The 70,888-nt window shown below is 36.5% G+C and overlaps 7 protein-coding genes across 8 annotated transcripts; 4 read left to right on the top strand and 3 right to left on the bottom strand.

The window, feature by feature from the left end:
* Window positions 1-504: 504 nt before the first annotated feature.
* On the top strand, window positions 505-28,874 carry LOC120271939 (exosome complex exonuclease RRP44 homolog A). 2 transcript variants are annotated; one of them, XM_039278624.1, is made up of 24 exons: window positions 505-614; window positions 686-826; window positions 902-1,059; window positions 1,182-1,237; window positions 1,329-1,451; window positions 1,541-1,671; window positions 1,833-2,076; window positions 2,150-2,306; window positions 2,568-2,808; window positions 2,987-3,143; window positions 3,256-3,324; window positions 3,610-3,735; window positions 3,893-3,945; window positions 4,683-4,789; window positions 5,215-5,269; window positions 5,373-5,472; window positions 6,072-6,183; window positions 7,067-7,187; window positions 7,292-7,351; window positions 7,438-7,543; window positions 27,624-27,719; window positions 27,807-27,888; window positions 27,975-28,040; window positions 28,507-28,874. In XM_039278624.1, the coding sequence occupies exons 1-24, from the start codon at window positions 561-563 to the stop codon at window positions 28,700-28,702; spliced, it is 2,811 nt and encodes a 936-aa protein (XP_039134558.1). In that variant the 5' UTR covers window positions 505-560; the 3' UTR covers window positions 28,703-28,874. The 2 variants fall into 2 exon arrangements, 1 of the variants encoding a protein (XP_039134558.1); XR_005540082.1 differs by lacking the exons at window positions 27,807-27,888; window positions 27,975-28,040; window positions 28,507-28,874 and adding an exon at window positions 11,678-11,871.
* Window positions 28,875-28,889: 15 nt separating this feature from the next.
* LOC120271738 (protein PIN-LIKES 7-like) lies at window positions 28,890-31,034 on the bottom strand. The gene is made up of 9 exons (XM_039278413.1): window positions 30,669-31,034; window positions 30,513-30,592; window positions 30,312-30,436; window positions 30,117-30,238; window positions 29,833-30,045; window positions 29,513-29,625; window positions 29,393-29,445; window positions 29,142-29,327; window positions 28,890-29,055 (listed from the first exon to the last, which is right to left on the bottom strand). The coding sequence occupies exons 1-9, from the start codon at window positions 30,801-30,803 to the stop codon at window positions 28,931-28,933; spliced, it is 1,152 nt and encodes a 383-aa protein (XP_039134347.1). The 5' UTR covers window positions 30,804-31,034; the 3' UTR covers window positions 28,890-28,930.
* An 843-nt stretch (window positions 31,035-31,877) lies between these two features.
* LOC120271812 lies at window positions 31,878-34,335 on the bottom strand. Its single transcript, XM_039278482.1, has 5 exons — window positions 34,175-34,335; window positions 33,952-34,069; window positions 33,239-33,338; window positions 32,974-33,060; window positions 31,878-32,224 (listed from the first exon to the last, which is right to left on the bottom strand). The coding sequence occupies exons 1-5, from the start codon at window positions 34,236-34,238 to the stop codon at window positions 32,090-32,092; spliced, it is 504 nt and encodes a 167-aa protein (XP_039134416.1). The 5' UTR covers window positions 34,239-34,335; the 3' UTR covers window positions 31,878-32,089.
* An 8,236-nt stretch (window positions 34,336-42,571) lies between these two features.
* Window positions 42,572-47,751, top strand: LOC120271871 (MLO-like protein 9). Its single transcript, XM_039278545.1, has 15 exons — window positions 42,572-42,807; window positions 43,141-43,198; window positions 43,579-43,829; window positions 44,153-44,269; window positions 44,359-44,419; window positions 44,640-44,728; window positions 45,010-45,084; window positions 45,176-45,264; window positions 45,555-45,604; window positions 45,694-45,734; window positions 45,819-45,992; window positions 46,509-46,544; window positions 46,650-46,717; window positions 47,044-47,104; window positions 47,185-47,751. The coding sequence occupies exons 1-15, from the start codon at window positions 42,655-42,657 to the stop codon at window positions 47,362-47,364; spliced, it is 1,503 nt and encodes a 500-aa protein (XP_039134479.1). The 5' UTR covers window positions 42,572-42,654; the 3' UTR covers window positions 47,365-47,751.
* A 429-nt stretch (window positions 47,752-48,180) lies between these two features.
* Window positions 48,181-52,634, top strand: LOC120272327 (dolichyl-diphosphooligosaccharide--protein glycosyltransferase subunit 1A). Its single transcript, XM_039279140.1, has 10 exons — window positions 48,181-48,331; window positions 48,477-48,521; window positions 49,326-49,960; window positions 50,062-50,209; window positions 50,323-50,499; window positions 50,736-50,804; window positions 50,910-50,999; window positions 51,188-51,346; window positions 51,547-51,771; window positions 52,247-52,634. The coding sequence occupies exons 1-10, from the start codon at window positions 48,230-48,232 to the stop codon at window positions 52,436-52,438; spliced, it is 1,842 nt and encodes a 613-aa protein (XP_039135074.1). The 5' UTR covers window positions 48,181-48,229; the 3' UTR covers window positions 52,439-52,634.
* A 3,654-nt stretch (window positions 52,635-56,288) lies between these two features.
* LOC120272020 (RING-H2 finger protein ATL80-like) lies at window positions 56,289-58,201 on the top strand. Its single transcript, XM_039278726.1, has 2 exons — window positions 56,289-56,884; window positions 58,017-58,201. The coding sequence occupies exons 1-2, from the start codon at window positions 56,340-56,342 to the stop codon at window positions 58,021-58,023; spliced, it is 552 nt and encodes a 183-aa protein (XP_039134660.1). The 5' UTR covers window positions 56,289-56,339; the 3' UTR covers window positions 58,024-58,201.
* Window positions 58,202-58,213: 12 nt separating this feature from the next.
* Window positions 58,214-63,295, bottom strand: LOC120272019 (monosaccharide-sensing protein 2-like). Its single transcript, XM_039278725.1, is given in 8 exon segments — window positions 58,214-58,829; window positions 58,908-59,095; window positions 59,376-59,909; window positions 59,911-60,341; window positions 61,452-61,931; window positions 61,934-62,017; window positions 62,113-62,245; window positions 63,165-63,295. Coding segments are annotated over 7 exon segments (2,229 nt in total). The 5' UTR covers window positions 62,192-62,245; window positions 63,165-63,295; the 3' UTR covers window positions 58,214-58,396.
* Between the last annotated feature and the right edge of the window lie 7,593 nt (window positions 63,296-70,888).

The following is a 70,888-nucleotide window of genomic DNA, read 5'->3' on the forward strand; positions in this document are numbered from 1 at the left end:
ATATCTTCACTTCAACCTGCTAACTAAACAAGATAGAAGATGAAGTTGAAGTTTCGGCAACCAAACCGAGATAAACAAGGAGAAGTTCAAAAACAGTGGTAAGAATGAGAAGGAGTAAAATATCATTTCTTCTCTAACAAAAAAGCTTCATTGGAAGATATGACCATATTTTACATTAAATGTGATATGACTTGGTGGGAAACTTTTTGCATTTTTTTTTCCATCTCACATGGGTACATGGGCATTTGAGTCATTTTACTTCCACTTAATTGATGGAAATAACACTAAGGGTTAAAAAGAACTTAGCTTAAAAAAGGAGGGATCTAATGGGAAATGAAATTGTCAGAGGGACTACAGTAGAAGTTTGAAGCTTTTTAGGGACTTTTAAGTAATTTTCCTAAAAAAAATTATATAAAAAAATGATGACAATAATAATTTCATTAAAAAAAAAAACACAAATATATATAAAGTAGTGTTATTTCTCTCCAAATGATAGAAATCAAGAGCTTCAAAAGCTTCACCAAAAACCCTCCTCCTCGTCGCCGGCGCCGGGATCCACGATGCTGCAAAGCAAGTCCTTTGTCAAGAAAACCAAGCAAGGGAGGCTTCTGAAGGTTCTCTTTCCCTCGTCGGCCTCTCTTTTTTTCGCTTCTTTCAAACCCTAACCCTAGCTCGGCCTTCTCAGGTTGTGCGGGAACACTACTTGCGCGACGACATTTACTGCGGCGCCCTCTCATGTACGTCCTGTGACACCTCCGCCGCTCGCCTCAGCCCGCCGGAGTCCGCCTCTATCATCATCGTTGATACCAACGTCGTGCTCAATCAGGTTAGTGATTCTTGGAGCTTGACTTTTTGGTTCGGTAGTTTTGGTTTTGATGATGTTGTTGTTTTGGGGTTTTAGATTGATTTGTTGGAGAATCCTGCGATCGATAATGTTGTGGTGTTGAATGTCGTGCTGGAGGAGGTGAAGAACAAGAACCTTCCGGTTTATAATCGTCTCAAGTCGCTTTGTAGTAATTCAGCGAGGAAGTTCTTTGTGTTCTCTAATGAGCATCATAGGCAAGCTGCTGCTTTTTTCTTGATTCTTGCTTTGATTTGAAAGTTGTGATTTTTGTGTACTTTTTTATGGATGGTCATGTGAATATTGTGTTTTTCATTGTTTTGTTCATCTGCATATTCAGGGATACTTATGTGAAGGAGATGGTAGGGGAGAGTCCGAATGATCGGAATGATAGAGGCATGGTTCTTGTTGCTTTATTTGTTTACTGGTGGATGCTTGTTTCTGTGGACTAGACTTTTATTTTCTCACAATTGGATTGTTGAAGCAGCAATCAGAGTGGCTGCTCGTTGGTACCAAAACCACTTGGGTGGGCAGGGTAATGTTTTGCTCATTACCAATGACAAGGATAATAGAAGAAAAGCAGTTGAAGAGGGGCTTTCTGCGGAAACCAGTATGTTGACCTTGCTGGTTGCGATTGTGGAACTGTTTGTTTGGTTTTTGTTTTTTTAACTCGTATTGATGAAGTTTTCCTGGTTTCAGTTGAATCATATGTGAGGTCTCTTGGGAGACCTGATTTACTTGACCTGGTTGCACTTCCCACTTTACAAGATGTAAATATGGACGATGTGGAAGATTTGAGGCCATCAAAGAGGAAACTTATATACAGTGAGGTATGTCCATTGCTCAAATCAATCATTATTTATTTGAGAATGTTAACAATCATTTATGTCAGGAGCTTTTTAGTATAGAGATTATGCCTGTAACTATATGCATAGTTTCTCTTGAAAGTAATTTTGTTCTCAAATGATGATATTTATCCTTTGTAATTCAGCATAAACCAATGTCAGAGATCACGGCAGGTTTGCTTCGTGGAATTTTTCATCAAGGAAAGCTACGTGTCAATCGCTACAATCCACTTGAAGCATATGTTGGAAGTGAAAGTATTGGTGATGAGATTGTTATTTATGGTAGAACTCATATGAATAGGGCTTTTGATGGAGACATAGTTGCTGTGGAGCTCTTGCCACAGGAGCAGTGGCGGGAAGCAAAATCCTTGATTGTTGTGGATGGTGATGGTATGCTTCATGATATTGTATCCTACTATTCCATGTTTCTGCTTTGTGATATGATTGACATGCTTCCTGTCAGATGATGATGAGGAAGAAGATGTTCGTTTGGTTCCAAGTAGTGCTGATGATGCTCCAAGGAATACAGATCCGGCACAAAGTGCTTCGACAGCTCCGAATCCTGAATCCTTTCGTCCATCTGGACGTGTGGTTGGCATTATAAAGCGTAATTGGCAGTCGTAAGTTCCCATAGATTCTCTTCGTGCACCCTTGTTTATACACATGAGTAACTTTAACTGGCTTTATTTATTCAGTCCCCAAACTTCTGTTTACAACCATGACCTGACCAGTACACTTTACTTGTCACCCTGAGATTGATGATTCTTCTCTTGATTGTTTATAGTTGATGCTTGGGTTGGCCCATGTATTTCGAATCACTAAAGCACCCTTACCAGACGGTTTTGTCCTTTCTGAGTTGATCATGATATTTACTGATGCAGTTATTGCGGGTCTTTGGAGCCAATGCCCATGCCAGCAGGTAATGGTGGCATTGCTCATGCATTGTTTGTCAGCAAAGATCGCAGAATCCCGAAAATTCGGATTCAAACAAGACAACTTGGGAATCTTCTGGATAAGAGAATTATTGTTGCTGTTGATTCATGGGACTGCTTGTCTCGGTATCCATCGGGACACTATGTCCGCACCATAGGAGAGATTGGTGATAGAGATACTGAAACTGAGGTGAGTTGTTGTTGAACTTCTATCCAAGGGGGAAAAATGAAGAACAATTTAAATAATTCTATATGAAAATTCTTTTTTTCTAGTATTAGAATTTTTCTTGACACTAAAGCAAATAAACTGACGTCTTCATTTCAAAGATAAACACCTAGCCGATAAATGTTTTTGGTGGATGGCATAGGTGGTGTTGATCGAGAATGACATTAACTCAAGGCCTTTTTCTGCACAAGTTCTTGCTTGTTTGCCACCTTTACCTTGGACATTATCTGCTGAAGATCTTGCTAATCCAAATAGACAAGATCTCCGGCAACTGAGGGTTTTCAGTGTGGATCCACCAGGTTAGTTCCATGGGGTTGTAAGAGATTCAGAGTTGCTTTTGTGTGGTGGTTAGGCGCTTTCTTACTTAAAGACCTTTTCCTTATTGATGACTCATATATTTCCTGTTTGTAGGATGTAAGGATATTGATGACGCATTGCATTGTACACCTCTTCCAAATGGTAACTTTGAAGTGGGAGTCCGTATCCTCCATCTACCTGGTTGTCATGTGTGGTTAATACTGGTATTTTTGCTCTTGATTTAATTTCAGTTGATCACCACATGTCTTTTTCTATGGGAAAAATGATTTGTGGGACAAGGTAGAATTCTTTAAAATTAACTTCAACAAACCAAATTCTAGAATAATTTGGACTTCTGGAATACATTTCCTTTTATGCTGTGTAATTATTCTTTTTCGTCATGATATTTTCTGGTCCATTTTGTTTAATATAACTTTCTCTGCTCCAAATCCTTGACCTAGTTGTCAGATATTGCTGATGTTACACATTTTGTTCACCCTGGCACTTCTCTCGATGAGGAGGCTGCACAAAGGGGAACATCTGTTTATCTTGTTGAGAGGCGAATTGACATGCTTCCTAAACCTCTGACTGAAGGTGTGATCTTTTTCATGAACTTAGTTTAAATTGTAGAGTGTTCAAATTGTGTATCTGCTGGTGCATGTGAACTAGGGTTATTAATTATTATCTATATGGATGCTTCTTGTTCTTTCCCACAAAGTAGCATGTCAATCACTTGCTAGCTTCTTTGCAGATGTATGTTCCCTCCGCTCTGATGTGGAAAGGCTGGCGTTCTCTGTTGTTTGGGTATGTGCTCCTTAATCTTTTGATAAATGTTGAAGGACTATCATGGTATAATCATTATACTTGACCTTACCATTCAATACTTAACATTTTTCCTTCTTGGTGGGGGAGAGTTTAATGGAGACATTTATTTATCTGCATCCCATGCCCATTTGGATCTCCATTACATTATTGATTATACATACGGTGCATAAATGTCAATCTAGTTCATGTATAGGTACTTGCTGAAAACCAATTAAGTCTGGTAGATTTTGCTTCTTATCCTGTTCTGTCCAATTTATTTTTATACAATAGTTTCTCTTGCAGTGCAACTAGAAAGTACCATTTATAAAGGCCTATAAGGAGTTCAACTTGCCTATTCACATGGAAATTGTTTAGTATATCCTATTAACAAGTCATTTAAGGAAATCAGATAAATAACAAAATGAAGTTCATTTTTGCTAGTGGTATTCTAGCTTTGAGTATTTATGCCAACCTTGATCATTGCTTTTCTCTCTCAATGCAAAATTTAAATTTGTATTTTCATGGAACTCTCTCACTGTTCAATTTTCCTATGGCACTAGTTAATGAAATAATGATCTAGTGAAAAACCATTCAACTGGCTTATGAGGAAATGTTACAGTCCAGTTTAGTTTCTTGAATGTGCTTTACAGAGTGGTTTATATTTTGTGCATGATTTGGATGGTATTGGATGTAACGTGCATCTGTAGTTGATGTTGCTTATATTTTGTATTTGACAGGAAATGACACCTAATGCAGATATCATATCCACAAGATACACAAAAAGTGTAATTAAATCCTGTGCTGCTTTGTCTTATGTGGAAGCTCAAGCAAGGATGGATGATAGGTGAATTCATCTGCTGTTGCCTATTTCTCTGGTTGCGACATTATTTTTTTGTTCTTTTGTCTGTTCAGAACAATTGACCCTTCTTCATATGTGTTGTGGACATTTTACAGTCTAATTGATATGTGCTGTTGTTGTTTGATATAGTTACTAAATTGTTGTGTAATTGTGCACTCTATCATGATTGTGACATTTCCCATATGATACACCTCCTCCATTTATGAGGTGGTCTTCATTGCTTCATGGAGGTTTTTGAATGAATGCTGATAATGTTGTTGTATGAGTAAATTCTGAATTCTGTTCTCTTGGTTCTTGTGCAACTGTTCAATGTTTGAATTATTTATTTATTTACTTATTATTATTATTATTATTTATTTATTATTATTATTATTTTTAATATTTATTTATTTATTTATTTATTTTTGCAGTCGCTTGATGGATTCATTAACAACTGATCTGCGAAATTTAAATTGTCTGGCAAAGGTTTGCATACTACCAGCTGTCTGATTCCCTTTTTCACGCTGAAACTTGTTTTTCATCAATATATGTTTTAAGCTTGAGGTCAAGAGTCCTTTTTAACTCACAGATCATGAGGCAAAGACGGATAGAAAGAGGAGCACTAACTCTTGCTTCTGCAGAAGTCAAATTCCAAATTGATACTGAAACTCATGACCCTCTGGATATTGGTGAGTAATTATATATAGCACATATACTTGCTGCTGTTTGCTGTAATTGTAAGTTAGAGGTTACTTTGTGTTTTGTGATATTTACAAATGCTGGAGAAAGGTCAATATGCAGTCCTTTTTGTATGTTCTTTAGAATTACAGCCATAGAAGGTGATATGTAATTTCCTTCTTATCGAGGCTATGTGTATAAGCTCAGTACAGTTAGTTTGTGATGATGTTTATTTTGAGAAGTAGGTTTATGCTGTGACCTCCATGTAGAGCTCCATTGCTGGTTCTAAGAGAATTGAGTTCTCTCAGCTTGCTAATTACTGGTATATTTTGTTAAGGTTACTGAAGTTTCTAAGAGAGACAAGCAGCAGCAGCATAATATGGGACGGGGAACCATTAGATTTTCGTTTCAGTTCATTCTCAATTGACGTTTGTTTCAAATGATCCTTCAGTAGTAGTAGTAGTAGTAATCCATCCTACCTGTTAAATCTCTCCTATGTGGATAGAATTCTTATTGCCCTGATCAGATTTCTGTGTTTATATAAGTCAGTTTATATTTATTTTCACTGGGAACAAATTTTAGTGGCTTTTTGTTTCGGTTGTTGCTTCAGGAATGTATCAGATTCGAGAAGCAAATCAAATGATTGAAGAGTTTATGCTTGCAGCTAATGTTTCAGTTGCGGAGAAAATCTTGACACATTTCCCTCTTTGCTCCTTGCTCAGGTACACTGTATGCCATATAAACCATGCTAATTAAACTGTCATCACATATGCAATGTATTGGGTCCAGTTGTTGTTCTTTGGCAGGGGAATTTTGCTTCGTATTTAATGATACTTTTCCTCCTTTTTATTTTCTTTGGATATTATTAATCAAAGTAAGATTTGTTTATTCCATATGATAAAGCATGTTTACAACTGATATTCAATTAATAACTTGGAGTTTGAACTGAAAGTTTGATAATTTTCCTATCTTAATATTTTTTGTTCCTTGGGTCATTGTGATATATATGCAGTTCAAATATGTGTATATGATCACTTCAGAGAGGAAAATTGACTTGGTTCTTTTTCCATTGCAAGGATAATTTCCTTGCTGTGTATTTTTTGCTTTACACTAGACTTATTTTCCCTCTTGTGAAGAATGCATCCATCTCATCTTTATTCTTCTGTATTTTGGGTGGCACTATAACAAATGTTGAGGCTTCAAAACCTGAAGGCGGAGGAGGATAATGTTATATAGTAGTTCCCAATACCCTTTTTCTCATATCGAGGACTGTAGCTTTTCATTTACAAAAGATTTAATATGTGATACCACCAAACCTAAGCTTTCTTTGTGGCATAAGTGTAATTGCATGACAGATGATAATTTTGGGCTTTGGAGAGTTAAAAAGATTTGACTTTTAACTTTACAAAGTAGATGTTTAAGACTTTAGATGAATGACTGCAGCATGAATTGGATTATCAAAGTCTGTAGCTAGCTTGATATTTAGATGAAACTCAGGAAAGGTCTACTTATGAGTTTGGTGCTGAAAACTTTCTATCTTGACATACCATCTTTATATTATCATATGTGATGATGCATTTGACTAGATTTTATTAATGAAATTAGGCGCCATCCGAGTCCAACCAAGGAGATGCTTGAGCCTCTGTTGCGGACAGCTGCTGCTGTTGGCCTGGATTTGGATGTTTCATCTTCAAAAGCACTTGCAAATTCACTTGATCATGCAGTGGTAAAAATACCTTTTCTTTTTGACTTTTTGCCCGTTTTATTTAATTTGGTGGAATGTGGAAGCTGAAAATGTCAATTGGTCATTTAGTCAAATTTAATTTGCAGGGTGACGATCCATACTTCAACAAGCTAATCAGGATTTTGGCCACTAGGTGCATGACTCAGGTGAACCAACAGTAGTTTGGAAATTCTATGTGAGCATAATTCCAATGCATGATTTGTGACGTTGGACTTGCATTATTTGTCTGCAGGCAGTTTATTTTTGCAGTGGAGATTTAAGCCGGTCTGAATTTTACCACTATGGGCTTGCTTCACCTCTTTATACCCATTTCACATCTCCTATACGGCGATATGCAGGTTAGTTTTGTTTTGTTTTGTTTTGTTTTGTTTTGTTTTTTTTTGTTTTTTTTCCAACAGATGTATCAAGATATTGTCATGCATATCGTGAAATGTTATCTTATGTCATTTAACTTTGTCATTTTAAATTATTTGTTTAAATGAAGTCATTAACATATTGATGCAGAGCATGGGCTGTTATTCTTATTTAATTTGGTTTAGGTTTAGAAGTTGGCTAAAATTTTTGATCATATGTTTAGGTGTTTGAGGTAGTCAAGTAATTTTAGTTTTTGCTAGCATAATTGTGCTGAATCATGTGGCTTTTTTTTTCTTAATAATTTTATTACGAGTCAAGTTTTTTATTATTAAGTCAAAGCCTAGATGAGTTCTTTGGATAATGCTTATAGTATTTGAAATCAAACTTTTCTTGGATAAGATATTTATCTCTAGACAATGAGATGGATTTTCTTAGAATCAATGAATGTAATACTATAATTTGAGGTGTGATTGTGTAAAAACCTTAGTATCTTGCTTCAGTTTGTTGTCACTGTTAAATTTTTTATTAGCTTGAGGAAGAGCTGGTGTATTGATTTGATTGTCTTAAAAGACAATGAAACCTAAATATAGCATCAGGATAAGAAAACTAAAAATAATTTGTTAATTGATTTTGGAAGGAAGATTCATCTCCTTGTGATGCAGAAGATTGTTTGTCGTTATTATTTCACATGGCATGTTTTGTTTAGGTGTTAAGGGTAGTTTGGTGATTTCAATATTTGGTTGTTTTTATTTTGAGTTATGTTATATGTTGAGTTTATCAATATGTCTAGAAGTTTACATAAACTCTAGTTTAAATTTTTCCAATCATATCTGAAATCAAACTTTATTCAGATAAGAGCTCTATTCTCTAGAGAAAGATAACGAAATCTTCTTAGAATAAATCAGTCAATGAATTTGATTGGCTTAATGCTTTGTTTATAGGTTTAATTTTATTTTTCTTCAAGTGTGATCTTTTAGATGCTCTAAATGCCATTGCTTAGCCTAACTTACATAAAGTTTGTCATCAAGAATTAAGAGTCAACATAATGCCTATTTGCACAATAAGAACTTATCAAGGAAAGTTGGTAGATTTTCAACATGATGAGATCTTATTGAAATTAGCTAAGCATTTGGATAATCCTAATGCCCATTTAGACGCAAAATTGAATGCACCCAAAATAATGAATAATGCTACAATAGAACTTAATTGAAAAACATCAAGTGGATTTGACAATGAAGGCGAGAAGACTGTAGAAGTAGAAGAAAGAGCTTATAGGGCAAGAGATTAGGACGGATGGACTGTCGGTCAAGTTCTTTTAAAATATTGGACTAGAGTGTTTTTATGAGGAAATAACATCATGAATTACAAGATATTGCATGAGATATGACCATAAACGTGAAGGCAGATGTGTTAGATTTTGAGAGAAGGCATGATCCACTGAATTTTTGTAATTGGTTGTGTCCATAATTGAAGAATATTTTGATCAGTATGATATTTCAAATGAAAAAAGAGTTTGATTCAGTAAGACGAAACTCATAAGGCTATCAAATGTATGGTGGAATGGGAATGAAGATGATGTGCAAGACTGAGTTGAGTGTCTCTTTGGACACAATTAGAGATGAAAGTAAAACTTTGTGAAAAATCTATGTCATCTAATAACCATGATTGGATTTACGAGGGGCTTGTCAGTTTGAAGCAAAGAAATATGATGGTGACAATATATTCAAAGAAGATTTGATGTAATCATAACTCAAAGTCAAATACTGGAGACCTTCAGCATGCATTGGGTAGATTTATATCAGGCATGATATTTGGTGTAATGTAGAATGTTATGGACTCATTCAATGGACAGAAATATCACCAAAGACGAGCTTTTGGATAATCTTAATGCTTATTTAGACGCAAAATTGAATGTACCCTAAATAATGAATAATGCTACAACAGAACTTATTTGAAAAACATCAAGTGGATTTGACAATGAAGGCGAGAAGACTGTAGGAGTAGAAGGAGAGCTTGTAGGGCAAGAGATTAGGACGGATGGACTTTGTCAGCTATCTCAAGTTCTTTTAAAATATTGGACTAGAGTGTTTTTTTCATGAGGAAGAAACATCATAAATTTGAAGACATTGCATGAGATGTCACCATAAAGGTGAAGACAGATGCATTAGATTTTGATAGAAGGCTTGATCCGCTGAATTTTTGTAATTGGTCGTCTATAATTGAAAAATATTTTGATCAGTATGATATTTCAAATGGAAAAGGAGTTTGATTCAGTAAGACGGAACTTATAAGGCTAACAAAGGTACGGTGGAATGGGAATGAAGATGATGTGCAAGACTGAGTTGAGTGTCTCCTTGGACACAAGTTGAGATGAAAGTAAAGCTTTGTGAAAAATCTACATCATCTAATCACCGTGCTTGGATTTATGAGGGGTTTGTCAACTTGATGTGAAGAAATATGATGGTGACTGAATATATTTAAAGAAGAATTGATGAAATCAAAACTCGGGGTCAAATACTGGAGACCTTCACCATGCATTAGTTAGATTTATATCAGGCATGATATTTGGTATAAGGTAGAATGTTATGGACTTATTTAATGGACAGACATATGACCGAAGACGAGCATTTGGATAATCTTAATGCCTATTTAGATGCAAAATTGAATGTTCCCTAAATAAAGAATAATGCTACAACAGAACTTATTTGAAAAACATTAAAAAGGATTTTACAATGAAGGCGAGAAGACTGTAGAAGTAGAAGGATAGCATATAGGACAAGAGATTAGGACATATGGGCTTTTTCAGGTATCTCAAGTTCTTTTAAATGATTGGACTTTAGTGTTTTTATGAGGAAATAACAACATAAATTACAAGATATTGCATGAGAAATAACCATTAACGTGAAGACAGAGATGTTAGTTTTTGAGAGAAGGCTTAATCCACTGAATTTTTGTAATTGGTTGTCTATAATTGAATATTTGAAGCGAAGACATGATGGTGACTGAATATATTCAAAGAAGATTTGATGAAATCAAAACTCGGAGTCAAATACTGGAGACCGTCAGCATGCATTAGGTAGAATTATATCATGCATGATATTTGGTATAAGGTAGAATGTTATGGACTCGTTTAATGGACAGAAATATCACCAAAGACGAGCATTTGGATAATCTTAATACCTTTTTAGACGCAAAATTGAATGTACCCTAAATAATAAATAATACTACAATAGAGCTTATTTGAAAAACATTAAGTGGATTTGACTATGAAAGCAAGAAGACTGTAGAAGTAGAAGGGGTGGTTATAGGGCAAGAGATTAGGACGGATGGACTGTCAGGTTTGCCAATTTCTTTTAAAAGATTGGACTAGAGTGCTTTTATGAGGAAAAAACATCATAAATTACAAGATATTGCATGCGATATTACCATAAATGTGAAGGCTGACGTGTAAGAGTTTTATAGAAGGCTTGATCCACTGAATTTTTGTAATTGGTTGTCTATAATTGAAGAATACTTCGATCAGTATGATATTTCAAATGAAAAAGGAGTTTGATTCAGGAAGACAAAACTCATAAGGCTATCAAAGGTATGGTGGAATGGGAATGAAGATGATGTGCAAAGCTGAGTCAAGTGTCTTCTTGGACACAATTAGAGATGAAAGTAAAGCTTTGTGAAAAATCTGCTTCATCTAATCGCCATGATTGGATTTATGAGGGGTTTGCCAATTTGAGGCTAAGAAATATGATGGTGACTGAATATATTCAAAGAAGATTTGAAATCAAATCTCGGAGTCAAATACTGGAGATCGTCAGCATGCATTAGCTAGATTTGTATCAGACATGATATTTGGTCTATGGTAGAATGTTATGGACTCATTCAATGGACAAAAATATCACCGATGTCATGGCTTTAGTGAAGGCGGTCACATATGGCAGTAGATTTTGGTTACGATAATTATTTTTATAATTTCAATTATTAATGGGAGAATAATATGTTCCATTTATGGCGAAGCCTTTGTCAAGGTTGTGATTCTTTATCGTTGAATGGCTTTTATTTAAAAAAGTCAATGATTGATGAAATAAATTAGGAGAAAATTACTCACAAATCTCTTTTATTAGGTGTTAAGAGCTCCTTCTTGAGCATTCGTGGTGAGTGCTCTCTTCGATGAGAGTTGAACATTTGCAAGTATGCGTTCTTTTTGGCATTGGGGAAACACCAACAAGAGCTAAGTCTATCTTGTTGAAAGATCCATGCATAGTGTTATGGAGTTGTTCCTCCCGTGTGGCACTTGATCGGCATATCTCCTTATCAAGTTAGTTTTCCTTCACTAAGCTGGACAAACTGCTTAATATTAAACTCTACAAGTTCTTTCTCACCTTACAAGGGTGGATTTTAATGGTATATGTAACACTCCACCTAGATTATGGATGGCCAGGATCAACTTTATTCAATGGCTTACATTTGCTCCTAACTATTACCCCAATTAACCTAAATTTTTCTTGAATTCTCCCCATCATCCTAGCAAATGTCGGTATCACCCATTTTGACTGGTAGAAAGTGGGTGGGCCTTGACATCCTCCGCTTATCTTGGCGACGCCCTTTGTCACATTTTTTCTTTTTTTCTTTTTCTTTCTAAAAGGAGTTGAAGCTGAAAACAACAAAAAAGAAATGACACACTTAGACAACTAGATTCATAGAGATACAAAAGTCATAGAGCCACTGTGGCAAAATGTGTTTTTTTATTCGCGATCTTCTTGTTATCTCTATCAATAATAATTTCCACCCTTGGTCTGTGTAAATGGCCTAGAAGGCCATTTAATTGCTTCACTTAGTTATTGAATCTCCAAGCCACACAATCTTCAAAGTTTTGAATAAGATGCACCACACTTGCACAGTCAGTCATTATTCTATTCGGCATCCATTGTCTGCTACAACAATGCTTCAGTGCAAATGTCAAAGCTGCAATTTCAGCCTTGCAGAATCGCAAGGGGAAACGATGGATCTTGCCAAGAGAAAATTTCTGATTAGAAATAATGATAAATCCTAGGCCACTGTTTGAACTGCTATCAACCCAAGAAGCATCAGTATATATTGAGATATTAGTAGAGGAAGGAAGAGCTAGAGAACTCCTTGTTAGATTTTGTGGCTTTTTTGGCATTTTCTCTGGCAAGGTTCCAGGCTTTTGCATGTATGATGTCAAAGGTTGGGTTGCTTTTCCGGAACACGATGTTACATCATTTTTTTTTTCAAAGAAGCCAAATTGTAATAGCTATTACAGCTTTGGCTAAGGAATCCTCAGGCCTTGTATGAAGTGGATTGATAATCCAATCCCCGGTTGGAAGTGTACTGAGCGAGCTGAAGTCTAGGCCAAGAGAGGTCAAGACATTAAACCAGTATGTTTGGATTTTATGACATTCCTATAGGATATGATTAGCAGTTTGCCAAAGTCAATCCACAGAAAGGGCAATAGGTATACGGCCCAATATTGATGTCGTATGAGTAGGCGGCCATGGGCAATTTTCCATGGCTCAATTTCCAGATTAAGATTTCAACCATAGGAGCTCCAGCTTTCCAAATGCGATGCCAACTTTTCCAGTTGTAGGAGGTTCTTGATTCTTCATTCAAATAGCTGTAAATCATAGTAGCAATAGACACTATTGAGGATACTGGCCACCAAACCCAGTGGTTCTGAGAAGACGTGTCAATTTGAACTTTATTCAACCATTCCCAGTTTACATTCGGACCCATCAGTCTTTCAATAAAATTATGATTAAGATACTCATCAGTGAGAAGAACCAAAAAGCTAAAGCTTTCCAGAGGTTCATGTGTGGAAGGATTCTTGGCTGCATGATATTCCCATTGCTATGAAACCTACATTCATCAATTTGATTTGGATTGCAAATGTTAATTTTAAAGTTAAGTAGAAAATCAACAGTTTGGCAAAGAGATTTGTAAAACCACAAAGAATGAGTGGAAGACCCTTTATTCCAAACATTCCAATTACCATATTTAAGTGATAGATATCAACCCAAATCCTACTTTCCAAGTTTAGAACATAGAAGATACTCTTGGCCATCAGAGCATATTTAGAAAACTTAAGGTTTCTGACACCAAGCCCCCCTTAGCTTTGCTAAGAGTTATGGTGTTTCAACTAATAATATGGAAGCCACTTCTATTACTACTAGCACTCCAAAGGAATCTCGTAGCTATCTTAGAAATTTCATCAATAACCGAGTCCAGGAAAGAGTAGATAGAGAGAATAGGTGGGGATTGAGAGAATGTTATTGTTAATCAGTATTACCCTACCACCAGTAGAGAGAGAAGGGTGATTTGAGGAGTTAATTGCCACATTTACTTTATCCACCCAAGAGTGACATTGATGGACTGAACGCTTAGGAGAAATAAGCACTCCCAAATAATTAAAGAAAGTGATCAAGTATAATGCCAATTGTTCTAGAAATGGAAGTAGCTACTTCGTTATTACACCAACTAGGGAGATAAATGGCTAACATTTTTTGGCCCGCAATATCCGTATAAATGTCCAGTCAAAGCATGCAATTTCTAGGTGCTAGTCTAGTAGCCTTAGTAACTAGAATAATGTCGTCAACCAACATCAAATGGTTGAAGTTTCTATCCAAATTTGGATCAAAAAAACCAAGGACCATATTAAGATTAAGGGCTTGGTTAAATGGCTGAGAGATTCCGAGTTACAATAATGAAAAGCAAAGGGGAAAGGGAATCGCCTTTACAAACACCCCTACTGTTAGAATACCAAGATGTTGGAGGGCCATTAATCAACTAGGAAAGGAGGTGGAAGAAATGCACTCTTGGGCCCAAGAAATCCAAATAGTTGGAAGCTTCATTTTGCACAATGTAGCAAGAATAGCAAACCATCTATTGTATCAAAGGCTTTTTCTATATCCATCGTAGTTATCATCCTAAGGGTAGAATTGGTGTTAGTTTTAAGGGTATGGGCAATCTCTTGGGATGCTAAGATGTTATTGACAGTGGAATGGCTCGAGAAAAAGCCTCTTTGCTTTGGACCAACCAGATTATGAAGGACAGGCTTCAAACGAGTAGCAAAGATTTTAGAAACGATTTTATAAGAAACGTTGCAGAGGGAAATAGACCGAACGCCATTAACTCTTTGAGGATGGCCAGTGTTAGTGTAAGAGTTCAGAAGCTTGCATGTGTTACGGAAATGAGAGATAGCTTGAAAAAGATGGTCACCCACAATACTCTAGTAAAACATATAAAAATCAGCGTTCAAACCATGAGGGCCCGGAGATTTACTTCTACGCATTGCTGTAAGGGTGCGGTAAAACCTCAATTTTGGTTACCCGTTTAATAAGCAACTCCTTATCATTGCTTTTTAGTTAGGAAGATCATTAGGCATGGAATAAAGGACTTGATGAGGTGTTTTAGAAGAAACAAAAGTCCAGAGTTTAGAGTAAAAATTAAGAAAGCAAGAATCAATACCATCGTGGGAAGTGAAAGTGTTCCTAAACAAATCAGCAATGGCAAATATCTTGTTTTTGTGATGACAAATGTGAGTGACATTGTGGAAGAGGCTTGTGTTTTGATCTTTTTTGCTCACCCGCTGGATTCTAACCTGTTAAGCCCAAAATGTTGCTTTTTGGTGAAAAAGAGCATTGTGTCCGTTATAAAGAGATCGAAGCCAAGTGTGTGTCTAAGGATCCATCAGAGAGGGATCTGGAACCTTAATGCTGGTGCTTTGTTGTTCAATATTTTGAATCTCAACATTAATCACACATACTTGAGGCGTTCAATTGATAATATTTTTCCTTGGTGTTGGAGACATGGGTGAGAGAAGGCTTGCTTAGGGAAGGAAGTATTGTTAGAATTCCAAGTGTTATAAACACAACTATGATAGCCTTCATAATTAAGCCAAAACTGATCAAAACCTTTTTTTTTTTAAAAGCATTGGGGAATGGTCAGAGTTGGTACGCGCTAAATGATGATTAATATAAGAATTAAAACAAGGCGTCCGAACAAAATTAACCAGAAAATGATCAAGGTCTTTGCTTGTCCATTACACCAAGTGAAATCTGAACTAATAAATCCTAGATCAAGAAGATAATTTTGAGAAAAAATTTTTGAAAACCTTGTCATTTAGAAGCATAATTGCGATAAGAATGTCCTATGTGCTTTGTGGGAAAGAAGGGGAGGGGGGACAATGCCATTAAAAGCCCTCCGCTAGGAGCAAAGGCAAACTAAGAGATGAGATACTAGAGAGTTTTACAAAGGAGTTTTTAATCAGATATTTTTTTAGAGTTGTAAATGATTGAGACAATCCAAGATTTGGCGCAGAGGTTATAACAAGATGGAGTGACATCTAGGTACCAACAATAGGAGCAAGAGTACCAATACTGCGATCCCAAAAGGTAATGATGGCGCTCAAGAGGTTGCATCCGGGGATGGTAGCACAATCCCAGGTGTTTTGAAATTTTTTTTAGAAATCCTATAGACATCTGTTATGATTTCCACCAAACAGACAATCTTTGGTTTTATTCTCGACATAACGTCTTTATACAATCCATCATATGTGGATTGGAAGCACCCTTGTAGTTTTAACAAAGAATCTTAGGGGAAAACATAGAAACTGAATAGGAAAAAAAAAAGATTGGGACTAAGGGTTCAAGGTTTCCCTTATTTTTTTTGTCGGGTCCCGGTCTTGCTTGAACCTATTATCGCAAGAGTCTCCAGGTTAATCTTTCTTTGAAATTAAAGGAGAGACATATCGTCATCAGGTTCCATGCCACAGTTCGAGTCTTCGGGGGCATGAGGTTCCATGTTGGAATCAATTTTCCATCACAGAGCTCTTTCGGAGGGTCAGGAGCCTTAATAACTTTGTCTACGGCCATCTGGTGCGAGGATGGATCCTCCTATCCCCATAAGCAGATGGAGGGTCTAACAGCAGGGACAAAACTAGGGTAAGAAAAGACGTCCCATCGTTCTGGCCATAAGGATGATAGGCACCTGTTGAGTGCTCAAAGATGAAATGGCCTTAGCGGTTTCCAAGATTAGTAGGTGGCTGTAGTATGGGGAATCCCTAGATGACTTTTCATCATTTTCCTAAGCTAGTACATCAGTAGGTTCCTTTTTCAACAATGCCTATTCCCTTGGAATTAGCAGATAATTAATGGGATGGCGTTCTCCAACACTGCTACCCCTTCCCTCATTGCAAGAAACCGCCACTTGTAATGAAGATATCAGAGGAGCTAGCCACGTGTCAAGGTGATAGCCGCAACGAGGGTCACATATCGGGATCCGAAGCGTTGTCTTTGCGATCCTTCCACGATCCAGCTTCTTTACCGCGATTGTGGCCTTACCGTCAGTGAACTACCAAGGCCTATATTCATTGTCACTGATAGCCCCAGATTTTGGCAAACTCTAGTCAGAAATAAGAGCAGTAGTGGAGCCATCTGGCTTGTGCTTGCCTTATCAAGCTGCATGTGTGAATCCTTTGGGACATTTGATGCAGGGGGCTTTGAAGAATTAGCAACATGCTACTAATTGCTGGCTTCGGGGCGATGTGGTTCATCGTAGCCGATTAAACCACACTTACAGCAAAATACAATCAATTTTTCATACTAAGTCAAGACTAGAATATGGTTTATCTCTGTAGTTATCTTAGACCCTTGATGTAGAGGTTGCTTTAAATTAATTTCCTTACAAATTCTAGCGGAATTTGGCTTGGGAATGCTTCGAGCTGTGGTTATCAACTTTAAGGATTTTACCAAAGTGAGTGGCAATTGTTTCAAGTGTTTCTCCATTCCAGAGCTCAATTGGGGGATGATAAAGTTGAATCCAAATGGCTATGGTTGAGAGTTGTTTGAAAGTAGGATTGAATTCTTCACGCAAAGGTGCGAGCTGAAGAATTTTACCCGCAATTGTCCAGGGTCCTTCATAGAGGAACAACTTTTACATCTCTATCGATCGCATTGTATGAAGTAGAATCCATTGGGGTGTCGTTCATGGTGAAACCACCAAATCCTTTCCAAGCATCTGCCACGGCGAATTTGGCTCGATCCGATGGTAGAGCTTTGCCAAGAAAATTGGTGTACATTGAAGCATGCATGTTATCATAGGCTTGAGTTCATGAGTCCATATCAATGTTGAAGACGCCTTGAACATAGTTCTTAGCATTCTCGAAGTGTTTTTTGAACAACAAAGGAGAAGAGTAAACCCGAGTTATCCTTGAGTTCCCTTCTTGGGAGCTTTTGGTGAGGGAAAACTAGGAGTCATTCTTTTCACCGAAGCCGCAACAGCGGAGAAAGGCAACAATGTTGAGCAAGCTATGGTTTAACAATGGAAAAAAAATCAAAGGTCAAACTATGGGAGTGCTTTCATGGCTTTTGCTTCCAACTCGCCTTGTTATCATGTTGCCGCTTCTATAGAACAAAGTATTTTATTAGATTTTAGATTTGTATTAGTTGACTGTTTTAAATGGTTGGGCTATGATAATTCAAATGAATGCCAATGTACCAAAAATCTCAAGGTTATTGGTGTGGCCCTACTTGAACTATATAAGCCCATTACACTTTTACTTTTTATCTGATGTGGGACTTTTATCTTGCTCCATCACTCCAAGATCCCCCCTCAAGTTCAACTGGTTACATGTTCAATTCCAACTTGCCATTATTTTGTTTTGGACTTGCACTTCAAGCTTTTTAACCTTTTTAGGCCCTTTTCTTTTGCCAAGGTTTGTGCTCCTTTTAAATTGGCTCGAGTCTCATAGGTCCCTTCTTTTTTTTTTATTAGCATGAGGGAGGTTTTTTTTTACTAGTCATTGGATCTTTTTCTTTGGCTTTTAAGCTTAATGGGCTCTGATACCATGTTAGATTTTAGATTTGTTTTAGTAGGTCATATTAAATGGTTGGGCTAGGATAAATCAAATAAAGGTTAATGAAGCAAAAACCTTAATGTTATTTGTGTGATCCCAATTGAACTTTATAAGCCTATTACACTTTCAGTTTTTATCCGATGTGGGACTATTATCTCGCTCCATCATTCCAACATATTCAATATAGCTTGGATGCATTACCCTATTTGGAACAACTTGATGTGTAAGTATCTCCTCTATTTTGCGCTCATGCATGGTGGTGCTGACAGTTGGAGCTTAGTTGGATTTCCTCTTTCTTGGGTTATTGACTTAATGATAAATTTAAGTAGACTTATGGGAAACAATGTTTCTCTAAGTGGGAGGGCAAGATAAAATGATCAGCTAATTTCTTTACTTGCTTCTTGATTTGAAAAATGCCATTTATACCATCTAACAATTATGCAACTTTGCAAATCACTGAGTTTAGTAAGGAAGCAGTTCTACCATCACCAACCCCTTTTTCTTAAACTTAAAGTGCCTTCTCTTTGCATCGGCTTCATCTTCTTTACGGCCTTTTCTAGGTAGGTGTGCGCTTTGTTTGTTTGTTTGTTTGTGCCAGTCTTTGGTAAATTTGTCGGTGCCATGCTAGGATCCTTTTACTTGATAGCAAGAGTGTGCAAAGTTAATGGCTACTGTCTTGTAGCAATCTCAAACGGGTTGGCCTTCATCGATTCACATTTGTGTAAGTTGCAAGATAATTGGGCAGTGTCTAGCAACTTGGCCTAATCACCACGGTTGATACTTAGATTAATAAGGCATTTATCTTCTTAGTCGTTGGTTTGGAGATGAAGGCTTATGTTGAAATTGAGCTTGGTCCATCATCTTGAACAACAATAATTACAACCTCTTGATAAAGTGAGCATCTCTGTCTCTTACTATTGCCTTTAGTATCCCCATATACTTTAGATGCTTAAAGAATAATTGTGTTGCATCCTTGGTTATGAACTTTGTTGGTGCAGGAATGAACACCCTGTACTTGTTGAACTAATCTACTACAATCACGATATTGCCTTATTTTTTGAACTTTGGGGGCATGTGATGAAGTTCATGGAGATGTTCTCCTAAGGCTTTTATAGAATAGGTAAGGGTTCTAATAACTTTTCTAGGTTGGGTTGTTCCACTTTGTATTGCGTACAGAAGACAAGTCTCCACAAATTACTTGATATCTTCACGCATTTAAGGCCAATAATATGCTTGCTCCATCAGTGCTCATGTGTGTCACAATCTTGTATGTCCCACCCATTTTGAGTCACGGCACTCCTTAAGGATTTCTTTCCTTATGCTTTCCTATTTGGGAACATAGGCCCGTTTTTGCTTGGAATTGGGCAAGCCATCGCTTATCCAAAACCGGTGAGTTTTCCCACTACTTGCGGTGTTCACCAAACTCTTCGCTTGTGGGTCGTGTTGAAGTCGTTCCATAGTGTGATTTGCTAATCGGAAATTTAGGCAAGTGATGGAGGTAACTTGCCTTTTCAAGTTGAGCACATCTACGACTAAGTTTGCTTTGCTCGGCTTGTTCTCCGTCAAAGTTGAACTTGGCCATAAAAAAAATTGTAATCTCGCCTGCTTAGGTGTTAGCTTTTTGGGGGATGAAGAAGTAGCTTGTTACTATATTGTCAGTTTTCACTATAAACTTGGCCTTCAACAAATAATGCCTCGAAGTTTGGAGGCAATGGACCACCATGGTCATCTTTTTCTTTTTGATGGTGTATCTTTCCACTGTTTCATTAAGCTTCCTGCTCGCAATGGGATGCGTTTCTTACATTGATATTCCAGCAATGGCAAAGTCAAAGTCATTGGTGTGCACCTTGTTAGAATTAGATGATTTCATTATCAATCAGAACAAGATTACATGAATATGTACATACATAGGTATATAAGTATGGCAGATATACAAAAATGGATAGACATCTGTATACATAGCTGTATTGCTTAACATAGGTATACAAATATGGCAGATATACAAAGATGGATATACAGCTGTATACACAGCTGTATTGCTTAACACTCAAACTCACGGGGGATCAGTCACTGAGAGTTTGGACAATAGAAAATTATGTTGCACTCATGTTTAAGACTTGGTGAACAAATCAGCAAGCTAGCGCTCGAAAGGAACAAATTGAGGAGTTATGATGTCTTTGTTGTACTAGTCACGCAAAAAGAAAACATGAACACCAATATGCTTGGAGAGTGAATGCTTTATGGGATTCAAAGTGATCTGAATAGCACTAGTGTTGTCACAATGAAGGGGAGTTGTAGCATGAGAGGTAACACCAAGATCTTGTAAGAGCCAACGCAACCTAACAATTTCCTCAGCAGTAGTGGGCATGGCGCGGAGCACAGCCTCAGTGCTGGACCGAGAAACACCTGTTTGCTTCTTGGACATCCAGGCAATGAGAGAAGAACCCAAGAACAAACATAACCTAGTAACAGAACGACGATTAGACGAATCACTAGCCCAAGTAGCATCAGAGTATGCACAAAGTTGCAGAGAACTGTGATGGGAGAAAAGGAGACCTCGAGACGGAGTCATCTGGAGATAGCACAAAAACAGCAACAAATGAGCATAGTGAACAAAAGTAGGTGCTCAACATGCACAGCATAAGAAATGTTTGGTCGGGTGATGGTAAGATAGACCAAACTCCCAACTAAGTGACGATAGTGTGTCGGATCGGACAAGAGAGTATCCTTATCAGGACGCAACAAAAGATAAAGCTCCATAGGAGTGGTCGTGATGCGAAGCCAGAGAAAGCGGCTCGAGCCAGAATATCATAAGTGTAACGCTGCTGGGAAGCTGAAAACCATCAGAAGTAGAGGGTGACCTTAATGCCCAAAAAATAACTCAAACGATCAAGATCAGTCATCTAAAAGTGCTGCTGAAGGTGATGCTTGACGAGACTCTACATGAGCAGGGGCATCACCAGTGATGATCATGTCATCCACATAGAGCAACAAAAGAGTTCGGCTACGGAGGAGGAGTACACAAACAAAGCTGGATCATGTAGACTAGGCTGAAAACCAACGGCAACCATAGCGGAACTGAAACGTGCAATACAAGCCCGAGGAGCTTGTTTGAGACTAGAAGAAAAGCAACGGCAGACAAGGCTAGAAGGAGAGGAGAGGCCAGGGGAGGAAGCATGTACACTTCTTGCTGAAGGTTCCCATGAAGAAAAGCATTCTTTACGTCAAGCTGAAAGAGAGACTATCGGCGAACAGCAGCAACAACAATAAGAGCTCGAATGGTAGTCATGTGAGCCACTGGAGAAAAAGTCTCATCATAATTGCGGCGCTATTCCTGTTGAAAACCACGAGTCACAAAACAAGCCTTTTACCGTTCTATGGAACCACAAGCCATAAGACGAGCCTTGCATGTAATAGGAACCGCACCAGGAGGAAGGGGAACCAAATCCCATGTGGAAGTGCGCTCGAGAGCCTCCAACTCAGCGGACATAGCAGCCTGCCAATCAAGTATCTGAATAGCCTCACAGTAAGAAGCCGTCTCTGGATGGCCATTGGAAGGAGGGAGTGGTAGATCAAGTAGCTGAGAAGCAAAGTTGAGGCGGTCGAGGTGATGGCGATCTCGAAGGGGATAGCGACGTGCAGGAGGACCATCCATAGGACACTCGCTAGAGGAAGCCTGAGATGTCGGGGGTGAATGCTTAGGAGGAGGGTGAGAGCGATGAACATAGTGACAGGGAAGAGCTTGGATAGAAACTTGGACAGGAAGATCAACAGACAACGGAGATGCCCGTGGAGGACAGGGTGGGCGAGACACAGGCAAAGGTGGGGAAGGGAGAGATGATGTGGATAGCACAGGAGTTGGTATAGGAGGTGGTGGTGACACGGTAAGAAACTGGACATCAGCCGATGTAGCGGAGTGAGTAGAAAAAGTAGAAGGAACAAAGAAAAGACGATCCTTGACAAATGTAACATCACGCGAGATACGAATGCGACGTGCGACAGGATTGTAATGCCGGTAGCCCTTGTGCTCAGGACTATAACCAAAGACACAAGGAACAGACTGAGCAGAGAGTTTAGTCCTCTCACGAGGCAAAAGGACATAACACAGGCAACCAAACACACGTAGGTGAGTATATCGTGGAGGGCTAGAGAAAAGACAATCCCCGGGCTGCGACCCTGAAGAAAAGAGGAGGGTTGAAGGTTGATAAGATAAACAGCAGTAGAGACAGCCTTAGCCCAGAAGTGGGGTGGAACATGGGAGGTAATAAGAAGAGTACGAGTAGTCTCAATGATATAACGATGTTTTCTTTCCGCAGTACCATTTTGAGCATGAGCACCGAGGACATGAGAGCTGAGGAGATGCCATAGGAGGCAAGAAGATCACGAAATTTGTGAGAAAGATACTCCCCTCCTGAATCAGAACAAGTACGAAATGGAAACAGAGAACTGGGTGCGTACCATAGTAGGGAAAGCAGGAACTCAGAACAAGAATACATAAATTAGATCCAAGTGTAACTAGAGAATCATCAATAAAAATAACATAATAACGATGCCTGCCTTTGGAGACAAAAGTTACTGGGACCCCAAACATCATAATGAACTAACTCAAAAGAAGAGACAGACCGAGACACACTCGAACGATACGGAAGTTGTAGCTGTTTGCCAAGCTTGCAACCCGAACAAGAATGAGAATGATCAATTGAAACACGACCTAGTACACCTTGGTGGATAAGAGAAGACAGACGAGAGCCACTAGGATGTCCAGGTCTGGTAGAAGCTAACCTAGGGAAAACTATAGACAGAGGCAGCCGAGAACGAAGAGTATGACGGAACACGAAGGTGATCGAGCACATACACTCCACTATGGCGATGGCCAGCTCCAATGAGGTTCCCTGTAAGACGATCCTGCACATGACACCCAAACTTATCAAAAACAATAAGGTAACCAAGTGAGGCGAGCTGGTGGCAGAGATAAGATTCAAAGATAGTTGGGGTACATAAGCAACATCGGGAAGGTGGAAGTGAGTGGTATGTAAAAGGCCACGACTGGTGACGGGAAGGGTGGTGCCATTAACAATTATGACACGAAGGTCGGAGGAAATAGGCTGAAAGGAGTGAAGGTGAGTAGTATCATAGGTCATATGAAAAAAAACTCTAGATTCAAGCAACCAAAAGGATAGAGAGATACCTGTAGGGGCGGAGGTGACCAATGGATGAGAGGAGGTGTTCGAGTTATCCTGAGGGAGGACGGGGGCCGAGGATGGAGAAACTTGACTTCGGGAAAGCTGCTGGACAAGCTGCTGAAGTTGCTCGGCAGACAGGCCCAATTGGAGAAGCAGAATGTGAGACTGGGGTGACGTGTTGCTGTGTTGCCTGCTGAGCCCACTGGAGCTTGCGACACTCAACACGAACGTGACCCGGAGCATGACAGTAGTGACACGAATAGACCGTCGTTGTGGCGTACTAGATCCCGGTCTCGGAGGTTGTAAAATAGGACGGACGGGAGCACCAAGACCTGGTGACGACAGCAACGGAGTGTACCGGAGGCGACAACGGAGCAAAAGTCGGCAATGGAATCTGCTGAGGAACAGCAAGTATAGAGTGGGGTGTAGCAGGTGGTGGAACTATATCTTTAGACCGAAGACAAGTCTCCTCAGTAAGCACATAAACCAAAGTTTCACTTGCAGATGGAGGGACTTGCAGATGGAGGGGTAACCCGGTGGAGAAGCTGAGCACGAACTGCCTCAAACTCGAGCCGAAGACGCATGAGAAACTCATAGATGCGGAGATGGGCATGGTCTTGAGCAATGGCGAGACACTGGGCACATGTCGGAGGAGATGGGGCCATCTCTTCATACTGACGCCATAAATCATTGAGTCTTTGCGAAAAAGTCCTGGACAGAGCTCTCACGCTCGTAGGTGGCAGTGAGTGTCTGTAGCAAGGAGTAGCGCAACGCTTTACCAGAAGGAAGATAAAGTGTGCGCAAGTAATCCCAGATCTTCTTGGCTGTAGGAAAATCACATACTGCCAAAAGAATAAGAAGTTCGCACGACTGACAAATGATAGCAATCGTGCTAGAATCATCCTCAGTCCACTTGGCCAAGTCTTGGGATGGGGAGGAAGACACACTGGTAACAGTAGACTGAGAGAAGCCTCAGAAGACTGCAATAGAAAAAACCGGAGTCGGTCGTGTACTATCAACATGACCCCAAAGATTAAGGCCTCGGAGGAGCACACGAAAGTAGAGGACCATGCCTTATAATCTTTGCCATTAAGCATCACATATGACTTTTGAAGGTAGGAGGCCTGGGAAGAGGCCATGAAAGACAACACCAAAGAAAAAGGAAAGCACCAGCCCAATGAAGAGGTGATCGGGTGCCGGGGAAGCACCGGCGAGGGTCACCGGGCAAAGGAGAGATGATCGCGGACCGACGCTGGCGCGCGTTTGAGAGAAGACATGGAAGAGATCAGGTGCGCGGGGAAGACTTGGGCGTGCCAAGGAATGCGGTGAGGCGGATACGGCCGGCGGCATTGGAAAAAATTAAAGTTTGCCTCTTGATACCATGTTAGAATTAGATGATCTCATTATCAATCAGAACAAGATTACCTGAATATGTATATACGCAGGTATACAAGTATGGCAGATATACAAAGATGGATAGACAGCTGTATACACAGCTGTATTGCCTAACACAGGTATACAAATATGGTAGATATACAAAGATGGATAGACAGCTGTGTACACAGCTGTATTGCCTAACACTTCCATGCTTTGCTGCTATCCAGAAAAGGTAATGTGGGCTCTTCCATAATTGCTTGCTTTAATGTCTTAAATGTCCTTTGGTAATTCGCATTCCATTGCCACGTAATAGTCCACAAAACAAAGGAAATTTCATAGCTTGGACATCCGCCATGTGTTTCAATCTTGAATGGCTTAATCTTGGCTGTGCCCATCCTTAGCATACCATTTCCTACTACATGCCCTAAAAATGTTACATTTAGTTTCACAAATTTGCACTTCTCCTTCTTGATGTAAAGCTCATCTTCCCTTAGAACTTGAAAACTTTGTGTATTTGTTAGGTGTGCTCGTCCAAGGTTTTACTATCGACTACTATATCATCCAAATACATCACAACAAACTTATCTATAAAGGGATATGAGACTTAGTTCACGAGGTTGTAAAATATTGCGGGGGCATTAGTGAGATTGAAAGATATGATAAGGAATTTAAAGAATCCATAATTGGTCACGCATGTTGTCTTTAGCACATCCTCTTCTGCAATTTGGAATTGATAGTTTCCCGATCTCAAGCCAAGCTTGGTAAACCACCTGACATCCACTAGCTTATCAAACAAGGACCCAATATGGAAAATCAAATACTTGGTGGTGATCTTGATTTTGTTAGGCACTCAATAGTCGACGCACATCCTCAATGGTCCTTTTTTTATTTGGGAAAAGCATGAGAGCGCTAATGGTACCTTAAAAGGTTGGATGTAGTTGGTGTCAAGAGCTTATTTAATTGCCTTCTCAATTCTTCAAACTTTGGAGGTGTCATGCGATAAAGTTCCGCTGGGCGGTCACCCGCAGAGCGCGGGAAGGCCTTGTTCTAACTTAATCTTGTTATGCACCTTTTTGGGGTGGAAGTTTTCTTGGCAACTTCGGTGGCAAGATTGATGCAATCTCACAAGGCATTCATATTAGTTTTTTTTCGATTTTTTCTCTTAGTACAATGAGATATGTGTGGCAAGCCTTCTAAAGACGCTTGTGGAGTTATATAGCTAGAGTTGCCTGGCTTGAAAGCTCGTCTTCTTCGCCATATGTACCATACTCGGACTTCTTTCCTTTACGATACACATTGTGTTGATGAAAGGAATCAGCATGGCTTTTGATTCTGTCGATAAAGTCTATCCTGGGCATGATTTGTAGTCATTTATTAGGGGACAGCGGCAAGTCGATTCGACACATCCATTTTCAGAGACATACTTCCTCACCTTGAGCTACTGCAAAGATAGGCTGTGGTTTGGAATTCACAGCTTTGAGCCGTCCTTATTTTATTTTATTTTTTTTGTCAAGGGATGTCCAATCTCATAGCTTTCTTCACCTCTAGGAAGTTGTTGGAGATGTTGGTGTTGATCAAGGACTTTGTTACTTGGCTTCTTTGGTGTTGATGAAGGACTTTGTTTCTTGGCTTCTTAACATGGCCCCCCATGAACAAGCGTCCTTTTCGTTTGGCATCTATAGCTTGGCCTTGATGGCATCAAGGATTTGCAATGATCCAATCTTTTTTGTTCCATGTTGTTCATTTGCTTGTTCTTTTTCCTCCGCCAAGGCAGTGAATTTGCTCTTCATTAGGCACTCTCTTGCCAAGTGCAGTCCCTCACAAAAGAAACATTTGACTGGTGGTTGATCTCTGTCCTTGGTTTATTAGCCACCTTGTGGTGTTCCTCGTTCTTCTTAGACCTACACTCTTTTCTTAGACCTTGTGGTCTTCTCCCCCACTTTTTTCCTTGCCGCCTATATTTAAAGGATTTGGGTTTCTCTGGCCTTTTGAATTCGGTAATGGAAACAGCGGTGATGAGATCTTGTTTCTCATCGAATTCGGTGGTGGCCAGTTGGTACACAAAGCTATCTCTGGTGTGATATGGATCATTTAAGATTCTATGGAGAGCGGGAATAATAGCATGCCAAGTTTAATCTCCAGAACTTAGAAAAATTCATAACAAGCTCATCTTATTCGGCCTACTTACACATTCCAAAACTGAAATTTCCTAACTGTCCTTAATGCCTAAATGCATGATCATAATTTTTAGACGGGTTTAACCATGTCAAATAATAATGAAGACCTGCGTTCTGCATCACATGTGCATAATAATGTAGTTTTAATTTTCAAGTTAGCTTGTTGTTGATAATTTTTGCATTTTCCCTATTTTTCATTCTAATTTGTCTGAAAATATTAGGAACATTCATATACATGTTGTATTGGAGAGTTAAATTACAATGATAATGCCTACATGGATCAACAATGGTCATGCTTGTTACTTTATTGCAAATAACCATCTAATGCTATTGTATGCCCCGTTTGTTTGTCATCATACTCTCTATTGTTGTGCAAATCTTCCACATATTTGAAAAGAGTGAAGATTTTTAGTTTTTGATTCATGAAAGTGTTAACTAATCTGAGTTGTTCTCGGTTCAGATGTTATTGTTCATAGATTGCTAGCAGCAGCTCTTGGAATATCCGCGCTGCCACCAGTTTTTCAAGATGGTCCCCAACTTACGGGCATTGCAGATAGTAAGATACCAATTACTTTCTCATGTGAGATAAGCATCTTATTTTTCTTAACCTAATGTTAATAATTGTTGACCGGTCCGCTTCTAGATTTGAACTATCGTCACCGAAATGCCCAGATGGCTAGCCGAGCCTCAGTTGAACTCCACACACTAATCTTTTTTAGGAAACGGTAATCATATTCTTAGAGGATGTGAAATCATTTTTTTTTCTACATTATTTTGATTCAACATATTGTAACTTACTGGTCCATTGCAGGCCAACTGACACAGAAGCAAGGATAGTGAAGATTCGGTCAAATGGGTTCATAGTCTTTGTTCCCAAGTATGCTTTCTTGTCAGCTCGCTTCTATATATTGTAAAATCTTTTTATTTACTAGTTAATTAGATATCTCAAAATGAGAGACATCCTTTCAAACTTCATCATGATTTTTGGCACTTTGTAAGCATTCTAGTTATTTCTAACTTGTTTGGGGCAATCCTAACCACTGCCTTCACCAGTATTATGATGAATAATACTTATTAGAGAATTAACAACTGATTTAACATCCGTTTATCTTCACTATTATCATTATTTGTTGAAGACTTCTCTGGCATTTACTCTTTGATTGCAACCACTTACTCCTGAAAATCTTAAGACTTTTAAGTGAAGAAAGTTTGAAGCCTTAGATCTTTTCTGGCAATGTGTTTATCCATGCCATTAACTATTACGTGATGGTTCTTTTGTCAGTTGTGGAAATTGTGAATAACCAAAGAGGATAACTTTTTCCTTTGTGGTTTTTCGTCAACAGGTTCGGTATTGAAGGGCCGGTATATCTAACACGAAGAGGGGAGAACGGTGGTGAATGGATGGTCGATGATGTTAATCAGAGAGTGACAAAGCCAGGCACCAACATCACATACGCTGTGCTCCAAACTGTCAGAATTCATATGGAGGTGGTTGAACCTCAACCTAACCGGCCTAAGCTTGAACTCACTCTGTTGTAACAATAATCTATCTTTCCATTTTTCCTGATGTGTAGAGAAAAGACTGATCTTTTCTTCTCACCCTTTACGGGATTTTATTCCTCTAGGAAATTTTGTACTTGCTATGCAAATATATTCATTTCCACTGTTATTGTTATAAGATTTTGGCTATGAAGCAACAAAAATTGTGATATTGAAGGTACAGAAAAATGAAGCTATTTGTGAATATAGTTAGTACATTCTGATTCTCTATGACAGGATCCACATGAAGATCATCGACCAGACAGTCAGCGCAAGAGCAGCCACTAGGTAACTCCATAGCAACACCACTGAACACTCATCTTGGCCAGAGTGAAGTAGTTGTGCCATTGTACCTGCATTCCACTCAATCATATGTTAAATATTTTCATATCATCTTGGAAAATGTTGATGTTCTTTTAGATTGCGGATTTTTACTTACTGATATTCATGGCAGGGGGCATAGTGAACTGTATCATCAGGACAAAATGGTACAGTGGATCCTCTGGCAAATAACCAAGCTCATTGGCGAGTTTTACTACACCGATACCGATGACCGGGAGAACCATGTAGCGAACACAGATGACTGCGATGATCATCAGTGGCTTCAAGGTAGATTTTCGCAACCCTGTTCAAGTTGCATATTAGCCGAAAGTTTGAGCATTTACTTATGTAGTTTTTATGACGCTTTACCTTTAGATAGATTTCCTCCTAGAATGAGAGTAATGCAGGGTATTGTCCCATTTCTGTATCAAAGATCAAGTGAGAAACAAGAACAATGATTAGCATATTAGAAGAAGAATTGATGCTTACCCTAGTAGTTTAATGGAGTCTTGAACAACCCTAAGAGGTGCCTCTTCTCCAACCACCAGAGACCTTAGCCAAGGCACTGTCCCAAAGATAAACCCTAGTATCTGATGAACAAATAGTTAATTAATTAGGAATAGGCATGTATATGCAAATGTAAATCAGAAACCATACTGCAGAGAAAGTAGGAGGAGCTAATAGTTCTTCAGCAATCTGGTCCAATATTTCTTTGAATCTCTCCAATATATTCATGGTGCTGCGCCTCAGACCAAATGTGGACAACAATGGCACTCCCTGCATTACAAACCCTCTTTGTTGTATTAATTGAAATAAGGTGGTTTCAGATTGAGTCTAAAAGAACAACATACAAGTTCACTTTCTGTTGACTCTTCTATTGGTCTTGTTGAGGTAAGAACTGCAGCCTCATCAATGTTATCCGCGTTATCTCCGCCATTGTTGTCTGTTTGAAGCTTCAGTTGCAATCGGCGTGCTTTCTTCATAATGCCATAAGTGTAAGTCCACATATACAAACCACCAAGCTGAAAAGATTCATAATACTAGGAATCAGAGCTTCATTCTCAAGCCTGAAACTGCTGTTTTGTTAGCCTACCGCCATTGAGAACGATACATAAGAGAGTCCATTGGCGCTGCAGACCGATTGGTCCCCAAATGGACTTCCGGCCTCGCTGCAGATAGCCGGGATTATTATCAAGAGAAGATTGCCGAGGTTTCCTGCTTTAGAAGAGCAAATGTATCAGAAAAGAAACATAGAGATGTTTTGCTGAAGATGATCTCGGTTAATTACCAGCAGAACAAGCCGCAATTACTAGTCCTTGAAGATGAGTTTCTATCTTCAGTAACCGCACAACTATCTGTCCTAGCATCGAGCCGATTAAGAATATAAGCCCTACATTAACGGGCATAAACCACCTTACAAACAAAAGGTTGGTGAGCTTAAAACGTTGTCAAACTGTTAAATTTCACTTGGAGAACTCATGAAACTCACCAGGAGATGATGTCTCTGAGTGTTACAGTCTGCGAAAGGCTTGCAAACATTAGAGTTGGTGTGAAGACGGTGTACACTACCTGTTTTATTGAAAGATTGTTGTTATCTGGAAACTTTGGAGGATATGTTTACATGATACTGTTTTAAGATGTGTACCTTGTTTATGTCTTCTCGGGCACTCGACGTGAGTATGTTGCTATATCCGCTTGCGAGGTAGGCACCGAGAAGGCCTATGAGCAGGACCTGTGCAATCGGCATTGATGCGAGGAGGAAGAGGGATAAGAACCCCATGGTGTTTTAAATTGCCTTGCTGTTGTTATTGTAATCTTGTGGAGTTGTGAAGCGCCTGGTGAGATGATGTATAATTCCTTTTGTGTTTGGATTGATAAAAAATGATGGAAAACAAAGGAGAGAAATTTCCTTTTGTTTGATGTTTTTTTTCTTCTTTACAGAAAGAGAGAGAGAGAGAATGGAAGGGAGGGTTTATAGGAGGATTGTGAGCTTTAATTGGAATTAAATGGTGATTAGGCTGAATTTGGAATGTTACAATGTTTGATTTTGGTTTCCTTAATGGCTTTGGCTTGTCATACCAGTCATTATCATATCCCATTTTCTATGGAAATATTATTACTTCTTTATATTCAAAGCACATGTTTTATATTACAATACATAACTAGAAACAAATAATGATAATAATAATAACAATGGATTTTTTTAATATTTACCTCTATGATAACCAAATTTGAAAGATAGAATGCAAAAATGTGAAATTTATGAGGATATATACGGAGATGGAAACTTTATAAAGGATTATTATTATTATTATTATTATTATTATTATTATTATACAAAATATAAACTATTCACATGTCAAGACATACACAGGTGTTGACTTAATCTCTTAATACACATGCTTCATCCTGCGTGATCTGGATTCTTAATTCATTTCATTCTGCGTGAGTTTTTTTGGGAAAGAGAAGCGGGGTGAACCCACTGAGACGCAGGGGACGTCACTGGCCTCGACTGGAACAGTGGGGACGGGGCCAGCTCACGTGGCACGGAACCACCCGTACACAACCACTATTCACAACTCCCAGAAATGTGCCCTCAGCCGAGAATCGAACTCTCACCACTCGGTGAGAGCTCTATCGGCGACCCGTATACCAAAGAAACGAATTTGAATTCATTCTGCGTGAGTTGAATTCAAATTCGTTTCTTTAGTAGAATACGAATACTTTACTCAGTGTAAATAGACTAGGAGGTTGTTTAATTGAAAATTCTCAATCCACATGAAATGCATTTCAATTCAAAAACACAAAGAAAGATTCAATAGTAGCAAAAACTGACAAACATCACCAAGCAAAATGAATCAAAAAGTTAGACGACAATTTATATCAAGAGGATTAAACTTTTAATGCCTGATATCCAAGGTGTCATGATAAGCATGTTCCATCAAAAAGACTAGCATCAACAAGATTCCTATACATCTGACATTTATTCAGCGCATACAAAAGAAAACAGAGCCGTAACAACATCCCAAACTATGGCACGATTGAAAATTCATGCTTTTATCATACTCATGTTGCAGCTTCAATTTCATCAGCTGCCACAGCTGTTCCATTTGGAGCTTCATCTGCTCGAAGCTGGGCCGAAACATCATCAATGGCCGAATTCAATTGCTCTATTTTTTCTGCAAGGATCTTCCTTGTTCTCTGTCGCAGAGGTTTATGGGACACCAAAACAATGCATGGATCAGAAGTCGTGGTTAAACCAGGCAATAATGAAAAGAATAAAATCCGGGGAATAAGAAAAGAAAGCCAGTTTGCTTATCCACAGCAGAAAACAAGTAATAATTTGAATGTAACATAGTAATTCTGATGCTGAGAGAAACATACAGAATTAGTAAGTAAAAGCATAAAAATATAATGAAACCCTGAGATACTTGCAAGTAGAGAATGGATAATTATGGTTGGTACAAAAATTAAAATTGATTAGTATAAACTCAAACAAGACGGTTAGGAATCAGGATTGTGCATCAATGAAAACTTTAAGATTCAAATTAAGATTCTAAAATCATGCAAACACAGGACAGTCTTCCCACAAAAGGTCAACACCTGCTCACACAGTTGCATGCAATTAAACCAAGGAACTTTGTGGCTATAAAACTTGTTTTTGTTGTTGCCTCCCAAAATCTCTTTTAGACATGTAAAAACTGAAAAGTCAGCTTTCACTTGAGCTCCATTTCATAGCTTTTGCCACAAGCCCCTCCATAGAAAGCATTTTTCAATATCTCTTCTAACAAAGATTCCACCAAATAGCAACTAGCATATAAATGGTCCCAAACAAGCACAATCCCAATAAAGAATGCACAGAATTACAGATTGCAAACAAAAGTATAGAAAATTCACAAAATAATCCAATAAGTTGAACAATAAAATTCTAAATTCTAAATGCTATATACCTCAAGCGCCTTTTCCTCATCATAGATAAATTTTGGCAACTTCCTCATCAAATCTTTTCTATCAGCTCCAGCAAGTGCCTTGCTAATCTGAAATGAACAGCATAATAATCTAAGATATACACCGAATGTCGAACAAATGCAGATCAAATCATTCATTAAAAGACATATCACCCCATGCTTTGCAATGATTAATAGCCTGAAACAACCCTCTTATCATTTAAAAATCTATAGGAAAGAGAAATACAGGGAGGAGCAAAGTAATTACCTGAGGAGCATATATGCAACCAAGTGCCCCAACTATTAATCCTCCTAACACAAAGCCACTAACGAAGATACTAGCGCTTCCTGATCGCCCTGAATCCCCACTGTGATTACAGAACAGAAAATAACAACACAAGCAACAACAAGATGGTACAAGCAATAGTCATCTTTGTCAAGAATAGCGTAAATGGTGTTTTATATGAAAATACATATACATTCCCTGAATGTTACATTTCCATGTTACGAGATCAACCAAATTTGGTTTCAATATAGAAAAAAGAAAAGAAAAAAAAACAGAGAGAATAACTCCCTCTTAAAGCTTACTATTTAGTAAATATTCAAAATTTGCTTCTGTTGCCCAAAACATAAGCTGATAGTATTTCATTGTCTAAATCTACTTCAAAATGAATGCAAACTTTTCTTAAGTAAATTGCAACCATATAATGATTAAGACTAAAACATGATGTTCATACCCACACCAAAAAAAAAAAGAAAAGGGAATCTTTGCTTGACATTTGATGGTATTCTCAAATCCCCAAACAAAACATGCGCTCATACCATACAAATTATTCTTCCAGTAATGTAGTACACAAACAACCCTTCCGAAAGTTTGAACATTTCATATCATCCATTTCAACTTATTTCATGCCATTCAATCAATGCCAACCTAATTCAACAAGATAATGCTCAAAACCCAAACTTTAATGGTTCTCATACCCAACAGCAGCTCGAACAACAACTTGGCTCTGACATCTCCTCGATCGAATCGGCCTCACAGCCAAACTCCCGCGCCTACAAACAACAAACGATTTCTCCGTGGAATCCAAGAACCGACCTTGCAAACCAAAACACTAATCAAAACAAAATTCCAGCCAGGTTTACAGCCATAGATTAACATCAAATACCAACACGGAGTCAGAGCAAAGGTATAGGGAGTTACCAGAGAGGGAAGGGAGGCGGAGATCGGTGGGGGCGAGGAGGGAGGAGCTCGCGAAAGCCGCCATGGTGCTTCGATTCGATCTCTTCCTCTTCTTCTTCCTCTTCCTCGTGGTCACTTTGGGAAACCAAAATAGCTTCTCAGATGTCTTCGATCTTATCGATGACCCTACAAATGATTTTTTTTTTTTCAATTATATATATGATTTTTTTAAAAAAATTTATTTTTCTCTATATATATATATTATACTTGATTTAAAAAAATTGATAAACCACTAGTTTTCACCGCAACAAAAAGTAGATAACAATAACAAAACATTCCACTGGCAATGAAAACTGATAATGTCACACCCACCCTTCTAATCGGCAGAATGCAGCACCCATCGCTTAAAAATTCCCTTTTTAACTCGAAACCCGACACCCTCGCTTTTAAAACAAAATCGGACCTACAAATCACAATTTACAACTTCACACCAAATACAGTGTTCAAATACGTAAATACAATAAATACAATATCTCAAATTTATGGGTACAACCGCTACAAGATCACCACACCAATAACAAGAAAGAAAGAAAGAGGGACCCACCGCAATCCTCGGACTCAACCCCCGACTAGCGCTATACTCAATCGTGTAATATAGGGTCCCTCGCCTCCCGCACTACAAAGACATTCGGGATTGCTCAGTAGTGGCTTAATAATTTTCAAATATTTAAATACAAAGATATATAAAGTATATAAATACCAACCGCTCAAATAATTTTTCCAACTTTTTCCAAAAATACCGTAATTCTAGCAAAATACAATCTTTAAAGAACTCTTGAAACATAAATTCAACATAGATCAACATCAATTTGATTTTCTCGAAAAACACAAATTTCGTGAGAGACCCGCCTCATCACAATTCAAAAAAATAACATAAATCTCAAATTCAAAAATACAAAGAATACCCAACACTCACCCAAAGATAACATGGTCTAGAAAAACTCTCTAAACCCTCGCCGTGGTCACGGCTAGGTTCGGAGCCGCCAAGGAACTCATGTCCCCTAATCGCTGACCCATCTGGCTCACCGGGCCGCTGACCCCGGCCATCCCGATGAATATCCGAGTCAGGCTCTACACTCCCACCCGAACCGGCCCTCGTAGTAATCAATACCCTGAGTCCACCACGCCACCTCTAAAGGTCGGGCCCGTGGGGACCCACTATCGCAGAGTCGGGCCTTAGCCCGTCACCATCAAAACCATCAAGTAAATACATGAATAATACCATCCGTGATAAATCATAACACATGATCCTTTTTCCGTGACAAGTATTCACATCACTGAAATAAACATTATTTTTCCACAAAGCCAACGCCAAACGATAATAATGCATAATACCAAGAAAGCCCAGATTCACGATACCATTCCTATACCAGAATGAAAACCAATTCTATTAACAATGCCGATAAAACATCTTTAATATGCTCACATGGTTTCGTAAATCACTCCAAATCAAAGCATATATACCCATCAAAAAAATAAATACATGAACCGGATAATTAAATCACATATACATGTATTTTTTTACTATTCACAAATCACGTATAATTATACAAAAACGAATGTATCAATACGTGTTATCACGAACATCAATGGCAAACAAATATACGTATATTTCAACTATATATGAAATCAAATATGATAAAATGAAATACTTAAACATTTATTTCCAAAAATATTAGCCATTAAACAATTATTTCAAAAATAATAATAATTAATCAATTATTTAAAAATAATAGCCACTACCAACTCACCTCGGTGTCCTTGGGTTCCTTCCCTAGGCCCGAACTCTCTCCCTAAGCCCTCGAACAACACCCTAATGTAATAATATAACAAAAATAAATACTACATTTAAACTCAAAAATAAAAATACAAAAAAATAATAATAGACTTCTATTGGCCCACTCACTCCAATCGGTTAAAAATCCGACCTTGCATAATCCAACCGGCTTTCAATTGTATTTAAACAAACTCGCTTTAGGCTAAACACCGCTCGAATCAATCGAACCAATCTTAATCGTGACCGAACCAAACTTAATTTTACTCGAACCAGCCTTGAACCAACTCAATTCTTACACAAAAATCCATTGAACCAACTTGGTTCAGTCCAAAAATCCTTAACCCAAATCAATTGAACCAAACCCAAACCATCTCAACTCGATTTGATCAAACCCAACTCAACAAAAACCAATTCAACTCAACCAATTTCAATTTGGTTAAACCCAACCAGCTCAATCTAACCATCATCATTAACACCTTAATCATCATCATCATCAATTTAATTAACTAAACCAAACCCTAATCTCGTGCCATAGTTGATGCTACAAGAATCCCAGAAACATCTCCACCAATCCAAGCAATTTCATCACCAATACAAGGTTTTTAACACAAAAAAATAATTTCACAACAACACTCTCATCAACTCCATCATAATTTCCTCAAAAACAAATTCATTATTTCCTCCAAAAATCACCCAAAATACATACATCTAAACATACACAAACATTAAACAAAAAAACAACACCAAAGAAGACCCTTACCAAGCAAGTAGCCACTCCGTGAACTCCCTCCTACGATCTCCAAATCTTTTCTCCTTAAAAAACCTCTAATTTCTCCCATTTCTTCATTTTTCTCGGTCATCAGAGAGTATGAAGGGAGAAGAAGATGAACCATCAAAAATCTAGAGTTTTTCTCCAACTTAAGTTTTCAACTGAAATTCAATTTTTAGTCTCTCAAAAACATAATTTCTTACACAACAGTCCCTGAAAAACTCCCAAATGATCCTTGAATTATGAAATAGTATTCTCAAAAGGTCCTTTCAAATTATCCAGTGGTCCCTCGATTATAAAACAACATTTTAAAAAGATCCCTTCCATCCTACCTTTCAGTCCTCGGTTTCCATAAACATTTTCATGTCCATCCTTTTCATTTATTCTTTAACCCAAAAATCTTTTAAAAAAACTTTTTACACTTAGGTCCTTATTCTTTTCACTTGGGGTTTCTCAACAAGATTAATCAGAGAAAAAAATCTTACTACCACTATAGTAATACCCTCGAGTATATTTTCTATCAGCTTATCCATGTGTTCGTGGTATTACAATCCTTCCCCCTTAAAAAAAAATTTCGTCCTCGAAATTTATTAGCATTTATCCATCTGATATCACTGAATTTCACTTATTTGTTCCAAGACCTTGTTTCTCTTTGCTACAAACTCGCTTCAATAGTAAATAATCACACTGCAATTCACTATATATCAGTCAATAAAGAGCATGCCAAACACCCTTTCTTTGGCATCTTTAAGTTAAATCATTTTTGGATAAAAACCAACATATATCTCAACACATGATCCCGATCACAAGACACTACTCAGCTCTTTTGTCTCAAATATCAAAACCTACTATCATCCCCTCAATCCCAATACGCAACTTAGGTTTTTAACCCGATTAGAGACTCTAAATACTTCTATCGGGCCCTTAACTTTATGTCTAATCACTACTAACCTCCAAGTCTAGACACGACTTCTAAACTTAGGCTCGGATCACAACCCGTGATCTTTACCAAACCGGATATCTCAACCCTACGACTCGATACCAAAAGATGTCACACCCACCCCTTCTCATCGAGGTAAATGTGGCACCCATCGCTTAAAAATTCCCTTTTAACTCGAAACCCGACACTCCCGCTTTTAAACAAAAATCGCACTCTACAAATCACAATTTACAACTTCACACCAAATACGAGTTCAAATACGTAAATACAATAAATACAATACTTTCAAATTATGCGGTACAACCGCTACAAGATCACCACACCAATAACAAGAAAGAAAGAAAGAGGGACCCACCGCAATCCTCGACTCAACCCCCGACTAGCGCTATACTCAATCGTGTAATATAGGGTCCTCGCCTCCCGCACTACAAAGACATTCAAATTGGCTCAGTAGTGGCTTAATAATTTCAAATATTTAAATACGAGATATATAAAGTATATAAATACCAACCGCTCAAATAATTTTCCAACTTTTCCAAAAATACCGTAATTCTAGCAAAAATACAATCTTTTAAAGAACTCTTGAAACATAAATTCAACATAGATCAACATCAATTTGATTTTTCTCGAAAAACACAAATTTCGTGAGAGACCCGCCTCATCACAATTCAAAAAAATAACATAAATCTCAAATTCAAAAATACAAAGAATACCCAACACTCACCCAAAGATAACATGGTCTAGAAAAACTCTCTAAACCCTCGCCGTGGCAGCGGCTAGGTTCGGAGCCGCCAAGGAACTCATGTCCCTGAACGCTGACCCATCTGGCTCACCGGTCGCGACCCCTGGCCACCCGATGAATATCCGACCGTGGCTCTACACTCCCACCGAACCGCCCTCGTAGTAATCAATACCCGAGTCCACCACGCCACCTCTAAAGGTCGGCCCGTGGGGACCCACTCATCGCAGAGTCGGGCCTTAGCCCGTCACCATCAAAACCATCAAGTAAATACAAGAATAATACCATCTCAGATAAATCATAACACATGATCCTTTTCCAGGACAAGTATTCACATCACGGAAATAAACATTATTTTCCACAAAGCCAACGCCAAACGTATAATAATGCATAATACCAAGAAAGCCCGGATTCACTGATACCATTCCTATACCAGGAATGAAAACCAATTCTATTAACAATGCCGATAAAACATCTTTAATACGCTCACATGGTTTCGCAAATCACTCCAAATCAAAAGCATATATACCCATCAAAAAAATAAATACATGAACCGGATAATTAAATCACATATACATGTATTTTTACTATTCACAAATACGTATAATTATACAAAACGAATGTATCAATACGGTTATCACGAACATCAATGGCAAACAAATATACGTATATTTCAACTATATATGAAATCAAATATGATAAAATGAAATACTTAAACATTTATTTCCAAAAATACTAGCCATTAAACAATTATTTCAAAAATAATAATAATTAATCAATTATTTAAAAATAATAGCCACTACCAACTCACCCTGGTGTCCTTGGGTTCCTTCCTAGGCTCTGAACTCTCTCCTAAGCCCCGAACAACACCTAATGTAATAATATAACAAAATAAATACTACATTTAAACTCAAAAATAAAAATACAAAAAAATAATAATAGACTCTCTATCGTACCACTCACTCCAATCTGTTAAAAATCCGACCTCGCATAATCCAACCGGCTTTCAATTGTATTTAAACAAACTCGCTTTTAGGCTAAACACTCGAATCAATCCGAACCAATCTTAATTGCAGACCGAACCAAACTTAATTTTTACTCGAACCAGCTTTCGAACCAACTCAATTCTTACACAAAATCCATTGAACCAACTTGGTTCAGTCCAAAATCCTTAACCCAAATCAATTGAACCAAACCCAAACCATCTCAACTTGATTTGATCAAACCCAACTCAACAAAACCAATTCAACTCAACCAATTTCAATTTGGTTAAACCCAACCAGTTCAATCTAACCATCATCATTAACACCTTAATCATCATCATCATCAATTTAATTAACTAAACCAAACCCTAATCTCGGTGCTACAGTGATGCTACAGTAAATCCGGCAAACATCTCCACCAATCCAAGCAATTTCATCACCAATACAAGGTTTTTAACACAAAAATAATTTCACAACAACACTCTCATCAACTCCATCATAATTTCCTCAAAACAAATTCATTATTTCCTCCAAAATCACCCAAAATACATACATCTAAACATACACAAACATTAAACAAAAACAACACCAAAGAAGACCCTTACCAAGCAAGTAGCCACTCCCGATGAACTCCCTCCCACGATCTCCAAATCTTTCTCCTTAAAAACCTCTAATTTCTCCCATTTCTTCATTTTTCTCGGGTTATCGGAAAGGGTATGAAGGGAGAAGAAGATGAACCATCAAAATCTAGAGTTTTCTCCAACTTAAGTTTTCAGCCGAAATTCAATTTTAGTCTCTCAAAACATAATTTCTTACACAACAGATCCCTGAAAAAAACTCCCAAATGATCCTTGAATTATGAAATAGTATTCTCAAAAAGGTCCTTTCAAATTATCCAGTGGTCCCTCGATTATAAAAACAACATTTTAAAAAGATCCCTTCCATCCTACCTTTCAGTCCCCTGGTTTCCATAAACATTTCATGTCCATCCTTTTCATTTATTCTTTTAACCCAAAAATCTTTTAAAAAACTTTTACACTTAGGTCCTTATTCTTTTCACTTGGGGTTTCTCAACAAGATTAATCGTAGAAAAATCTTATTACTCACTATAGTAATACCCTGAGTATATTTTCTAACAGTTATCCACAGGTTCAGGGTATTACAGATAAAGTATAATAAGGACAACAATATAAACTCAATAGGAAAGAAAGAACAAGATGGGATATAAGATAAGAAACAAGATAACAAAACCTCTAATTAAGCCAGGGCATGGCTACTAGCAAACTATGGACCCCGCTCTCTAATCTGGTGATCACTTACTGAATCTTGTAATTTGTAGCCAAGGAACTCTAGACTGCACTTGACCCTTCGAGCCTACCTTTTTTTGGCTTTTGGAGCTGTTGCAATTTATGTCAAAAACATATAAATGGTTTTGGCAATCACAGAAGAAAATGCAGAATAATTATCTTAAAAAATTCGTATATTTCTTTCCAACTAAAGATTCAATGTTATAACCTTAATAATAACCTCCTAGCATCCCTCACAGAGGTGGGAAGGTTGATATGCCACCAGTCCCATAACTTTTACTAGGAAAACTCCCACAACTTTTACGGGGAAGACTATAATGTAGGGAGTCTGAAAGTGCAAGCAAAAACGTCCAAATACGCTCAACCATTGGGCATACGAGGAGGAGGTGGTTGAAGGATTTGAGTGCTGAATGACAGAGGACATAAGTAGTGATCAAAAATTTGTTACATCTTCTTGCGGCCAAACTATCTAGGGTGGAAATGTGATTGTCCCATGTTAGCCAATTAAAAAAGATTCACTTTCTTTGGGCATAAGCTTTTCAAAATAATATTGGTTGTCTCACAAAAGATACCTCTATAATTTAATAATCCAAAGAAAGATTTAACATTGAACTTTTCATTAGCTATAAAGGTTCCATTTTAAGCGTAGGTACACTAAAATATTACGATAATTGGAGGAGAAAGATTTTTTTCCATGTAGGCACCAATAAAATACAAAATTGCACACATACATCTATATGGTTATCTTTCCCACAATTGTTATTTGAACAATGGGGTAAAATGACAATAATTTTATTAATAATGAAATTCTAAAATATGATGTTATTTTATAAGAGGTTAAAAATTTAAATACAAAAAAATCTGTTGAAAACATAATATATAATATAGTTTGCAGTGGCTGATATTTTACCGTAATTTAAATTGTTATTTAATGATAATAGATAGTATATTTGATACCAATATATATATATATATATATATTTGGTAAAATGGATAAATCACAAGCATATATTACAAGAAGATGGGTAATACCAATTTAGGGGAGAAAAATATGAAAAGCACTAATCACCAAATGTAAACCAAAACCTGATTAAAGATTATAGCAAAAGGAAAAATATACCTAAAAGATAAGAGATATACACACATATTTATACATATAAACATTTATTTTTTACGGAAACCACATTAATAGTAGTTGTTATAATCCAACGGTTGTTGTAGAGACATTCTTATATTTCAAATTTAGGGTCATTCGATAGATGACAGATAACCATATATGTGTATATATATATATATATATATATATATATATATATATCTCACAAATATTAATAACGATTTTGGGAGGATATATTATTACGTGAGTATAATTTGAGAATTTTTACAGTGTTAATATGTAAATATCCTATAATATATTTTAAATTTTGGTAAATAATTATATTCTCACTCTTGTTTCTTTATAAATTAGATATATCGAATTCTAATGATGTGTTTTGGCATATGTTACACCTTAATGTATATATATATATATACACACACACCTTTGTGAAAAGTCGTAGCTTGTACCCACGCCACGTAGGCAATGTAGGGACACACATGTGAACATAGACACAATTAAATTAACTTTGAGGGACTTGTTGAAAAAAAGGGCTAAAATATTTTACCATATTTGTAATAAAGTTCTTGAATTTTTTATAATTACATAAAACTACACAGTGAGTTTTTTTTTTAATTTTTTGCAGTAAAAGACCTTGTATATTTATAATTAGTATTTAGTCCTTGATGCCATTGATGAGGGCCCTACTGGATCACGTAGGAAGGGAGTTTTGCAACAGAAGAAAAAGGAGCTTCTTTTATGGCGGTTTCTCTCCCATGAGAGATGAATTTTTGATCCGATGTTGGTGAAAACCTTGAGGGATTTGGGCAATGGGAGGAGGAGGAGAAGGTGCTGCAGCTGCTGAAGGTGGTAGTGCTTCAAGGGAGCTTGATCAGACTCCCACTTGGGCTGTTGCTTCTGTTTGTGCTGTTATCATCCTCATTTCCATTTTACTGGAGAAGGCCCTCCATCACATTGGAGAGGTGATGAATCTTATTTGCATGTCATTCTGATTTTTTTTATTGATTTCTAGTATGTTTTGATTCATGTTTGTCCTTCTTTGGGATTCCATTGTGGGAATTTTTTGTGCTTTGATGTTGATTTTGGTTTTTGGTGAGGGTTGTTTAGGAGGGAATGTTTGAGATTATAATGAACTTTGTTTATCAAAATATTTGAGATTTAAATCTGGAAAATTGCTTCTTTGCTGTTGGATGAAGATGTGTGAGACTAATTTTGTTTTTTTCTTTATATTCAGTTTGAGTATTAGCACAGATTTTTGGGAAATTTGGTTTATGGCTGATTTGAGTATATTGCAGTGGTTTACAAAGAGACGGAAGAAGCCACTATTTGAAGCTCTTGAAAAGGTTAAAGCCGGTGAGGAATAAAGCTCGAAAATCTTCCCAACATTTCCGGTTTATCATTTATTCTTTCTATTTCTCTGTTTTATAGTAGTTCGGTATTTAATTCTCATGTTTTCTTCCTCTTCTGTGGACAAATCATTGATTTGCCTCTCGTGTTGGATTCTCTCTTGATAAATATGGTATTATATACCGAGTGAAAGTAATGGAACCATATTGATATTATGAAGTTGTAATAATTAACTTCGAATGTCAAATTATGTTTATAAGTTAGAACACTAATGAAGTTAGATGTTACAATAATTTTCATTCTTATGATTGTGAAGACATATTTTGATCACGAGGATTGTACTAAATTGATTCCCTTCTTGTGTGTGCTTCTGATGCTCCATGCAGAGTTGATGATTCTCGGGTTCATCTCATTACTAATGACATTTGGACAGAGCTACATTACCAAAATATGTATATCACATGCTGCTGCTGATACAATGCTGCCATGCCGCTTGAAGAAGGAAACAATTGACACGGAAGGGGATGAAAGCCATGATGTGGCACACCATCATAGATTATTATCAGATACAGTGGTGGATTTAGGTGTTAAGCGTAGAGTTTTAATGCGTGGTGAAACAGGTTCTTCATGTCCCAAAGTAAGTGGGTCTCTAGTATTCAGCTTATAATCATTCTGCTCATTATTTTATCTGCGATAACATATCTATATGTTATTAATAACAATAGCATCAGTTTAATGTCTGAAGTGCTCTGAGTCCTTTTGAACATATTAGTATATGTCATTATAGATTACTATCACACAACTAGCAAGAAATTTTCAATACTACCATTTAGATATTTATGAGTTTATTCAAATCATTTACCTTCACATTAGATTACTCCTTTGCTGCACAATGTATTCAGTTGGAGACAGTGACTTTCTATATCTTAAGCCTTCATTTTCACTCATTCTTGTTTGCAGGGGAAGGTGTCTTTAATTTCCATGAATGGGCTGCATCAGTTGCATATATTCATCTTTTTCTTAGCTGTTTTTCATGTGATGTACAGTGCCATTACAATGGCCCTTGGAAGGGCTAAGGTAGGTCAGAATTTGACATTTATATTAATGGTTCCCAGTTTGGATGGATTAAAGCATATGTGTCTTTGATAAAAGCTCTTTTCATACAGATCCGTGGTTGGAAAATGTGGGAAAGAGATGCTTCATCATCTGATGGTGAATTCTCCAATGGTATATTATCCATCTTAAACATTATATTCAAGACTAGTGCTACATTCACAGTAACAGGTAGAAAACAAGAAACTTTCCAACTTGGAGAATGAGCAGAAAGTACTTAGTTTGTGGAATTTCTATTTTCTATCTCAGATTAAAGCCACTGGGCATGCTAATGAGAAAATTATTTATCTTTGCCAAATCACATGATTTGACTTCAATATTTTAAACCTTGCAGATCCTTCAAAATTCAGATTTTCTCATGAGACATCATTTGTGAAACAACATACAAGTTACTTGAATAAGGTTCCAGTCTCATTCTATGCTGTAAGTTTCCACTTCTCGTCTTGTGTTACTCTTGATACATGTGCATGTCTGAACTAGATAATGGCATATACCAATTCCTATTTCCTTCTTCTTTTTTTTCTTTTTTTACCTTGTATGTTTGTATATAGAAACTTAAATCGACACCTTTTGTAATGTAGTAACATGCAGGGATGGATTTTGTCTATCATAGTTAAAATGCCTAAGTAATTAGCAGAGGTGCTTGTAAAAAATTTTGTTCCGAAATTCAACAATGAACTACTGAACTACAAATCCTTTTTCAGGTGAGCTTCTTCCGCCAATTTTTTAGATCAGTTCGAAAGGCTGATTACCTGGCCTTGCGTCATGGATTCATCACTGTAAGTTTTCTTCCTTTGCCCATTTTATAATGCAATCTCTCACATAGTACCATTTGAATTTTTGTTTTATTTTTATTTTTATTTCTTACAGACTCACTTAGCCCCTGGAATTAGCTTTAACTTCCAGAAGTATATTAAAAGGTCTTTGGAAGATGATTTCAAAGTAGTTGTTGGGATCAGGTATACAGTGATAGAATGCACATTGTAATTATATTTTCCTTAGTTGCTAATAGAAACTTTTACCTCACCCATGCTTCCGTTAGAACACATTGTTCAAGATTCAATTCTATTTTACAAAGAATTCAGCTTAAGCTGTATATTCTAATAGTATGAATTTTCTTTTCTTTGAATGCCAACATAGGTATTTAGGTAGTCTGATCTGTTTTGCAGCATGCATTTTATAATTCCAAGGTTTCAATTTGAAGTTTGTCTTAATTACTTCCTTTTTGTTTCTTCTCATGACTACACAGCCCTGAATTATGGACTTCTGCCTTGATATTTTTGTTGCTTAATATTCATGGTAAGTTAAATCTAGAAGGATTTTTTCCTAAAATTGTTTAACCTTCTTAAGCAGATAAGATATTTCATTAATGATTTTCCTCCCACCAGGTTGGCAGACATTATTCTGGATATCTATCATACCGCTATTTGTACGGATATTTTGGTATTCAATCTTTAAAGTTTTCCTATTATTGTCGCAATCAATATTACTAGCATTTTAAGTTGCTCTGCAGACAATATTGGCAGTTGGAACCAAGCTTCAGGCTATCATCTCTAGGATGGCCATTGAGATCAAAGAACGGCATGCGGTAATTCAAGGAATTCCTTTGGTGCAACTCAGTGATCACCATTTCTGGTTTGGCCGTCCACATTTAGTCCTGTTTCTCATTCATTTATCACTTTTTCAGGTATGACTCTTTCTTTAGTTAACGAAGTTAAGATAGAAACGGCATTAGATTATTGATTTGGCATGCCATTAACTTCAATACCATTCATTTCTCCAACAATGGGTGCATGCTTAGTATTCCCAGTTTTGCATTTTTGCTTTATTGTCAGGCTTTTCTCACTGAATTATTACTAGAATTAGACAATATATGGTGATGATATTGAAGCCACTCCGATGATATGACTGTATGAATATGTTATGGTCCTTGTAGAAGCGTGTAGAGACTTACAAATTATATATAAGATGTACACATGGATATTGTCTAAAAATTTATATTCAAAATACTCCTCTACTCTCATCAAGACTAAGTTTTAAACCGGTATTGGAACCTGAAGTTCTTGTATTATTTATCTGATGTTGCTCCCACTTATGCTATCTTTGCCCTCAATTCATTTCAATCTGTCACATTGGTTGAAAATTTTTTCATTCTTTAATTATTGAGATCCTATCTAACATGTTTGATGCATCTTATATGCAGAACACTTTCCAAATAATATATTTTCTTTGGATATGGGTAACTTGCTATTTATGTTTTAAAATTTTCCATTTTGCTACATTACAGTAAGTCACAGCTTTTCTTTGTTTTGGCTAATCTGAAGTCTTAATTGTATGTTGGCAGTATGAATTTGGATTGAACTCTTGCTTCCATAACAATTTTAAGCTCCTTGTTGCAAGAGTTATTACAGGGTAAGTTTTTCTGAATATTCTGTTCTTGCTGTGACGCAATTGAAGAGTACAAAAATCAATGTTTCCGCTTTTCACCTGCCTCTCTTTTGAGCTTGAGAATTTTCAAATATTCATTTGTTAAACATAGCATGAGTTGAATTTAGAAACAAGAGTTAGCAAAGCCTTGTTGATTCTTTCTATATTCTAAATTCTAAACATTCAAAAACTTCAAGACAGTAATAAAAGAGAACATGAATTATTGGATACCATCGATGAAAAAAATTGAATTTACTATAAGTACAGAATTTATTTATTTACTTATTTACTACTTTTGTTGTGATTTTCAGAGTGGCAGTTCAGTGTTTGTGTAGCTACATCACACTTCCACTTTATGCTCTTGTATCTCAGGTATCTCTTTACATTTACACACCAAAATGCCATTCAAACAATGCAAAGCACATTAAACTCTTGTTGTTGAACTTATTCAGATGGGATCACATATGAAAAAATCCATATTTGATGAGCAAACATCAAAGGCTCTAATGAAATGGCGTCAAGCAGTGAAGAAGAAACAAGGGAAGGGACCGAATAAATCCCCATCAGGTTCCCCTACTACTAGTCCAAGAGAAGGAAGCCCGAAGGCCACACAAATGAACCAACTTCATTGATTCAAGTCTATTGGAAATGCCGGTGTTAATCCAATGCCTTCCCGGAGGAAATGCCATCCAGAGCAAGACTCATTATCAGATACTGAAACTGATGCTCCATCTGCAGCAGCAGCAGCCACTGCTGTCGCCGTTGCTAATCTCAGTAACACCGATCTATTAACTGGATCGGATGAATACCATTTACCGTTGGAGAAATAGTTTCACTTTGCAGGAAAAGGAATATTGTCAAAATGCATGATGTATCATATCATGTTGCATAATGCAGCACATTGTGAGCTTTATGTTGTTTGTCTGTGTTTTCATTGTTTTTGACAGCAGAATGAAGGTTATGTTGTGTTCATTGCATTTTTTTTTGTTATATACATTATACTTCACAATTTGAGTGATATGGAGCTGTTTTTATTTGAGTATTTGGATTTAAATTTACACATTTGAGCCTGTTTATATTACCTTTAACTATCAGATAAATAGTTAAAAACAAAATCTAGTTTTCTTTGTTTTCATAGTCCCTTAACAATGGGTAATTTCTATTATACCCCAGTAAAAAGACTAAATCACCTCCCTCTCTACTATCTTTATTTCTTTGAAATTATGAGATTTTGTGGGGGTGCATATGTAAAAAAGAAAACCAGAAATTTGATCTCTATTTTATTAATTTTTTTTATTAAATTAAATAAAAATACAAAGAAGAGATGGAAACTCAAAAGCTAATCATTTTAATTTAATTAATTTTTATTTTTAATTTATCCTTGAAGGGGTTTTTCATGATATAAAAAATCACAGGGGTTTATAAGAAAATATCACAGAAATCGCCAAAGCTGGGTTTAAGGACGCTTCTTATCGAAGGGGAGAGATCCACAGAACAATGGCGTCGATGAGCCTTCGCTTCGCCTTCGTTCTCTTCTGGATCTCCATCCTCGCGTCCACGGTGCTTTCCGATCTCGTGATCTCCAAGATCGATCGGCGGGTGAGTTCTCCTCTCCAATTCTTCGCTCTGATGTGCAAATGATGGATGGGTTTCGATCTGATTGGGATTGGGCTGACTTCACTGCTAGGGTTTAGGGGTTTCCATCAAATGCTTCCATTAACCTAAAATATGTCTCCTTTTGCAGATTGATTTGACTTCGCAGATTGTTCGCGTTGTTTCGTCCTTGAAGGTTCTTGGAGATCCCTTTCATCTTATTCCAATTAAGCATTCATTCTGTTTGTGATTACTAGAAATCGATTTTATTTTATTTTTCTGTGAATATTTTCTCTAGAGGTGATTTCCTTGGTGAAAAGTCGAATTTTTTATCGCAATGGATGATGTTGGCTTCTGTTTCTCTGTAACACCTAAGCATGATCGGTTTGGAAAATGTTAATTTACTAAGTTATCCAGCATGTAATTGCATTGAAGATTGATAGATGATGGGTCACTGTCTGCTATTCAATTTTTACATATGTTGATGGGAGACTGGCTTTCATTGATGACCTTGAGGTTGTTTTTCTCTTCAATCTGAACTTGTTTCCCAACAAAATGTTGGTGTGGTTTAAGAAATTAAGTATCACATTGCCTAATATAAGGCGCTGTGTGTGAAATTTCATTTTTAATGGTTTGCATCACGATGGCTCCTCCCTTTCTTGGGCACAATTAAATGTAAAAAAGAAAACTTGTTGCAGCTTATCGTGTTTGGTCTTCCTACCTACACTGTATTTGAGAAAAATGTGTATCACTTTATTTGCATATGATGATTCATGCTTAGAGCTCTTGACAATCATCTATAAATGTAACCCCTTTTTGTTCCATGATTATGGGAATGTATATTTCAGTTTCTTAAGAGAACTTCAGCCTTACCCTTAATTCCCTGTTTACTTTTGTTAGAAAATATATATTGTCTACAAAATTGGCCAATTTGAGCTTTGCTTGTTTCATGGTGTCATGCGTTTCCATGCATTTGATTAGTTTCTCTCTTTTTCTGTAGGTGGAAAACAGAGGCCATGATACAGCTTCAGAGGTTTTATTGGCTTTTCCTGACATCCAAGCAAAGAATCTGGCATACTTACAGTCTTCCCATCATGAAGGAAAAGGGAAAGGAAAACAGTCTGCTGTTAGCCTTCCTGTTACCTTGGTCCAACCAGAGGGGATGCCCTCAGACTTGACTTTCTATTCAATATCTTTACCAAAAGGATTGGAGAAGGGCAAGAGTTTTACTCTGGATGTGTTGGCTGTATTTACTCATTCTCTGAAGCCATTTCCTGAGGAAATTACTCAAGCTGATGTCCAGCTTGTTGTTTACCAGGACAGTGCTTACTATATTTCACCGTATGAAGTGAGGTTCCAGACACTTGCTGTCAGATTGCCCAGTGGAAGGGTTGAATCATACACAAAATATCCATCTACAAAGCTTGTTGAATCAGATATTAAATATGGGCCTTTTGAGAATCTCCCACCCTTCTCTTACATACCAATAACTGTTCATTTTGAAAGCAGTTATCCTTTTGCAGTTGTTCAAGAACTTGAAAGGGAGATAGAAATTTCCCATTGGGGTAACATACAGGTTACTGAGCACTATAGCCTTGTGCATGGAGGAGCTCCTCTCAAAGGAGGCTTTTCAAGGCATGATCTTATATAGCCTTTTATGATTGATATATAGAGCTTGGCATTTATAACTTATATACCACTACTGACATCCTACCAAAATCCCATGCTTTTTATAGGATCGAGTTCCAATCCAGACCTCCCATAAGGGGGGAATCATCAATCAGGCATTTTATTGCAATGTTGCCCCCTAGAGCTCATTCTGTATACTACAGAGATGAAATAGGCAATATCTCAACTTCACACTTATGGAGTGATTCAAAGATGGTAATTTATTAGTGTCTAGCATCTTTTTGACAAATATCTAGCCATTAACAATAGACAAATTTTATGCTATTCTTTTGTCATGGAATGCATTAGAAGCATTTGTCTATCTGCAGACATATCTTCAAATTGAGCCCAGATATCCTATGTTCGGTGGATGGAGAACATCTTTTACTATTGGCTATGGCTTACCACTGAGGGACTTCTTGTATGAAGCAGATGGAAAGCGTTTCCTGAATATCACTTTTGGTTGCCCTTTTAATGAGATCGTCATTGATCATCTCATTGTCAAGGCGAGTTGCTTGTGACCTAACCTTCTGTATTTTTCTTCTTTTGATTGAATAATCAACATTTATAACTTTTTATACTCCCTTGTATTTATATGATACTTGGACTTATATCAACTCAAAATTCAACTGTATGATCATGATACTTTTGTCTAATGAAGTGCTCTTCTTACTTCCTTTGTACTTTTTCATCTGTTATGTTCTTTATTTCAGCTGTACTAAAATTGTCTTAATTTCTGCAGGTTGTTTTGCCTGAGGGGTCGAAAGAAATTTCTGCTGCTGTTCCCTTTGTGACAAAGCAATCACAAGAGGTTCTATATGAATTTTTACTAGCATTCACAGCTTGTTGTCACCACTCTTCACCACAAGTAGGCATACACGTGCTTCTATTTTAACTTTGTTTATTATTACTCCAGGTGAAATATTCACACTTGGACATTGTTGGGAGACCAGTGATTGTCCTTGAAAAGACTATTGTTGTCCCGGAGCATAATATACATTTTCAGGTGTGCTTCCTTACTAAATTCCAGTGGATTCTGTGAAAAACTAGCTTATAAAGTAGTGGTGAACCTTTTGATGTTTTGTGAACCTAATATTTTTATATACAATGTATGCATCTAAATTTTTTATAAAGTTTTATTATGCCTCACAGAAATTAATCTCTTGAGCTTAGAAAAGATTTGTGGTTTTTCAGGTGTATTACAAGTTCAACAACCTGGCTCTGCTCATGGAGCCTTTCTTGCTGATTTCTGGTTTTTTGTTCCTTTTCATTGCCTGCATTGTCTACATGCACACTGATGCTTCAATCTCCAAGTTTTCTGCTTCCTATCTGGCAAAACAGCAATTGGATGAGGTATTTGAATCTCGCTATCTCATGGTCCTTATTCAATACATATTTGCCTGTTCTTGACATTCTTTATTAGTGTTCTTGTCTTGTTTGACGACAAAATATACAGGTCTTCATTCCAGCAATTTTTTTCAGAGTTTACACTGACCATAAATCACCTTTGCCCTGATTTCTTGTTTACATGTGTAATATCAACATTGATCCAGGTGCGAGCAACAGTCCAACAGGTCCTTAGCATCATCAACCGTGTTTTAGCTGTCCATAATAAGCTTGAGACCTCATTAAGAGATCTTTCTAGGACAGGTGATGTCCAATCATGCAAAGCTGCTCGAAAAGCTGCTGACGGGTCGTTCAAAGATTTAGCCAAAGAATTGAAGCCTTTGTTGGGATATTTGCAATCTTCTCCACAGGCTTCGCAGATATGGCCTAAGGTATGATGAGGTTTGATCCAGTCAATTGTAGATTGTTCTATAATCTATATAATTACAATGCTCTTGGCATAAGGATGTCATCTACATAAATCTCCAAAACCCAAACTCATTAATATCCTGTACGTACATGAATGAATTCATGAGAATGATCATCAAAACGATTAGATGCTTAAAGGGCACTTCTTAAGTTATTGTTGTACACCAACAATTTCAACCACTTGTAATTGATACTTTGACTTTGTTGGTCTGTCCTATTTTCAGGCATAGTTGCGGATAGATGTATATATCAGATGGATGTACAAATCAAACTGCTGTTTAAGTTATCATGATCTATCTATTTTTGCACTAGAAAGCAACCTGAGTTGCAGAATTACTGTTACAGTCAAATGAAATTACTATTTACATAAATAACTGTTCTGTAGTTGAAATTTACCATGCATAATAAGATCTGTTTGTTTCTTTCATCATAATTCAGGTAGAGGAGCTGCTTTCCAAGGAGAAAGAGTTGCAAGAAAAGTTAATGGCAAAGCATTCCGCCATTGTTGATGGCTTCGAGAAAAAATCTGCCAGGCGAGAAGTAGAGAACCGGGTTGCTTCTATCGATCAAAAACTTGCAATCTTGAGACAAGAGGCCGATGAACTTCTTGACACCCTCGATGATTTCTGATGGTTATCTATATCGGCGAAATAGAAATCTAGGAATTTTCCATAACTTGATGAACTCTATACTTGATGCAAATCTGCTTCTGAATTTTTCCTATGAGGTAATTTTATTTTGTGATGAATGTTTTCATGACTATATGTGACACAATCCTTTTTCCAATCAATTTAGATCACCATCGGAACTTATCAATTTAGATTCATATGTTGAAATCATGAGCCATGATTTGAGTTTATTATAACTGTTTGCTAATAGTAAACAAATCAGTGCTTCACAAAAAGTCTAATCTATTCATGGTAGTTGAACAGCATGATGCATTATTTATTCTCTGTGGGTGCAAAACGTGGATTTTTATCTGTTGCCTTTTCCACACCCTCCGAAAGATGTTGGGAATTGTGATGACATTTTTTGTGTTCTTTTTGCTTGTCTGGTTCATGAACTTTCATAAGATATTTTTGTTGGCTGGTATGATGGTTTGGTTTAAATCACAGTGGGCATTTAAAAAAATAATTTGTAACACAAAAATCACTTGACTTTTTTCCGGTTATATGTGAGGCTATAATAGTTTATTTTGGAGTTATTTCCGATAAGTTTGTTAATGCGGCGGTAATTTGGCATCTCCACATTAGTAAACTCACCGGTAACAGTCTCAGAGTAGGTGATTATAGTTTCACGTGTAAACGGAAAAAAATTAAGTGATTTTTGTGTTAAAAAATAATTTTGTGGTCATAACGTTACGAAAGATAAACATTTGTGGAAGCCATGGTATGATACTCAAAATATGTTTAATTAATTTTGTTTTTCCTATTAAACCTATTATGAAATATTTTTAATGAGATGAAAGTTAAATATGTTTTAAAGGTTATGCAAAATTAAAGAATATTTTGGTGATTTTATGATTTTTAAAAAAAAATGATTTATTTTTAGACAAATAATTGAGTAAACCAGCGAATGTGGTGATGGATTTAAATAGTAATTTTTGAGATCCAGTAAATAATTGCACGTTATCTTGAGGGAAGTGAAGTGGAAAATAAAATTAAAATATAACAAAATTGCATATATAGCCTCATAAAATTTATAAATGCATTTCAAAAGAGGACCTCTGTTAATTAGAGAAGAAAGTTAGGGGCTGTTTGTTTGCAAGGAATGGAGTTGAGGAGGAATGAGATAGGAATGAGAATAAGGGGGAATGGATTAGGAATGGAAGGAAAACTGTGTTTGGTTGGAGGGTATGAGAGAGTAATTCATTGGGAATGAGAAAAGTAAATAGAAAAAATATGTGCAAAATGTCTTTTATGCCCTTATAGAGTAAATATTAAATAAATAAATACATTAGCTAATAATATTATTTTTATTTGTAATATGTTGTCATTATTGTCATAATTATTTTTTTATAATTAATTTTTTTATAATTAATTTTTTTACAATCAATCTTCATTATTAATATTGTTGTTTTTGTTACAATGTTATCATTTTTATTTTTTTATTATTTTAGAATTAATTTAATTTATTGTTATTGTTGTATTTTTATAGTATTAATTTATTTGTAATATGTTATCATTATTATTTGTTTACAATGTTCTCAACATTTTTTTCCTATATACATAGATAAAAGTTTTAAAATCGAGGGTAAAATGGACATTTCACCATCCGGATTAGGGCATTCTCAACCAATTGGGGTGAATGCCAATCAACCCTCTCCCCTCATCTCATTCCTTATAGATTCCTCCTACATTCCCAAGCCTGCCAACCAAACAAAGAATTGAGCTCATTCCCAATCCATTCCCAATCCAAGCTTTGCAACCAAACACCCCCTTAATGAGTTATGAGTATTAGATTGACTAATGAAGTTAACTTTTTGTAAAGCATGACTCTTTCCAATGCATTGGTCATGTTTATTTTGTTTAATTTTTTTAATTCATTCTTGGCCTAATAAGCTGCTAATCACCTTTGCATGTTCATGCTTTTTCCGGACTTTAAGCTCAAATTTATTACTTTTCTTTTTTAATAGTTTAACAACAGTGTAAATGTCTTTTTTTTTATAAAAAAAAATCGTTTTAAATGTGATATATATATATATATTTTGGAATAATAGATAACAAGCGTCCTTTTTATATGAATATAAACAGTATTAAACAGTACTCAAATCTAGATATACAGTGTATGTACAGTATAAAAATAGTATAAGAATCCCGGATAAACAGTATATATGATATATATTTACTAAATGATTCCCATTCGAGATATATTTTCGCCTTTACGTTATTCACTTATTAATTATTTTAATTTAAACTGATTTTGAAGTATTTTAAATGGGGTGCCAACTAACATGTAAAGGGGTGGTTAGCTATTTATAATGTTTCAAGAAGGTTTTATATAAGAAAAAAAAATGCTTAATTTTTGAGAATACTGATCAATATATCATTATAAAGGCAAAAAAATATTAATATGTTTTATGTCTAGTGATGAAAAGTTAGTAGAAAGTATTTACAATATAGATAGATATTTGATATGCTTTCATTAAATATTAGTAAAACTCTTAATGAATAAAGGAAAAAACAATCATTTGACTGTAACATTATATTATAAAAAAAAAAGTTTTAAAAACTTATTCAATAAATATAAATTCTCATATGATAATATATAGGTACCATTAACGTAGATGTACAATCTGCTATTAGAGTATTTAAAAAATTAAATTTAAATATTTTTTTATTATATATTAAATATAGTATTAATAATTAAAAAAATAATAATTATATTTATTTTTTTCACAATAAATGATTATAACACTTTTTAAAACCAATATATACAAATAATTTTTATTATTTAGAATTAATTTTAATTGTAGTTTTTTTATTAATATGAACAAGTCACATCAGGAGTTTACAAGAAATGAGGAGTTAATACGTTAACCCATATATGCTCTCACCCAATGAACAGACAAAAAGACCATCAGTATTGTAACATGGGAAAAATTTGCCCAGGTATATATGTACTACAATTACATTGTAGTAGATTTTTTTGGTCGGGAATTGAATGGAAATAGATTTATTCATAGAATAAATAAATATATAAATAAATTGGTAGAAAGCTAGGAAGGCACACATGGAACCATACCAGTTAATGAGCTTGACCAGCAAACCACTTAACCTCACCCACCAAAACCCACACTTCCCATCGGATCAAACCCAACTCTTAACTCACCCATCACTCACATGGCTCGCCCCCAACCTTCCCAGAAATAATCACAAGGACTCACAATTAAATGGTCAAAATTCACACCAGGTCCCTTGTCTCTATATATATATATTTGATACTAGGTAATAAGCACCCACATTTAAAATTAATAGTCCGAAACATAAATTGATGTAGAGTGCATCCGCAAGCTCAATAATACTATACCCTCACATTAGATAAGTTTCAATCCAGAGTCTCCTTAAAATAAAAACCTTATTCAAAGGATCTGGTACTAATAGACCAAAAAACCGTTGGCTGCCTCCGTATATTTTTTTTTATCTTAAAAAAATACAAATATATATTATTTGCATCTTAAAAGCAAGACTCCTCTTGAGAAAACACCAAAAAGATTGTTTTAAAAAAATAAATCATTTTAATTTTCAATTTAGTTAAAATGTATTTATATTTTTATTTAATTTATATATAGGTAAAAATCAACATTTGTTTTTCATTTCAGAGGAGGGGGGACCAGATGGAACTTTCGCCAAACAAAATATCTTCAAAGGACTCAATCGTAATAAATAAATAAATAAATAAATAAATGTTATTTAATTATTTTCCAAAAAAAAAACCTCTATATAAACCCAGCTACCAGATCTCAAATGGAAACCCTTCTTCTTCTTCTTCTTCTTCTTCTTCTTCTCTATTTCGCGATTCTCATGAGACAATGCCCGCCGTTTCGAGGCTTCTCCAGAACACCGCCGGCTGGATACCTCCACCTCCACCGCCGGAACAGTTCAGCGTCGACTCCGACATCATCGTAATCCTCGCCGCCCTTCTCTGCGCCCTCATCTGCGTTGTCGGCCTCGCCTTAGTCGCCCGCTGCGCCTGGCTACGCCGCTACTCCATTCCCAGCAGCAACGGAGCTCAACCGCCTACTCCGCCAAACAAGGGGCTAAAAAAGAAGGCCCTCCGAGCTCTCCCCAAGGTCTCCTTCGATCCGGCTTCCGCCGCCGCTGGGAAGATCGCTGACTGCGCGATCTGTTTGGCTGAGTTCGCCGAGGGCGACGAGATCCGGATCTTGCCGCAGTGCGGGCATGGGTTCCACGCCGTGTGCGTTGACACGTGGCTGGGATCGCACTCCTCGTGCCCGTCCTGCCGCCAGATCCTCATCGTCGCCGCCTCATCCCGGTGCCGGACCTGTGGTTCCGGCTCGTCGGCGGTGGCCGAGGTAGTCGCCAAGATCCGGGAGGACTCGAACGCCGGCAACCGGTTAGCCCTATAACTCTCTCTCTCTCTCTCTCTCTTAATTAAATTATATATATATATATATATATTTGAAAAGGTCTTAATTATATTATTCGCAAAGAAAATTTAAAAATAAAAACTGAGATTGTCGCGAGATTTGATGGTTTGTCCCCATTTTTAATTTAAAAAAAAATAAAATTTTATTAATTTTGTGTAATTAAAAATACAAGGGCGGGGAATAATCAGTGTCATTATATTTTATTTATTTTTATTTTATTAATTAAAAAATTATGTTATTTTATTTGTTTAATAAATATGAAATTAAAAATGGACACTCAAAAGCTGAGTTTTATAACATCTATACTAAATTGGGATTTGAGTCCGGTTCCTCGGCGGGGTGATTTTTAATAAATTATTAATATTTAATAATTAAAAAAAGAGGGGAATAATTAGTGGGCAGTTGGGATCATTGAATGCACGTGAATGGGTGATGCCCAACCAACGGCGAAGAGCTGTACGCGAACTGCTAACCGTTAAAAGTGCGGGATCTGGTGGGTCCTACTTGTTTGCTTTTGTAGGACTGAATCGTGGCCGTTCATTATGACGTGACCCGTTGGGATATGTTTCAAATTTAATTGAACCCTGATTAAAAAAAAGTGCTTTTTTTTTTTTGGAAAAAGTTCATAATTTAGTTTTTGAAGGGTTTAAATTATTAAAAATGGTGCAAAGGACTAGTTTTTAAGATATTTTTTTTAAGATATTTTTTAAAATTATTATTACATTCTTTGTGATTATAGTTCTATAAAGATAGTACAAGAGATCTAAATTATTGTAGACTGTGATAAAATCTAAAAAATATTGATTTTATACGTACAAACTGGAACTATTAGAACTATTAATGAGTAGATATTTTGATAATCATTCACATAATATAAATTTTTTTATAGAAAAACTTAACAAATCAAGTGGGAAAAAAAAAAATAATTCTAAACTGCCATTTTACATAAATGTTTAATTTTATTTTGAGGTATTATTATAATTTTTTTATTTGTTGAAAAAGAGCCTTATTTTGAACCCAAACACAACAAGAGATAGTTACTAACATTTTGTTTGGCATTCCTTTTATAAATCTAATGGTTCACATTTTGTTTGGCAGGCATTGATAACAGACACAAGTGAAGAAGTGGGCTCTTCATGTTGCTAACAAAAGAGCTAAAGAGACACTGAGGAGAACAGATTAACTATGTTTATCATGAAATCATGACCATGATTCACTCTTGTCTTATTAATCTCCCAAGCTTACAAAACCCACTTGAATTCAATGAACTTCACATTCATGTACACATGTTATCATAACACAATTGAGTTTATATAGGGATGAAACAGAAACTGAATGTATTTAATTTCACTGTCATCCTAAATCCACAGCAAATAACAGGCTAAAAAAAAAAGAAGAGAAAAAGCTTGGCCCAGGAAGCCTACACAGAAACTATACTACAAGGAAAAAAGAATTGAGATGCCGAACAACTCCTTTCTTCAAGCTCGCCTCTGTTGCGCACCGACCGCGAAGAATTCGGTAATGACTTCAAGAGGCATACCCTTTGTTTCGGGTACCTTCAAGTAGACGAATGCTAAAGCAATAAGACAAACCGCGGCATAAATTGCAAACACACCAGCAAGGCCGATGGAGGTGAGCATCACTGGAAGGGTGTAGGTGACAATGATGTCCCCGAACCAGAAGGTTAAGGCGCAAATGGCAATGCACACTCCACGGACCCGAGTGGGGAAGATCTCCGCGCAGAGGATGTTGGGGATTGGACCGAACCCCATGACAAAGCAGCAGAAATAGATGATGACACTGGCGGTAGAGAGCACGGCATGAATTACGGTACCCATGTTAATTACATTGGAGATGATCAAAACGACGAGTGATAGTATTAGGATGGGAATAGTGGTCAGTAGAAGACTCCTGCACCATGAAAAGAGATCAACAATTAATTAAAGCTGTGATATTTAAAGAAGAAATTGAGAATTGTGCTGGATTAACCTTCTTCCAGAGACATCCATGAGCCTCATGGCCACACCAATGGAAGGGAGCATCAACAAGGTAGTGAGTGCACTGATGAGAATGGATGCGGATGCAGAGCTGATACCAAGGTTTGCAAGGAGAACTTCGACACCTGCTTGTTCTAAAATCTGAGGGGTATAGTAAAGAACCCCGTTTATGCCGGCAAACTGCAAAATTTTGTAGGTATCCATGGATGAATATCATGTAACAAACCCTGAACGAAATTATAGGGTGTCTATACTCGGAAAGAAAACGCAAATCTATAACTAGAATTGCACTTCCAAAATAATTTGCAGTTATATGAAGTGAGGTTCACATTTGAGTCGAACACAAATCTAACAGACAAATATCAATACTCAATACTGTGTAACAGAATAAGACTAAAATGTTTAAGGAATAAAAAAATAGTAACAAAAAGTAGTATGATACGTTGAAGACTTTGTTTACCTGTTGAAGGATCTGAATCCCGACTCCGACGAGTAAAGCATGTTTAACTCCTGGTTCAAAAAGATCTCCCCATTTCGGTCCTTTAGCAGCTGCTTCTGATGGATGCACCATAGCCGGCCCAACAGGGTGTTGTCCCATGAGTTCTTTAGTATAGAGTGCAGGTTGGCTCACCAATGCCGCAGCTTGGATGTACTCACCTCCTTCCGGGATATCTACTCCAGGAAGCGAAACTAAGGAACCCCTCCGTGACCCAGGGACACCCTCCTGGTGCAAATAGATTCTTTTAAATCCTCCCTCTTTCTTTCCATCAGCACCATCTCTCTCAGACCATTTCCACGCTAATTGCCATCCTCCACCAATTCCCATACTACTAACTGCCTCCCCACCATTTCCGCGCATAAGACTACTATGCCTCCTCATGCTTAGAGTACTCCCATGTGAAACATGAGATGGCATCATGTCCTTCCCTTCTAAACTGGTTGTTTGGCGTGAAAGCAATGGGGTGTGCACATTGTCATCAGACTCACCTCCAGGGGCCATCGGATGCATAATCCTCACCATCCCTCTGGCCACTCTCCTCATCCCACTGATCGGCTTTAGGTTGATGCTCTGCCATGCTGAACATACTGCCAAAGTTTGGAAACAATGTGCTTCGCATACTTCCCATCTCAGGTAGTTTCTCATGGACACTTCCAAACAGAGTCACTAGAGGATCCACAAGAGTGCTCTGGTTTGCCACGCTTCCATGTTGAGATGCAAGTCCAAGAGCACTACCAAGAATGCTTTGCCCAGTTATGGGCTTTGCAACCCAGGAGAGACCTTCTTCGGGTCCATATAACAGTATCTTCTCCTTTTCATCAGTTGGTTCCTGATCATCAGCTAGATCATTAGCAGGGCCAATTATGTACTCTTCAATTGATGTTTCACCGCTCACTCCCAAACCTTCAACAAGGAGAGCCATTTCCCCTGGACACCAAGCAAACACTAACGATTAGCAAGGAAAAGATGAGACCTCAAAAAAGGAACTTTACACATCCCTAGATATACCTCTTAGCTTTTAATTATCACATTTAACCTTCCTTATCTATCTATCATTGTGTTATTCCTGACTGTTAAAGCACGGGTAAATGTTATGCTGTGTTAATAGTAAATTTTCCATAAAAGATAATGAATGAGAAAATAATTTGATATCAAGTAAATCTCAGCTTTACCAAAACATTTATTAGTACCCAGCAAGGTTGAAGATTCTGGCCGTAAAACATTAAGTACTGTATATGAGACGGATATTGCAATTGGAACTAAAAAGAAAGAAAACCATTAAAATTTTGCTCAACTAAGGATGACACGTAACAACAATGATGTTAATAAGCTCCATAAAGGGTTAAATAACAAGGATGGCTTCCTTATGCTTGTGACATTTCCGAAAGACCTTGCTAGAGAAGAAAAAATACATGTGTGTGCCCTGGATTTATAATTTTCTGCCTATCGCATTGAGAAATGTAGACGTTCTGCATGTAAAGACAATATTGGAAAGGCGACAATCATCCATCTAAAATATCTGCTGGACTTAACAAACAAATATACGACAAATGTTGACGTCCGTCTCCGGACAACAGTCAGAACACGTGAAAGCAAAAAAGTTTGAATAGGACTAGCAAATCAAGGGAAAGAAACTCATAAACAAGAGTGAAGCAAGGAATTTCTTAAAATAAAAGCGTAGAGTTAGTGCCAAATAACTTCAAGGGAAATACAGAAACCAAAAGAACAGGTAAGTACTCAACAAAAGATGTATAAAAGCCATTGAAAATAAATATGTACATGCATATTTAGGAAAAGTTACCAACTCAGAAGTTTAAAAAAAAACAGAAGGTTAAAACAACCCAAAACACAATAGTGAGCTTCTCTCAGTTCCTGAAGTTATATTAACTAAGAAAGGAAAGCCTGTACAATCGTAACCCCAAAAAAAGACAGTACAGAAAAACAGATGAAGAAATCCTGAATCAACACAAAATTATTCTTTGAAAATTTGAACTTCATGCCAGTATAAGCAACTAATGAATTTCAAAAAATACAGACCTGAGACATCTTCTCTTCCACGTAACCTTTGCAAAACACGTTTAGCTTCCACCATTCGCCCTTTGCTTACGAGCCATCTCGGTGACTCAGGCAGATAAAATATTGTCAAAGCAAAATACAAAAGAGATGGAATAGACAGGACTCCAAGCATCACTCTCCAGTCAGGCTTCACCATCAATGACATGCTAAAGACCATGCAATATGAGAAAAACATTCCCCCAGAGCCACTGAATTGCGGTAGAGTATTCAGTAATCCCCTTATATCAGATGGAGCTGTCTCCGATATATATACAGGAACAAGGGTAACAGCTAAGCCAATTCCAAATCCATCAATAAGCCTTGCCAAGAGTAGGACATAAACATTGGGAGCCCAAAGCATTATTAGACCACTGATGAAGTAGAGCACTGAAGAGATGATTAGCATGGGACGCCTCCCGACCCAATCTGACACTGCTCCTGAGAAGGTTGTGATGATTGTCGCCCGATGAGTGACATGGCTACAATTAGGCCTTCCATGGTGGGCTGACTTTCCAATTGGAATTCCCTTTTAATGTAAAGCACAGCTCCTAGGAAGCAATAAAAAGAAATGAACGATGATTTTTATTATTCAACAAACAATGAGAACAATGAGTTGCAAAAACAGAAAGAACAAAGTGTTTACCTGCAATAGTTGCATTGTCCCATCCCTGCAGCAAGTTGCCGATTGAGGCAGCAATTGCAACCAGCACAGCACCTTGCATTTTTTAACTATCACGGATGAAAATATCTACTGAATAACAAAACCAAGCCAGTTCCTGCAAGAGAGACACAGATCAAAATCTTGTGCGCAGGAATGGGATCACAAAATCAAAGCACAAAAATCAGAGCTTTTGAAGCAAAACCAAACAACAAGAACATGAAGCGAAGAAACAACCACAGCAGATTCAAACCGCACAACCCTGATAGAAGCAATATCTCAGCAGCAGGCTCAGAAAGTCATCTTCCCAGAAAGCAACATGACTCGAAAGGCAAGGAAAGCAAGATCTACCAAAAAGGCAACCCATTAAGAAACCCTAAAATAGCCAAGCTGGCTTGTTAGCTGCAAGGGTGGACATCAACAGCCAGACAAACTAGGCAACCAGACTAAATATAAACAAAGAAAAGAAAATCATAGAAAAACACAATACGCGGTGGGGAACTACAGGTCCAGAGTTTCCCCTACACACCATCAGATCGTGACAACCATTCTATTATATCTAATTACAGCTAGAAGATCTCAAAAAAAATGGTTTTTCTTTATAATATAATAACAAGAGTTCATCAAAGACCAACAAAATCATGGCTTTGCTTGAATCAATGGAAAAGGAATACGAGATCGCTCACTAGTGAAAAGATGGCGCAATGGAGAGGGGATCAGCTACGCTGGCGATGATCAGTGATCTCTTCTCCTACTTTTAACCTTTATATAAGGATCAATAAACAAAGAGATCTTTCTAGAGAGTGAAAAATATGAAATTTATACTAATATTATTTACAAAAAAAGAATTTACTGAGTTGAATAACGGACTGATTGATAAACAAATTACATCAAAATGATAAGGAAAAAAAAAAGCAAAATTTTAAACATTTCAGACAAAATCATATAAAAAAAGAGAAGGGAAGAACCCTAATTTTCATGGATTAGTCTGCAATAAATGTTGGAATGATTGAAAAATAGAAAACAATTATACTCACATGTACTTGAAAAATTTTCAATTCCACTCTAAGAATCTTCAATCAGAGCAACTGAGGGCACATTGAGCATGTGATTAGAGTCCAGTCCTTGCCCTAATTTATGGGAAAGATTCTAGGGTTTCAATCCAACCTCCGGTAACATCATTGAGCAATAACCATCAAATCAATTTTTTTGTTTTATACATGCATTAAGAAAATTAATAATTTTTTTTTAAAAAAAAATGTGTATATATTATTTTGTAATTTTGGCATGTTTTATTTAAAATAATTTGAATTTAAAAGTATCCATGCAATTAGTGTTATTTTAGTTAATAAATATTAATAGTTTGAGTAATTAGAGGTGGAAATCTTTTTTATGATTATATATATATATATATTAAATTTAAGGCTCTTAATTCAACCTATTCCAACTCAGACCATATATTTAAAGTTTCACAAAAATAAATAATGAAATTATAAATAAAGGGAATATAATCCCTAAAACTTATAACTTTCTTTAATTTATCATTAATTTCTACTATTTCAATTTTGTCAATCTGTCTCAAACTGTTAAAAACCTGATTAAAATTAATTAAAATAAAAATTTTAAAAATATATCATTTATAATTTTATACAGCATTTTGTAGGGTGATTGGATTGATTAATGATGAACTCATAATTTCTTTGCATAACCATCAAATGCATTTAAATTCATATGTTTGTTTAAGTTTTTATCAAAAAACTAAAAATTACAAAATTAATTTTTTTTTTTTTAGACTATATATACTTATATACTTGACCAACCAAATTTGTAGAAGTCCCAAGTTATAAATTAATACCAAAAATTTTATTAAATTTTTTTTTTAAAGTGTTTTTATGTGCAGACAACTTTAACTCAAAACTATTTATTTAAATAAGCTTATGTCACTTAGACAAAACTTATGAAAAATATGTATTTTTTTTTTTTTTGACAAAGTCGACAAATGACAAATCAAAGGACAAACGGGTACGGAAGTGCACCAGTTACGGTGGCTTGAATGACCTCCTGAGAATAATCCCCCGGCTATGCAACCATGGAGGGGAACTCCCACAGGGACCCTAAATATGAATTGTAATCTGAGAGGTTCGAACTCGAGATCTCTCAATTATAATTATGGGTAGTTACCATTGGGCAAGTCCAAGATTCCTAAAATATGTATATTTTTTATTTAAATACAAAAGGGTAATATATTTGGTTCACATTCATGAATTATTTAGTGAAACATTAATCATTCTAGAATTCGTTTGGTTCCGTAAGCAATGCCATTGCACATGTGGCTTGTTTGTCTTTATAGTGCTAAAGCCATGATAGAGATGGCATTGTCCACCCATTTAAGTTTTTATATATATATATATATATATATATATATATATATATATATATATATATATATATATCTAGGGCTGTTCATCCCGAATGTCAGCTGACTGAGTTCGATTCCTATCTTGCATGCGAGTGAGGCACTGGGTTCGAGTGAGTGGCTTATTCCTCCATATGTTCATCCCTGGGTTCCGACGTTTATCGCCTTTCTCAAAAAAATATATATATATATATATATATATATATATATATATACATACATACATATATATCTCAATTAGATTCAATTTAAAATTATAAAATAAAAAATAAAACAAAATAAGTTTATAATCAAATTTTATATGATAAAAGCAATATATATATATATATATATATATATCAATTAGATTCAATTTAAAATTATAAAATAAAAAATAAAACAAAATAAGTTTATAATCAAATTTTATATGATAAAAGAAAGGGCTTTGGATTCGCTTGTATTTGCATTACATTACATTTTACTTTTGTTTTCATTGGATACCAATGTTAAATAATTCTCATATTTATGCAAAAAACCAAAGAACAGAAGTGGAGATGACAAATGATAAGGACTTTTAATGTTGCTTAATTAATTAATTAATTAACCTAATTAAGTAAATTAATATTTAATTCAAAGAAAGACGACATCTTTAATGTTGGAAGTAGCTATCACTATTTCTTCTTCTTGACATGTCTTGATAAAATTGGTTCTTGTGGCAATTGTTTGATGGAGGAGTTGGATCTGACTCAATCTTTGATTAAATTAAACATTTAAAGATAAATACTATAATTTTGAATTTACCGATATGATTTTGGGTTAAGTGTTGACACCAGAAAATTTATAATACAGTGATGCTTGATTTTTATTGTAAGAAATGAAAGTAAAATATTTAAAAGGTCTCAAGTTCAAAATTTATTGGATTCAATAATAATAACAGGTTACCGGTTGTGAATAGTGGTTAATAATCCAAACTCTTTATCCTCGGTTGAGAGTGTAAGAATTGGATGATTAATTTTTAATTCATGTGTATGAACTTAATGTATATAATACTTGTTATTTTTGGTAAAAAAAAAAAAAATTGAAGTACTAGTGGACTAATGGAATTAGAAGGTAATTTTGTTTTTTTTTTCTCTCAAATAATTTGACATAATTAATTAAATATAAATTAGGTGCATAAATTTATAATTAGTCACACTCATAAATTGTTCTTTTTGATGAAAATATGCATTTAATTAAATCCGCTCTCTTGCCGATTATTCCACCAAAACATCATATCATGAACTAAAGAGAATAAATTCAATTTTTCATTAAATATACATAAACACTCAATGGTTAACATCTTTTCATTTGATTGACAGGAGACCAGACAAAAGTATTTATAGTGTTACGCATATATTGCTATTTTTGTTTTATTTAATGATTGAACATAAATTAAAATCATGATTGTTATAAACAAATATTTTAATGGATGCTTACTGTAGCAATTTCACTGTAGAAGCCGGCATTATTATAGTAAGTTCTAGATAGCACTGTAGCAGCCGCCCATGTGATACTGTAGCAGCCGCCGGTACTGTTACTATTCCACCAACCAGAGTATTTTGGACCGTCAGATCGAATCGATCCTGGCCGTTTATTCAACTCTTGTAACCCTATAAATACCCCCTCATTTTGTATACTTTGATATATAGAAAAGAGAAGAGAAAGAAAAGAGAGAAATAAAAGAAGAAAGAAGAAGAAGTTAATTCTTCAAGGTTTTGGGTTTTGGTAAATACTCTGGTTCTCTATTCTTATTACTATCTTTACATTTATAACATATATTTTAACACGTTATCAGCACGAATTTGCTCATATGATTTTAATTTTCTTTGACTCATCTAATATATATGTTATATATGTGGAATCCATTTCTAACACTGAATGCAGGAAGGATCGACAGGTAATATAATACTAGCAAACCATACATTTTATTCAGTCAACAATACATAAGATTTTCTTAGAAGCATACATAAAAAACATACAGTACTAAAGCCACTAAGGCTAATATTGCCAGTACTTTTAAAATAAACAAAAAAACAATAATATTATTATTACAATGAGGTTTTCCATCAAATCCAAATTAGCAAGCATCATCTTCTTCACGGCGACCCTCCGATCCCGGCGATCGTTGACAAAATCAGGTAAAAACCTGTCGGGCCCTTTTTCTCTTCTCCGCCCTTCTCTCTACTCCGCCGGCCCCTTCGAGTTTCTCCGTCGGCAACTCGGCCGGCTTTTCTCCGTCGGCAACTCGGCCGACTTTTCTCCGTCGGCACCCTACTTTCTTCTCTCCCCTATCTTTACTTCTTCTTCCCTTTTAACTTATAATCACTTTCAAACAAATTTTAATTCCCAATGCTGCAATAATTGCAGCGTATGAACAGTACCGTATACATGAATAGTACCATATACATGAATAGTATCATATATGAACAGTACCGTATATATGAACAGTATAGATGCTTTATGTTTTATTATGTACTCTCTATTCTAATTACATGCTATATTATTATTTTGAAGAAAAATGGCAAATATTGCAAAAAGAGAATTCGAGGCCCTTCAAATCTCGAGGAGCAATTATATATCATGGAGCCTCGATATCAAGCTCCATCTGAAAGCAAGAAACCTGAGTAAAACTATTGAGGCTAATAACAATGAGCCTAGTGATAATAAGGCAAAGGCCTTAATATTTATAAGGCATCATATTGATGATGGCCTGAAAAATGAATACTTGACCATTGAGGATCCACAGGAATTGTGGTTATCCCTGAAAGAAAGATTTGAGCATCTCAGAATGGTCTACTTGCCCAAAGCACGTAATGATTGGTCAAGCCTCAGGTTTCAAGATTTTAAAAGCGTGCAAGAATATAATTCCGAGCTATTTAAAATTGTTTTCAAGATTCGTCTCAGTGGAGAAACAGTGATAGAAGGAATGATGCTCGAGAAAACATTTACAACATTTCACGCATCGAAATGTTATATTACAACAACAATATAGAGAAAAAGAATTTTACAAAAATTCTCCGAATTAATTTCTTGTCTCCTTGTGGGCGGAGCAAAACAATGAAATTGTTGATGCGAGAATCATCAATCTCGACCATCCGGATCGCGACCACCGCGGAAAATTAATTTTGGGCAAAGAAGATGGGCGTGGTCGCGGTGCTAGTTTTAAAAACCGTGGTGGGACGAGGGTGGTCGAGGGACTACGCGTCGTGGTGGGGGGCCGAAATAATATCGGACCACGCGATAATGTAATCGATGTACATCAACGAAGCAACAAAAGCCACAAGATGGGGTTAGAGACAAAGAAAGATACATGCTATCGTTGTGGCCTGGAAGGTCATTGATCCAGAATTTGCAGGACCCCTAAACATTTTGTCCAACTTTACCAAGAATCACTTAAAAATAAGAAAGGTAAAGATATTGAGACAAATTTTCGTCGACAACCCCATAGTTGATCCAATAGAAAATAATTCTATAAATAATTTAAATGTAACTGAAAATACATATTTAGATATGTCGATTTCTTATAGTACTAGTTTTGTAATATGTCTTTATGTTTTTATTAAATTATGTTTTTCTTTTGTTTTATTAGAATATGGCTGATGATGAATGCATTATTGATTGCGGGACAACGCATACTATTTTGACAAGAAAAATATATTTTATATCCTTATCAATGAGAAAGGCATGTATAGCCACAATAGCAGGGTCATCAGACCTGGTTGAAGGTTCTGGAGAAGCAGCATTGATGTTGCCAAATGGAACATCCTTGCAGATGAAAAATGTTCTCTATTCCCCTAAGTCTAGGAGGAACCTTTTAAGCTTTAAAGATATACGTCTCAATGGATATCATTTAGAGACGGTTGATAAGGAAGGAAAAGAATATCTTTATATTACACAAGTTATTTCATGCCAAAAACGTGTACTTGAAAGCTTTCCCTCAGATATCCTCGAGATTATATTTTTACACGTATTAAAGTGATGGAATCACATACGGTATTAACCCTAAGGTTAATGACCCGTAGATATTTAAAAATATGGCATGAAAGACTTGGACATCCCAAAGTGCTATTATGTTGTACCGGATTATTACTAGTTCTCATGGACACCCATCGAAGGATTATAAAAATCCTAACACATAATGAATATGCATGTTCGCATGCTCAATGGGAAAGCTAATAACCAGACCTTCTATAACTAAGGTGACTGGTGAATCTCCTAAATTTTTAGAAAGAATACAAGGAGACATATGTGGACCAATACATCCATCATGTGGACCATTTAGGTATTTTATGGTTGTAATCGATGCATCGACTAGATGGTCCCATGTTTCACTGTTGTCTACAAGGAATATATCATTTGCAAGGTTATTGGCATAAATTATCAGGCTTAAAGCACAATTTCCAGATTATCCCATAAAGACAATTCGTCTTGATAATGTCGCTGAATTTTTCATCAAAAATCATTTTATGATTATCAGATAGCGATTGGAATACATGTTGAGCATCCAAAGAGCTCATGTGCATACCCAAAATGGGTTAGTGGAGTCATTAATTAAAAGACTCAGATTATTGCTCAGTCCAATGTTATTAAGGACTAAACCGCCTACAAGTGCGTGGGTCATGCTATTTTGCATGTCTGCACTTTTAATACTGGATCCGACCTAACGCATGTAATTCATATTCACCACACCAACTTGTTATGGGTAAAAGAGCCCGATATTTCATATATAAGAATATTTGGTCATGCAAAGATATGTGCCAATACCACCACCAAATCGCATACAAAAATGGGTCCACAACGCAAACTTGGTATATATGTTGGTTATGATTCCCCTTCAATTATACTGATATTTAGAACCATTAAGTGGGATGTATTTATCGCAAGATTTGCAGATTGTCATTTTTGATAAATCTGTCTTCCCCGCATTAGGGGAGAAATGATTACTCAAAATGAGCCAAAAGAAATTGATTGGAATGCATCACGATTACATACATATGATCCTCGCATCAATGAATGTGAACTTGAAGTTCAAAGGATCATTAAATTGCAAAAATATTGCAAATGAAATACCCGATGCATTCACCCGATACTAAAATGATAACCAAATCATATATACCAACGCCAATGCTCCTCGCAAGAATTGAGATTCCTAAGAATCCATCGAAAGAAAATCAAGTAGAAAAATAAACCACGACAAAAAAACATGGAAGACCAATTGATGCAAAGATTCAAACTCCTAGAAAAAGGAAGCGTAAAAGATAAAGATAAGGATCTCACATGTGAAAAAGGGAGCGGAAATTATAAAAACCCTCGTAACAAGTTAATGAAGAATCAATGGGGATGATATTTCAAAAATGTTGAAAAATTCAATTTGCTATGTAGATGACGGTCAAAGATCGAATCGGCATGAGACCGAAATAAATGATATATTCATCTACAATGTGGCTACGATATAGAAATAAATACCGATAATGATCCGTAGCCACGATCCATCGAAGAATGTCGACAAAGAAATGATTGGCCAAAATGGAAAGAAGCTATCCAGTCGAGCTAAATTCCCTATCAAAACGCGAGGTGTTCTGGGCCGATAGTGCCAACACCGTAAGGGATAAAAACCAACTGGTTATAAATGGGTGTTTGTGAGAAAAAGAAATGAAAAATAATCAAATTATGAGATATAAAAGCAAGACTGGTTGCTCAAGGTTTTTTTCTCAAACGCCTCGGTATTAATTATGAAGAGACATACTCTCCTAGTAATGGATGGAATTACTTTTTCGATTTTTTTAATTGCTACGGCAAAGATAGTAATAAATTAGATATGCAGCTGATGGATGTTGTCACAAAGATATCTCGTATGGATTACTTGAAAATGACATATATATGAAAAATCCCTCAAGGATATAGAAAAACAAACATTACAAATAATCATCATTTATACTCTATTAAATTACGTAGATCTCTTTATGGGTTAAAACAATCCTGGACTGGATGTAGTATAACTGTCTCAGTGAATATCTTATAAAAGAAGGATACCAAAATGATAGTATATATCCATGTGTGTTTATTAAAAGTTATACTAACGGTTTTGTTGTGATAGCAGTATATGTGGATGATTTAAATCTTGTAGGTACTTCTTCTGAAATCGCAAATCGCAAAGATCATATCTCGAGAAAAGAATTTGAAATGAAAAGATTTGGGAAAGACCAAATTCGCCTAGGTATACAAATCGAGCACTTATCCCTCGTGAATATTTGTAGCATCAATCAACCCATACGTAAAAAGGTGTCAAGAGATTCAATATGGAGAAGGCTTATCCACCGAGTACGC

This window comes from Dioscorea cayenensis, chromosome 11 (assembly GCF_009730915.1).
Source record: "Dioscorea cayenensis subsp. rotundata cultivar TDr96_F1 chromosome 11, TDr96_F1_v2_PseudoChromosome.rev07_lg8_w22 25.fasta, whole genome shotgun sequence".
NCBI classification, from domain to species: Eukaryota; Viridiplantae; Streptophyta; class Magnoliopsida; order Dioscoreales; family Dioscoreaceae; genus Dioscorea; species Dioscorea cayenensis.

Bases quoted from the DNA above. Each gene is read 5' to 3' on its own strand.
- LOC120271939 (XM_039278624.1), top strand. From the start codon at position 561: ATGCTGCAAAGCAAGTCCTTTGTCAAGAAAACCAAGCAAGGGAGGCTT. The intron at 1,060-1,181 runs GCAAGCTGCTGC...CTGCATATTCAG, and splicing joins TTCTCTAATGAGCATCATAG to GGATACTTATGTGAAGGAGA. The intron at 1,238-1,328 runs GCATGGTTCTTG...TTGTTGAAGCAG, and splicing joins GAATGATCGGAATGATAGAG to CAATCAGAGTGGCTGCTCGT.
- LOC120271738 (XM_039278413.1), bottom strand. From the start codon at position 30,803: ATGGGGTTCTTATCCCTCTTCCTCCTCGCATCAATGCCGATTGCACAG. The intron at 30,046-30,116 runs GTAGGCTAACAA...GAATCTTTTCAG, and splicing joins ATGTATCGTTCTCAATGGCG to CTTGGTGGTTTGTATATGTG. The intron at 29,328-29,392 runs GTAAAGCGTCAT...CAACTTGAACAG, and splicing joins AGGAGGAAATCTATCTAAAG to GGTTGCGAAAATCTACCTTG.
- LOC120271812 (XM_039278482.1), bottom strand. From the start codon at position 34,238: ATGGCGGCTTTCGCGAGCTCCTCCCTCCTCGCCCCCACCGATCTCCGC. The intron at 33,339-33,951 runs GTATGAGAACCA...CTGTAATCACAG, and splicing joins GTTGTTCGAGCTGCTGTTGG to TGGGGATTCAGGGCGATCAG. The intron at 33,061-33,238 runs GTAATTACTTTG...TGTTCATTTCAG, and splicing joins GTTGCATATATGCTCCTCAG to ATTAGCAAGGCACTTGCTGG.
- LOC120271871 (XM_039278545.1), top strand. From the start codon at position 42,655: ATGGGAGGAGGAGGAGAAGGTGCTGCAGCTGCTGAAGGTGGTAGTGCT. The intron at 43,199-43,578 runs GTGAGGAATAAA...TGCTCCATGCAG, and splicing joins TCTTGAAAAGGTTAAAGCCG to AGTTGATGATTCTCGGGTTC. The intron at 44,729-45,009 runs GTAAGTTTCCAC...ATCCTTTTTCAG, and splicing joins TTCCAGTCTCATTCTATGCT to GTGAGCTTCTTCCGCCAATT.
- LOC120272327 (XM_039279140.1), top strand. From the start codon at position 48,230: ATGGCGTCGATGAGCCTTCGCTTCGCCTTCGTTCTCTTCTGGATCTCC. The intron at 48,522-49,325 runs GTTCTTGGAGAT...CTTTTTCTGTAG, and splicing joins GCGTTGTTTCGTCCTTGAAG to GTGGAAAACAGAGGCCATGA. The intron at 49,961-50,061 runs GCATGATCTTAT...TGCTTTTTATAG, and splicing joins CTCAAAGGAGGCTTTTCAAG to GATCGAGTTCCAATCCAGAC.
- LOC120272020 (XM_039278726.1), top strand. From the start codon at position 56,340: ATGCCCGCCGTTTCGAGGCTTCTCCAGAACACCGCCGGCTGGATACCT.